The sequence below is a fragment of the Lepeophtheirus salmonis genome, chromosome 5, assembly GCF_016086655.4.
Source record: "Lepeophtheirus salmonis chromosome 5, UVic_Lsal_1.4, whole genome shotgun sequence".
Lineage (NCBI taxonomy): Eukaryota > Metazoa > Arthropoda > Copepoda > Siphonostomatoida > Caligidae > Lepeophtheirus > Lepeophtheirus salmonis.
Window position 1 is genome coordinate 13,925,583 of NC_052135.2, and position 72,089 is coordinate 13,997,671.

Consider the following 72,089-nt stretch of genomic DNA (forward strand, 5'->3'; position numbering starts at 1 on the left):
AAAGAGCACACGTAACAACCGTTTTTCCTTATCATAATCGCTAAACTTAGTTTTTTCTTTACATATATCCCTTCTTTAAATAATCATCAATGGATTAAATAAGGTTAACAATTTTACTTATTATTATAATAACCAACAAGTAAATATGCTTAATAATAATTCAAATCATTTGATCATGAAGGACATCAATTTCAATTAATTCATGTACAAAAACGTTATGAGTTGTTGTCAAAGCGCAAACAATATCTCATCTAAATCCACCCTTAATGTTTTTTAATATGACACACTGAGCTTACGCTACACACCGAGCGTATGTAGCGTAAGTAACACTATAATTATTATTTTTTAGATCACGCAGTTCTAAGATATTAAGAGCACAGTCAAAAATGAGATTACGGTAGACATACAGACTGACAAAATAAAAAGTATTATGAAGGCGACTTATGACTGAATGATTCAGACAAAAACGTTGTATAATCCTGCTAGCGTATAAACGGATTGCTCTGCTCTTTACTTGGTCACTTTATACCAACGAAATGTTTGCTGAGTAGATATTTATAGATAGCATGAATATATCTTTTCTCATATACCAAAAATCGATGTACATTGTACACACCCTTTGTTTTATAGGGAACACGCTGCAAACAAAAAATCATAATTTAGCAACTTTTGACATAGGTTTTGGTTATCATTTCCACTATGCTTTTTTATGATTAAATTTGCCTAATATTTGAAATCCGTGTCAAAAGTTACAATTATTTTTCTAACATTATAGAAATTAAGGCATTTTTAAAAAGTTTTATATAATTATGAATTTTTAATTATTGTTGATCAATTTACTTTTCGAAAAAGCCACTTTGAAAAATTACATAATTAATCATTGGCTTCAGCTAACAAAACAAGTACTCCAAAAATTTACGAAAAATAGGGGGATGCATGACTCAAAAATCTTTTTTTTTTTTTTTTTTTTTTTTTTTTGGTCGAACAGAGAGGGGACTTGTGTTCCCTCAGATTCACCAGGGCACACACACATATATAGTGACTCGTCAAAAGCTACAATGAGCTTGGTTGGTTAGTTCTTATAACTTCATCATTAAATTAATTTTTCCCATGCTAAACCATACCATTAAAATCTGAACACTTTCAATTTTAATCTTGAACAAGATATAATTTATTAATTCACAATATAATTTTGTCAAAATTAATACGATAAATAGATGAGTGTCGAAGCTCTCTTAATCATTAAATCCTCAGCGGCAATGATGGCTTCCAGGGGTGAGCAGAATGCCTGGATGTAGTCCTCTGTCGAGGCATCCCAGTGTTGGCTGAAAGTCCCTTTGAAGGCCTCGTTGTTTGGATGTCAAACAATGCAGGCCTTCTACTCGACACGTGCCCTAAGGGTATAGTCGAGGAGGGTTGACATTGGGGATGTAGGAGGCCAAAAGTTATAAAAAAAAGTGTTCAAAAGAGCTCAAAAGACTAACTGAAAAGAGCCTTGTAACGAAGGAGATGGGTTTCTTTCATTACTGGTGTCAAAAGTAGCCTCTCCACCCTCACAAGAATCTTTCCGCCTAATTTTCTATAGCCTTCTAGACTTCGGGTGTGAAACTCCGAGATTTCTTACATGGCCTTCATGGACTTGAGGGGATTGGCCTGGGCTATTTTCTTTAACTCATCCGGATCCAGTTTTTCCTTATTAATAAAGTCCTTCTTCCTCTCCAAGGTTTTGGAATTGCGGACGTAGACAGTGGTCCTGGAGATGCCTAACTACTTAGGGTATGCCAATGGAAATTCGTCAATCACGCTCAACGGTCATTTTCTCACCTTGTACTTAAGTTTTAAGAGCTCAGGTTTTTCATCTTGTAACTAATAGCTTATGCTTTAATATATTGAAATATGAATTAATTTCAATAAATCACCTTCATTAATTACTTAATTAGTAAGTTTTCAGATTTCAATGGACCACCCAGCATATTCTGTACTTGATATTATGTGATGATCATCTACTTTAGTCAATGTCGTATGGTTTAGCATGGAAAAAATTAGACTCAATAAAAGCTTGTGAAAATTGAGTGTCCAGTTTTTTACCAATAGAAACATGGATTTTTATAAAACTTTAATAATTAAATTACTTATGAAATGGCAAAAAGTTATCAAACAAAACGCTGCATAAAACTATGTTAAGTATATCCTGTAATTTCACTCAAAAATAAAACATTTATTTTTACTACTCCTATATATAGGTATATTTCACTAAACAATGGACCCATTAAACATTGATGAAATCATATCTAAAAAGTTGTGGGTTTTATAATGGAACATTTTTTATACAAATATAGAACGTCATGTCTTAGACATCTTACTTATAACATACTTTTACAGATACATATTAATATTGTGACTTGGTCCAACCCCCGAATTATTTTTCGATTCAGTCTTAAGTGTTTATTTTCTCATTTCTATGAAAGAGTCCATTGATTATTTTTGGATATCCTGTTTCCGCTGTCTTTTTTACATAATCAAACCATACTAATAATTTAGTAATTTCTTCATCATGAGCGAGCAACAAATATGTCAGATCTACTAGTTGCTGTAGTTGATGTGATGAAGATTACAGACATTCTTAAATGTTCTAGGAGCATGGATTTTTTAAGTTGGGCAAGATGAAAAAAAAAAAATGGAGAAGACCTCTCTAGAATGTCAAGAAGTGGAGTGCATAATTTAAAGAGGGATACGAAGTTCTTGTTAAGTTTGGAGAAGAATATAAAAGAGGATCCCTCTAAGTTGATGAATATCTTCACCAACGACTTCTGTGTGGCTTCTAGGAACATAAGGAGGGCTATAAAGCATTTTCTTTGTCAAGGATCTCACACGACCTTCTGGAAGAGTGCATGAAAGCCATGAGGCTCGAGAGGTGCAAGAAAATCCTCACGTGGATCAAGGCAAATGAGTCAATTTTGAAAACCAACACCAAATATCCGGCCTGAACAATGGTCCTCGGCATTGTGGCCTCTGATAGAAAGAATATGTCTCCGTTCTTTTTCAAGGCTGGACAGAAAATCGGCCAGGAGACCAACTATAAAGTACTTTGGTACATCATCTTTCCATGGCTGAAGACCAACAACCCAGAGGGTAACTAATTGTGAACTGAGTCCCGTCTAATACATCTGCAAGGTACCAAAACTTCTGCGCAGATAACATGGCTCAATTCTGTTCCAAAGAGTTATGGCATACTTCCTCACCAGATTTGAACCCCATGGACTTTACTATTTGGAGAGGGATCCCAATAGGACCTCAGACCCAAATATGGACTCACTGAAGTCCTCCATAGTGGCTACATTGGACAATTTGTTAGATGAGCTTGTCATCAAGCCCTGCATGACCTTCAGGAGACGTGTAAAGGCAGTGATTGATAATGAAAGTGGCCATATTGAGAGGAAAAAGTTTTGCAAAAACCTTGTTTACAAGTTTTGTTAACATTATTTTTTCCCTATTATGGAAAATATAAAATTATTGATGTATTTCTAAATCCCTCTCTCAAGTCCGAGTTTTGCTACCCTACCCTGTACATACATATACTAGAGTGCCCACCTTTATGGTGAATAAATTAAGGTATTGTTTAAAATCAAAGAACTCTTTAAAGGACATAACCTTCATTTTCCTTTCAATGCATCTTTATTCACGGATATTTAAACTAGCATTAATGAGCACCAACCAGCCAGGAAGCAAGTATATAGAGAAGTACTACACCCTTGCCATAAATCAGAACCTTCTTTTCCATTGACAAAGTCAGTTAATTACATTCTTGTTTCCCCTACCCATAAGTTATGCTTTAATTCCTTCATACTTTATGTATACATAGTCCCATTTTTCCACTCATGTATTGACATGTGGGTGCAGGGATCGGCGGTTAAAAATGATTTAAAACGTATACTTAATGAAAATAGTTGTTCTTTTATAAATATTTATTGTAATTTATTTTTTGTTAAAATGAGGAATTAATTTTAAAATATATTACATTTGATTATAGTTTATGTAGTATGTATTTATACGAAACAAAATACTGTTTGTCTATGTAGTGAGAGAATTATAATGTTTACATTTAAATATAATAATATATGATGTAGTAATGACCCAAAATGATGTCCACAACCTTTTAAAAAAAGCTCAAAATTTTATGGGTCATTGTAACTTAGGAAGAGAGTAACTATGTAGTTTGTATGTATGAACATGAGGTGGATCGTCCCTTGAACATAGGTTTAGAAGGATTCACAAATGCAAAAGAAAAAGTCCTTGCTTTTTTCAACAGTTATTAAGCTTCTTGACGGATCGTATTCGATTTCCTCTCCAGCCCCATTTATGAGGATTTGATAGAGTGGTATGACTTCGAAAGAGTATGGGACGACCACGAAAGCGTCTTCGTCGAAAAGCCACCCAACAACATTCTCCTGTAAAAAAATGGAGAAATATATATTGTATATTTAACAAGTTGAAACAAAAAAATGAGATGTATAATTTAGAGTACTTGAGTACTTGTAATGAAAGTAAAATAAATATTGAATATTACAAAGATGGTTGATATATTAATGGTAAATCTTTGGATTATTTAATAAGTATTATGTGGCACACTATCAAGCTCAAATGCTCACAGTTATATACTTAATAAACAAGTAATTTTAATAGATACAAATGAAATGATAAAAATAATTAATAGTAACTAGGGTTAGGTATGCCCGGCGTTCCCCGGGACATTTAGAAATTAAAATTAATTAAGAACTACGCCGCTTAATATAAAACTATAAATAAAGACCGTAAAATAATATCCAAAATACACCCTTGCCCTCAGGTTGTACAGGTAAAGTGCTAATAAATGCTATTTAAAGGCTGTTATGGCTTGAAGATCGAAAAAATTTTTTTAAATAGATTAATTTAGCTTAATGAAACGTAGAAATCGTAACTTGTAGAAGTTATATATTGTACATGACATATTGTATAATGAGTACCATGTAACAATTTAGATTAAAATAATCCTCATAGCCTGTCTTATTCGACTTGATAATAATGAAAACTGACAGTTGTATATATAACTATTAGTGTTGGGTTTTGGACTGAGAATACTAAACCGGTCTGAGACCGTTATGATCTTTGAAGGACCGAACTTATTCGGTCCTTCAAAGAAGTTTCATATGGATTGGTCTCATTTAAAATTAGGTCTAGAACGGTTCTATAGATGAATTGTTGATGACGTGATACGTGTTGCTGATGCTGAATAACAAGAACGTCACATGAAGTTAAATGTGTTGCAAAAATCATATTTGTACAATTCATAAATCAGACGGGATGAAAAGGAAATCAGTTCATAGATTCAGACAGAAAAAAGTGGGTGTACGATTTGAAAACGACTAAATTTCGGTCTACGGTCTAAGATCATTTTCTGGAACAAAATATCAGTCCAAACCGATATAAAAAAAATTTTACTTAAGAGCGAATTGAAAAAAAAAGTCGGTCTTGGACCAAGTCTAAACACTAATAGCTATGTACACAATATGTGCATTTGCAAATCTAACGATGTGTATTTGTAGTTCTACATGAATACATTTGTTTGTTCCATGAAGACTTCTAATTAAATCCAAAGATTATAAATGAAAACGAGTTTTGTTACGTTTTGTTTTTAGTAATAATGAGCTTTAATATATTCTATGTCCTATTCGTATCAAATTAGTTCCGTTTTTGCGAACATTGGAACTAAAATAAGGACGCTTTCAACTCAACTATATAATGAGCAAAAAATAGTTGATTTTTATCGACAGATGCCTATATATTAGTAATGTTCAGGTTGACTTTTTCAACACAGATCAGCTCATATATCCCTATTATCCTATGTAATTTTTTTACTTAATGTGTTGTCATATTTCTTACTAAACAAAAATGTCCCCATTCTAGGGATCTCAAGTCACACAAAATAGCCTGAAAAGACATGGAAGTCAATTATTCCTCACATTTTCATGTAAAACATTGAGTTTTGCACACATTTTTCCTACCATTGAAAAATTGACCTTTAATCTGATTTTGAATACTCACATTGAATTGAAAGTCCCAGGTTCTGTCATTTGTATGACACGTTTCTAAATAAATTGTAAAAGATTAGAAGGCTCTATTTAAAAAGTTACGTCACACTAAAAAAATTAAAATAACATATACTAAACTGTGAGCTCAAAGGTTTATGAAATATTTGGTAAATAAACTTGTACACCTCAATTAAATTCATTCAAGTAATATGTATTTGAATAGTTTTTAGGAGAATAAATTATTTAATATTATATGTTTTTATTAAATTTTCTACGATAATCAAATTAAATTAAATGTTGCGGGTCAGACAGGGTTAGAAAATTAGAGAGATTCGATAACTATGGCCTCAATAAAAGCCAACCCACATATCAGAAATATATATATTTCTGGACATATGAGTAATTAGTATTCCGTTTTATTGCATTTCTTATATAGTATTTATGAGTTTGCAAGAGATTAAGATACAAGTATGTATTTATGTATTTGAAAAAAATCTTGAGAAAATGCATTTAAAATTTCGTAAATGGATTAAATATTTAATAAGAGGTGAAGTAAACTGAGGCATACCTATATATAGCTATACATTTTATTTATAAAAGTAAATCTTAGCGAGTGCAAAATGAATAAAAAAAAAAGCAAAAAGCTATTAGAACTGTCTACTTTTGTTAAATGACTATATTTCTATACAATGCAAAGTTATTATCTAGTTAAATGATTAACAAATTAAAGTGTTTTAAATATGTCTAAAAACTGTCAATTCCTTTTAAAATCATAATTTACTATTAATAGAAGCATTTTTATAATATCTACATATTAATCTTAGGTAAGGTTAACATTATGAAATTAATACATAAAGGAACTTTGTATTTTTGGAGATGATGGGATATTCATTTAGATGTATATTAGACCTCTTCAAATATATTTTTTTAACCCAAACTCATGAAAACAAATAATATGCCCATTCTCCAATGTCGAAATAAATTAAAAATAGCAGTTACTTTGATCTTGCTATACCTACCTTAAGAACCAGGTAGCTTTATTATTGACGTTTTTCAAAAATACTACAAATTCGGGATATTAAGTCCTTGTCTCTTTGTTCCTTAACAGAAATTGAAAGTTGTAAAAATTTATGGAAAAAGATAACTAATTTACAGCGTTTTTAAGAACGTCACTGTTAAGCTAAATACCTCATCAAACGGGGATAATCGAAGTCAAAGATTAAACGAACTTGTTTATATACTTGGGTAAGACCTTAGAGATGGGAATAACATCAGTTTCAATATGTTTGATGAAAAATGTCTGTTTTGAAGAAGTATATTACATTGTTATTTGTGAGGATTGCGACTTTTGTGAGTGAGCACCTGCAACTGCAATCTGATTCCTTTGTTTCATTCTAGGAGCTACTTAGTAATGCCAATAAATATGTATGTAAATTGTAAGCATTTTCGGTATGTTAAAAAGACAAAAAACAACCAAAAATGAACATAGTAACCCAAACAATTTAAAGAATATTTTGAAGCAAAGTAGCTGAGCTGTCTAAACGTTTCATTAGATAAGAGGCAGGAAATTAGCACAAGGGACAGTCCGTATCAAATAAGGAAATTAACAGAAATTAATTAGTTGTTGATCGTCAACATTACTCCGAATACAAAAATGACATATACGTATAGCTTCCCAAAATTTAATCATCAGTGTTACTCCCCATAATTCATGAGCAAATATAAAAACAAAAGAAGAATCAATCATTTCCCAAAAAATTGTTAAACTAAATTCATCTATCTTCTTAAAAAATGGTCATCAAAAATATTCAGTTTCCCGTTCCTCCAAATAAAATAGGGAAGTCACAGATCATTGAGAATATTTTAAACCCCTTAAATCATTAAAAACCAGGTGCACAATATTTTTACTGACAAATCAAATACTAAAAATATGATAGGAACCATTTCTGACACATAATAACATATACATGAGGCCTAAAAATAGCCACTTTCTACTTAAAAATCCAATTTTTTCCACATCAAAATGAACTGTACCACAACAAAAATTCCTTGAGAAGGCTCCAACTTTACCAAAGTGAGGGTATTTATTCAAACCCCCCCCCCCTTAGAAAAGAACTTTATGCAGGGAAAAAATATTAAATATGACACCCAAAACGGGAGAGTCTAATTTACATAAATTAATTAGAACTCTCTAAACCTCCAATTATAGGATAATAATAGCTTATACGTATTTAATTTTTTGTATATATATTTAACAAATAAAATACTATAATACACATATAATGGGTACGTAATATAATTGGCATTACCAAAAAAATAAGTGCTACAAGCATATACATGATATGCCGAAAATAATATGTACATTTTGCATTAAATACAAAATACACAAAAATGATTGCAAAAATGATATAAGTCTAAAATTAGACATAAAAGAAAGATGTTGCAATTCTATAATAATACCTACATACATAGGTATAAGTTCCTGGATTGTTGCATGATCATGTTTTGCCTATTGATAAATTACTCTTATTAATTAAATTGATTCAAAAACCTACACAAATATCAACAAAAGTGCAGTTGCTACCCAAAAAGTGTGTCTAAATATACCTACTATCAGATGTTGGGGGAAAACGGAGACAGTTTCAACAAGCCCTTTTTCTTGAAAAAAAACATAAAATTTACATAAGAATAGGTATTAACAAACTTAAAAATATTTCTCATCCGCAAGGTGTCGTGACAGTATTTAATTTAGTAATAAACAAATATGTAAACAACTGCCACTCTTCGACATTGTTTGCAGAGTGAAACTATCATATTTTTTGTGTTTTGTATTAATGAAATATTTGAGTAGAATTGGGGATTAAAATCGGAGAAATTCTAGCAAATATTATATTCTATATTCTTTTTCCTTCCTCTCTGGTCACAGCTGATTGTAGCTGATCTAATGAAACATCATGAGCATCATTTTTTCTCTCGTCAAAACTGTAACAATGGCTTACTATATTCAAACAATAGCAAACAAATATAAGTATGTCTGTCTAATTTTGGAGTGTCTAAATCAAATGAGCTCTGTGAAGTTCAGCCAAAAATAATAAGTAGTGTAACTCCCTTTGTCTCCCCTACAAAGTTAATGTAGCAAAATGGCTAAATATTATTTAATAAAAATAAAAATAGGTAAAGTTTGTATTTTGAATGATTGTTATACCTATATATTTGAGGGGGGGGCTGCTCAAAAAATGGTAAATGGATTGGAATAAATATATTTCTTATTTTATTATACATCTGTAGTGGATAGATATTAACTTTATTGCGCAAAAAAATGTGTATTTGTAAAAAACAAGACGTTGTTGTTTCATACATATGTATTTGAATAAGTTAAGTCATAAAATGAGTTACGACTTTTGACTCACATTATTATTTATTTATAATTTTATTATTTTGTGCAGAAATATGAAATACGGGAGGGAAGTACATGGAAAAATATTCAACATTTTGCAATTAGTGCATGACAATGCGTACAGGAGTTCCAAGGACATAAAATCATCATTTTGATACTTTGTATTTAAATATTAGTGTTAGGATTCTGTCTGAAAGTCCTGGACCGGTTTGAGAGCGTAATGGTTTTTAGTAACCTGAACTCTTTTGGTCCTGGTCTCATTTAAAATTCAGTCTTGACCAATTCTAAAGATGCGTCGTTGATGACGTCATTTGTTTTTCAAAATTGTGAGCTTTGACATAATCACTTAAAAATTTTAAATCCTTTCCTGGGTGTCTAGACTCAGTTCTATATTTTTTTTACTCGGCACCATTCGAAAGAGCTTACAAAAAGCTACAATTTGATATTTGTGTTGTCTTTGTGTGATCCAAAAAGGTCCGAGCAACAAGGAAAACGGTAGAGGGTGTACAAGTCGATCCCAAGAAGATCTCAGTCATTGTCAACGTGTCCCTGTCCATCGTCTACAACACAGAAAGTCGATGAACAACTCCCACACGGTCTCCAGGAAGCCTGGATTCGGAGGCCATAACAGGAAGAGAAGTACCTAGTTTGTGGCCATGGTTAAGGAGGAAATTAATAAAGACCCGACAAAATCCATGGGGAAGATGGCGAACGAGATGGAGATTGACCTCAAGACCATCAGACAGTTATAGTGTGCCAATATAAAATTAATATTATTATTTGCTATGGACACAATCATCTTGGTTCATTATATTTTTTGTTTTGTTTTATGGATTTTCAAATCACAATTGTTTAGCTTTGTCTTCACTCGACGTGAACCCTCTGGACTCCGCTGTTTGGAGCGTCTTGGGGAGCAAGGCGAACAAGATTTATCACCAGAATATCGATACCCTAAAGGCTGTGATCACGGAAGAGTGGAACAACTTGTCCTCAGACTTCCCCAAGGCCAGCTGTGCTTCTGTTTGTCCTCATATTTAATCCATCATTCAGAATGGAGGAAGACATATTGAATAAAAAGTGTAGAAAATTGCTGAATTAACAACTTTTTCTTCCAAAGTTTGCCATTAAAATGGCATAAAATAAAAATATGGAGAAGTGAGAACGGCTTTTATTATTTTTTATTTTTTTAAATTTTTGAGTCCAAGCCCTGTACATTTATATTGAGACGGTAAAAATCGGTGCACGATTTGAAAACAATTAAACTACGGTTTGATATAGCAGTCTGGACCACATTCCAAAATAGCCTACAAAAAATAACTTAAACCCGAACCAAAAAAATAATTTATTAGGGTACCGAGTCTCATCATTAATAAATAAGTATATTTTATGAATAATTTGAGTATATTCAATGTATAGATTTTTTAATGTTGATATTAGCATATTATAGTATGTTTATCGAAGAAGAAAAACTTGATTCCATGCTAAATGCATTTCTCAAATACATATTATTGTTTTTATAAATAGATTCATTTTCTGCCTTTGTCAAACTGATGTTTGACAATTTTCAAAATGCAACATATTTTTGGCAATACCAAAATCTATTTGAATTTAATATATGGAATAAAATATTATATATATATACAGAGTGGCCCAGAATTAGTGTCCCATAAAAAAATTCATTACTCGCAGATTATGGATTGTATTAATACTTTATTACAGGGTTAATATCGTAGGCTTACAATTGACTAATATCTCCTTGAATGTGCTTGCCTTACTTCTGAACAAATTTCCGGAGATGGCTTGTCACTGACTTGCAACTAGTATGCAAAACGTCTTACGAATATTTTGCACAGGCGGCAATCACGGCTGCCATCAGTGAGTCATTACTGATTCTAGATCCTGTTTTGGCCTCCCCTTTGGAAAGTTTGTTGCAAAAATGAAAATTGTGTTTGTGCCATTCTTGTACGTCATTTAGATTGTGGATTGGGTCTTGTAATATTTCTGACTTGTATACAAAAATATATATACTCTTAAATGAATTACTTTTAGAATATAGGTAGTCTAATTAGGAACCAGTCTGTTCATATCATATGTTTTAATCTGCAGAATAGCAATTTCGAATGATTTTTTTGCAAAAAACTGGATTTAAATAGTATTTTTTGAAATATTATCTATCAAATTATTCTAATTAATCTTTTGGAAACTCTCCAACTACTGGAGATATTAGGATCCTTTTTTATGCTGAAATTTAAATGGGGTTTAAACCTACAAAAAATTCATAAGAAAAAAAAAATCATGTGATATAATTTTTTTAACAATTTATGCCACAGTTCAAAGATGTGCATTGACCAAAAATGATACCTAACAAAGCACCTATCAGAAACCAACAAATGAATATTTGATAATGATTGTATCTTCTAAAGTAGGAAAGATGAAATTAATTTTGGCTAGGGACACCCCTAGTCCATTAAAAATCAAAAGATATCAGACTGTTCTAAGATTTTCAAACCGAAAGTCATCGTTAATTCATATGTATATAAGAGCTGACGGAGCCAAGATCAACAATAGACATATGCACATTCATACATAAAAACTCAAAATGCAACCCTAGATTTTAATGAGCATAAATTCGAAATACAAAAACAACTAAATAGTTCAAAGAGTTTACTGCTACATCTATGATTATAAATGTCATGTACAGATTGCAATATCGAATGTAATCAACAAAGAATTTAGAGTACATAGAAGTAGAAAAATCCACTCCTACTTTCTAAGACACATTTGACAATAAGATATTGAAAATTAAAAAAAAGAGCGCACACACTTTTTCTAATCACTAAACTGTTTTTGTTCTCTACAAAAACCTCATTATCGCTAATAAATAAAGAACGATTATTCCCCATAGATTACTTAAGTTGATTAAAATGACGTATAAATATCCTCTTTCTAGCAGTAATACATTTTCACCCCCACCCAAATATCATATAACAGGCAGCTGATATTAGCAAGAGTCTCAATTCAGTAATACCATACGTGTCGCTAACGCTTTCTCCTTGGCCTCTACAAAATCCCTACTTATTAGAAGATTGTTTACATACCCAAGGATAGTGTTACCACAAGGGCTGGAGGGCTGTAGCTCCCACCAAAATGAGTAATTTTGTTTTTTTAGTAGAAAATTTTTCACCAATTTTTCTCAAAAAATTTAATTTTGCAATTTTCTTCCAAAAAATGTACTTTTCTCTCAATAACTAAGGATTTTGAATTTTTTTTTTTTAATTAAATATTTAAAGGGCAATTTAAATAAAAATTTCTTAAAATATAATTTTTGTGAATTGCTGTAGATTTTTGAATTTTTTTTTTCAATATTCGAAATTTTATAGTGACATTTGTTTCTATAAAGTTTAGTTTTAAAAAAAATTAATTTTTGGAATTTTTTTCAAAAAAAAATCCAACCCCAGCCCAAAATATATATACATATATATAATCTTGTGCATACCTTTGAGAAGCGCCACATTACATTTAGTATTGTTTTTTATGTTTAGACGATGTTTGTACAAGTTACAACTTGTCCTAATTTCTTACTTATTATTATCCTTATATTTTTTTTGCAAATTCATTCACGTGTAGACACATTGAATGATACACGAGGATTTGAATCAATAGATTACACTTTCATATTACCTTTTGTTGAACTTTAGAATTATATACGTAAAAATGTATTATTTATGTTCTTTGATGTATGAGCAAAACATTGCAAAAACTAGACATATTTATATCATGTACAGGGTGAGGAATCAAATTATTAGAATCATCTTCGAGGCCGTCTAGTCTTAATTTTAAAATTCTGACAATTCTACACTTGAGGCCATTCGAAAAAACTGACAAAAAGCTACAATTTAATATATATATATTATTTTTTTTGTGCCTTAAAAGTGGTCGAACAACAAGCAACACGGCAGTGTGCGATTTCCCCTGCGCACAAGTTGATATACCACAAGAAGATCTTCACAATGGACGCTGTTCTAAAATAGGATAATATTATTTAATATAGTCTCAGGTTGTGGGAATCTTCAGTACCAAACATCCAGCTGAATTCATGGTCCTCGGCATTGGGGCGTCCGACGGCAGCAAGATCTACATCTTCAGGGCAAATGAAAAAATCAGCAAGAACGTCTACTACAAGGTTCTCATGTACCTTGTCTTGCCATGGATGAGAAGCACGTTGCCGAGGGACAACTTTGTGTGTACCCAAGACGACGCCCGGCACAAACGTCCAAAAAGGTGCAACATTTTTGAAGGAATAAAATGACTACTTTCTGGCAAGATGACTTCTGACCTTTGTTCTCACCCGAAATGAACCCCATGGACTTCGCTGTTTGGAGCATTTTTGAGGGCAAGACGAACAACAATACTTCTCACGCGAATGTTGATGCCCTGAAGGCCGTGATCACAAAGGAGTGGAACAACTTGTCCTCGGCCATCATCAAGGTCAGATGGTCTTCTGTTCGTCCCTGCATTGAAACCGTCATTCAGAATGGAGGGGACATATTGAATAAAGAGTAAAGAAAATGATTAAATTGCCAACTTTTGCTTCAAAAGTTTGCCATAAAAATGGCACAAAACAAAAAGATGTAGAGGTGACAACGTCTGTTAAAATTTTCTCATTTTTGAGCCCTCACCCTGTATGTCTGTAGATATTTCCCTTTACTTTATGATATTATTTCATATCTGTTGTAAATATGAGGTATACAAATATTTATAGGTAATGCCGTTGAAAAACTTTGAATTTTATTTACAAAAATAAATATTTTAATATATTTTATTCAACTTGACCGTATTATCTTCTTATTTTATTACATTGGTCGTATCTTTTTTGCAAAATGCCATTTGACTCATTTTTTAAATCACTTTTAGATATGACCTTAAAAAAATATCAAGATAAAAAATTAATATAGCAAAATCTACTACGTGCAAATGTCTAATAAGTAAAAAAATGAATTAAACCATACATCATAGGGGCGACAAGATGCATTGAATGATTCAGCAAAAATATCAACTGATAATAATGTTATTCGTTGGTTTTTCATACACTAATAATCGACAATTCCAACTAAAGAAATGATTCGTGATTAATAAGAATCAAAGAATTTGGGGTTTTTTCTGGAATCGGATCGGCATCGTGAAAATAATGTTTAATATGCACTTCCAATTTTTCCAAAAAAAATAATATTTTAAATATAATTTAATTTTTGAAATTAAATTTTCTGTAAATGCCTATTTATTTTTTTACAAAAAATTTAATATTTTAATATTTTTTTATAAAAAATTATATTAGAAATTTGATTTTTGAAATTTTACCATTTTTTTTTTTTTTTAACAGCTGGAAATTTTGAAATTTTTCCCAAAAAGTTTTATTTTTTTGTCATCAACAGATGTTGATTTTGCAAATTTTTCTACTAAAAAACTATTTTTTTTGTGAATGACAGGGGATTTTTAATTTTTTTATTCCCAAAAAATTTAATTTTTTTGTGAATAACTGTGTATTTTTGAAAAAAATTAAAGATCAAATTGTATATTAACTATTATTTTAAATATTAAAGAACCGGAATCGGATCTGCAATTTTTACTAGAATTGTATCGAAATCAGAATTTTTTCAAAGGAACAAAAAACTTTGTCGCCAACTCTCGACCCTTTTGTATCTTAACCTGTGTTGTGTTTGCTCGTATTCTAAGGTATTACTATATCTTTGTTTCTCCCCTTTGCCATTTCTGCCACTCATAGGTGCAGACTGAAACTTTTAAAAAAATATAGCCTTACTATGCCACAAGAAATCCCTTTGTCGCCTCTTTATGTATTTATTTCTCTTTTGATATCAATAATTAAAATACAAGATATATATTGATCTCCTGAAGAGTAAAAATTCAAGTTTTAGACATATAGTATTTCAAAATATTTTTCTTTTTGTTGTTGCTTGCAGCTATTGGACAAAATTTACTAAAAGATTTAAATAATGATGTTTTTATTGTTAAATATTTTTTGTGACTACTCTTTACCAACTATTGTGTAAAGATAATATGTGATAATTGATAGTAATTATTAATCACACGGTAAGTATACATAACAAATGTTTTTCAAAAATAGAAGAACATATTCAAAAAAGTATCCCGCTGGCAAATTTATATAAAAACATGTATTAGCAAACTATGAGCATATAAGTTAGTAAGTGTTTTAGAAGTAGGCCCCATGTCTATTCAAGGATCCTTATTCTACCTTTATAATTGCTTATATATGTAAAGAACGGCTTGTACAAAAAAAAAGGCGCCAAACATAAATCATTGTGCTTCAGGTATTACATACTAGTTGAATCATAGAAAACCAAGGGTGTCGTAGTAAAGATATCTTATCTACGCTTATGATGCCACTAACAACGTAATAACACATTTATATGTGCGAATTAATTCTGTCTATTTTAAGCAGCATTTATGAGAAGCCTCTCTTCTCGACATAAATGTCGAATAGGTCATCTGAATTACAAAAATAAATGCCCAAAATATTTTTGAGCATTATATATATTTAGTTTGTACACCTCAATATTTCATAGACATATTTCGGCAAATTATAGGACTTGTATGTATTCGAATTTCTAGTTTGAGTTGAGATACCCAAGGATGTAAATCATAGTTCAGAACATAGACGTATTAGCAATCTGACATTAAGGACGTCACACACTATATTAATCCCGACAATACATATACCAAGTGATTAATAATCAAGTTTTTAATCACTCAGTATATGTGTGTAAGTATATGTGTTCAAATTACAAAAAGAACAAATTTGTTAAATAGGAATCAGTTTTATTGTTGATAAAATCAAAAACAAAAAGTTATCATCTTTTGCACATTTTTCAAATGATGCAACCAACAGACATAAAGAATTATTAAGAAGCAAATGCTCACGAGCTACCATTTTGTTTTGCAAATTGTTTGATTATCTTATTAGTCTCTATAAAGTTCGTGGTTTCAGGTTTAATGTTCAAAATTGCAAGTGCTGTGAGATGATTTTCATAGAATTGGTTACTCAGGTATGTTTTTATACAGGGAAGGGCTCAGAATGATCGTTCTACTGAAAGGGATGTTGCTGTTAAAGAGGCAAGAATATTTCCTGTTACCTTGTTCGAAGGAAGATTATTTCCGATGCCGTCATCATGCATCCCTTTGACAAGTTTGTGAGTAGCAGTAGTATCTTCCTCTCTACCATTCATGCTGATTGCTGTAGCAAAAAAAAATTCTGTTGCGTAGTTGAATTGAATAATCATATATTTATTCTTCTTTTTCTTTCTTTCTACCCATCACTCTACCCCCCTCCTCTCGTTTCCTTTTGAAAATGAGTCCGACCCCTTTTTTAAGACCGACACCAGAGACGTCACTTTAGATCTCTGACGTCCCTTCCGGTAAATCTATAATTGAGAACCTTTATTTGATTTATGCAGGGGCGTACACAGGGGGTGGGCTAGTGCCCTCCTCAAATTAAGGAATTTTGCTTTTTCTAGAAAATTTAAGGTATGATTTTTTTTTGTAAATAGCTGCGAATATTTCAATTTTTTTTTTAAATTTAATTTTTTGAGATTAACTATGAAAATTTGAACTTTTTTCCTCCAAATAATTTAATTTCTCAAATTTAAAAAAAAAAAAAAAATCCTGTTGGACGCCCCGTTATTGACTTAATTTGTCCCAATATGGTCTTTCAAATATTCTTAAGATTGTGCCAATACATTTTTTCTACTTTAAAGGTAATTTGCAGCGACTCTAAAAGCTTAATCAGAATAATTTGTTGATAGAATTGACGATTATAATTCTTATAAGAAAACCAATGTAATCCAGACTCCTATTTTAGAAAAACAATTTTAGCTTGCTTTTGTGATGGCAGGCCACAAATTATACATGACCGTTTTTAATATAAAAATATGTGTCAGGGAGTCCTCATCATAGAAATAGGTTTTAACATTTTTTAACATAATAATACTGTGAAAATTAGCGTTCAAATGAGCTACAATCTACTAAAATAGGTTCATTCATTGTTGAGATGGAGGCCAAAAAGTAAAGTATAGCCGATTTAATTCGCACCCAGTACAACATCATGATACGAAAAAACTGGACCGTCGACAAGTCGAGAAACTCCAGGAACAAGTGGTCGACGAGGCTCCGCTGGTAAACAAGATTAACTTACCAGCCTCCATGAGGATACTGGGAAACGTGGCATCAAACCGGAAGAGGATGCTCCTGTATTGGCTCCTGGAAGGTCGCCAAAATCGGTGCCATGGAGTACCAGAACGTATTCAAGGAGAAGGTGTTGCCCTGAGTGAACTCCAACTACCCAGAGGGAAACTATGTGCGCCAGCCGGACTATACTGCAGCCCTTGCAACACACAAGAGAAGAATTTATTATTTTTAGTGGCCCAGTTGTTTACATCCACGCCCTAATGATGAGCCTCGGCCCCATCATTCAGAATTATTGAATTGGTAAAGTTAATATTTTAATGTAGAGTACCAAAAACTTTCATTTTCGATAAGAGCCTTCAAAAAGTCCCCACCCAGACCCTACTTCCTGTGCAACTGCCACAAAATAGGTATCCCAAGCTTACGTCTTTGCCTTATCAGCCCTTCTTATTTAAAAAAATAATAATAATAATATATATATATAAACTTTGATTGCTTGAATTTTTTGTATGTAATATTGGTACGGAATTTATGTAAAATCTGATATTTAGCGTTCAACGTTCACCATTTAAAAAAAACCGGTTATGTTCAGCGTTCCTTTTATTGAACGCACGTTCCATAGAAACCTGTTCAATTTTGCGTTCCGTTTACAAAAATAATTTCTTAATTATTTAAAATATGGGCTCCCAATTTTTCATTAATTAACTATTATAATTGTATTCTAAATAAGTATGTTTGAAATAAAGATATTTTTTTTAAAGATAAACTTCTACAGAATTTTCTATTATATTTACACTCATATTGGAACACTAGCTTTGAAACACCCCTTTAAAAGCTTACTCAAGACCATTAAAACTTTCCATTGTCTTACTCAAGAACAATGAATGTATGCTGATTAATATTCATAAATGCATCTAGAATGCTATATTCGCATTGACGAAAATACCTTTTTATGTCATTGTACATATGTGACGTGTCAATATAAAAGAATGCTGCCATAAAAAGATTTTCTAGCATTAATTTAACTTTAATTTTTCAAATTTTTTTCCAAAAAATTTAATTTTCTGTGAATAAATATTTATTTTTGATATTTTTCTCCAAAATATTAAATATTCAATTATTTTATATTAGAATTTAATTTTTGATATTTTTTATATAAGAAATTTAATTATTTTCCAAAAAATTAATTTTTTTAAGAACAGCTCGGGATTTTTGAAATATTTCCTAAGAAGTTTAATTGTTGAATTTTTTTCAATTTTTTTTTTTAATTTTTGTCAATAGCTGTAGATTTTTGATTTTTTTTTTCCAAAAAAGTTTAAATAACAAATTGTTTATTTGAAATTTAATTTTTGGAATTTTTTTTCCATAAAAGATCCAAAAACCAAAAAATATTCTTTTTAACTATTATTTAAAATATTAAATAATCCGAATAGGAAACATACATATGTGACGTGTCAACATGATGAAAAAAATGAGATTGAGAAAAAAGGATTTTTATTTTCTAGCTATTTTATGCAATGGGCCTAAACGCTTGCATGATTTTATTCATTTTTGAGTACACATTTATGCAACATATGCTCCCTTTTTGCAAGGTTAATAGAAATAGGAGGTTATACCATACCGCCTGTATGACTGATGTTTGACTTCCACAAAGCTTCTTAATAGTGACGTCATAGTAGATGATTGGTTGCGTCTTTTGTCAAAATCTACCTGTCTTGCCAGCAGTCGGTACGATACATCAATTTGAAAATTCTAGTAAGCCCGATTATATAATGGTCTAACCTTGTATTTCTATTAACCTTGGCTTTTTGTTGTTTTTCAGTATGCTGTATGCAGTATGCTGGGTTATATCTTTACATCAAGTATCTACATACATATTCCCAATTATGAAAATCCAGTGTAGAATGGGCAGGTTAAAAGAACCGAAAATCAATATGGTAACCCTGACAATTTGAAGAATTTTTGAGGAGATAAAGAATAATACTCATGATGTTTCATTAGATCAGCTACAATCAGCTGTGATAAAAGAGGAGATAAGCAAGGACATTTGCTAGAATTTCTCCGATATCGATCCCCATTTCTACGCTAAGTCCAACAGGGACTTACAATTATAGCTCTGCCACAAATCTTCAGGGCTAAGCTCCCTCTTTTATGAGCACACACGAATATTCAATTGAATAATTGCTTGAATCTATTTAGGAAAGGATACTACTCAAGAATTAAATAATAGTAACAACTTTTCCGGGAAAGAAAATTCCTTCTGTAAACTACATATAACAAATTAACAGGCTAGCTAAAAAATAAACTGGATTTACACCATTGCTGATATTCCTAAGATAGACTCAAAAATGACTGTACGTCGATCATATATTCATACAAATAAACCTTGTTTTATAAATATGGATAATTCTTTCGTCAAATCGTTTGCCTTTTTATGGGAAAAAATAAGAGATTTAACTGTTTTTTTAAATGTATTGAATACCAATGAAAATTGGTGCATCATTTTTATGTAAATCCTTTTGTGCAAACTTCCACCTAAATGGGACTGAATGAATTAAAAATGAAGGTAAAGATAAGTGGGATGTAGACTTTGTAAGCACATTTATATTTTTAATGTATTCTTCTTTTTTTTAATTCTATGACATAGGTAATAATATTTACATATCATGAGTTGGATGCCAATATGAAACATATTTGCATAAAATTTGAATGCAAAAAAAAACCCACAAAATGTAGGTACATTTATGGGATTATAAAAATAATGGTGATTTGAGAGTCATAGTGATGACGTCACATGGTGAACAAAATATCCTATTATTGAGGTGAAGAAAATAAATAAACTACAAATTTGTCAAGAGATGACACATTCTATTGTAAAATACTTTTAAAAACATGGCAAAATAATGATCAATTATTCGTTCTACCTTACTACAAATAAGCTTTCTCTATTGCGGGGATTCTCTCCGAGGAGGAAATAATCAATTACTCTTTGATCATTCTAAGTGACCAAGGAGTCATTGATTGTGTACGTCGGATTTGGAATAACGTACAGAAAAGAAATACAGTTTACAGATTAGAAAAGAAAAAAGGATTGGTGCTATCGTTCTTTTTGATTAATTTTTTTAATAGACCGTCGTGGTATTAACTTGTATTGGGACGATTAATCGGAATTGGATGATCGTTTTTTTTTTCTTTTGGAATCGGAATGATCATTGGGGAAATCAGGTTTAATTTGTGACGGCCATTCATTTTCTAAGTTATAAAAAAAATAGCCCCCCCCCCCAAAAAAAAAAAAAAATTAAGAAATTTTTCCATTTTACAATTTTTTTTTTTTTTTTTTTGTAAACAGCTGTGGATTTTTGAACAAATTTTAAAATCCCAAAAAATTTATTATAATTTTTTTCCAAAAAATTTTTATAATTTTACAAATTTTGTGGATTTTGCAAAAAAAAATAATTTTTTTGTATATAGTTTTAGATTTTTGAACAAATTTTAAATATATTTGAATTTTTTTCCAAAACATTTAATTTTGATTAAATCAGGAATTTTTACTATAATCGTCTCATCACTAGACTAATAACATCTTGCTCTAAATAAATAATGCTCGCCTTCTTTTTTTATTAATATGTTTAAATATATTTTTATAATATTTTTCTTGGACAAATGCTATTTAAAATATAAATATGCTCCTCTTTATGTTCAAATGCAGCTGATTTTATCAAAGGTCAAGAAGTAGTACCGTAAGTATCACTCCTATCGCTCTAAAAAATGTTTAACCTAACCCATGGGTAATTGAGCATAAGACTGAGTACTTATCCGAGTATTTCAATACCAGTGAGTAATTTGAATCTCTAATTATAAAAAACCCTTCAGAATCATAGAATACATAGTACAACTAAGTTACAGAAAGATAACTAAAGGAGTGAAAATACTCTCATTTTTAAAGTACAAGGATACAATTGTACAATCTACCTATAAAGGTTACAATTCTAAGTTGACTCATTTATTTATAAATAACCTGAATCATGAGCTTAGAATCATGCTTCTCTATTAAAATTTGATTCAAAATAAGTCTTATCCATAAAGTTGTTTAATTGAGCTAAGATTTTAAATTCTTACTTGTTAAGTTCGAGCATGAAAATCAAGCTAACTGATCCTCAAGGAAGGACTGTCTTTAGTATCTTTATTATATATTATTAAGAGAGAAAAATGAGGGATAATCTAATTAATTTTTTTCGTTGAACAGACTAATGATGCAAGTCTTTTCAGTTGTATGCAGATGTAATTTAGTAATCAAGACAATGTTGTATATGTATATATTAATATGTTTATAAGCCAATGGGGTCATTAGTTACTAGGAACAACGCAACAGTGTTTTGTAGTCAATAGAACTTATGATTGTAGACATATTCAAAATTAGAATTTGTCATTTCAATGTACGAGAATGTATGTACATAGAAGAAGCTTTGATGTATCCTTGAATGAGTTAAACGTAGAGATCAAAATATAAACTTACTAAATGACAGATTTAATTTTTTTATTCTCTTTTTGTAAATATGAATAAAGTACATTAGACTGTCCCGTTTTCGGGCTATTATTAGGTTGTTCTGAAATGATTGAGACTGTCCCAGTAAGACAAGAAATTTCATTTAAAAGTTTAAGAATAAGTAATCAATCATGCCACATAGTCTCTTCCACTCGGATAACGTCATGGCAATGGGTTTCCAACTCCCACAATTGCCTGGAGAGCTTCTATTCGTTCACTAACTTCATCACCCGCAGAATGCCGCGTATGATGTCTTTATGGGTATCGAACTCATAATTCTGGAACATGTACTTCAGCTTACTGATGAAAAATCGGTCACAGAACTAAACAAACCTATCTCAATCACTTCGGAACAGCCTAATATTTTTCTCTGCCTGCATAAAGACCTTTTCTGTTAAGGACGATTTAAAAATTGACTTTGGCATAGTTACAGGCCTCTCATGCCATTTTTAGGATGGTACAAGACATTTTACTTTCAAAATAATTGTATTTTTGGGTCAAAACTGCCTATTTTTAAGCTTCTTGTACCACCGTGCCAAACATGATGCTATGAATAAAAAATTGTAATTTTTATGTTTATTAGTATCCTTTTATCAGATAAAAATATTGTGCACCATCTCTTTAATGTTTTATGGCATGGTCAAAGATTTATGGTTCCTTTTTTTTATCAAACATAACATATCAAAGTCAAACCCTAGTTGAAGTGATACTTGTTGAACAAAAAGAAAAGAACATTATCCTATATGCTGTTTGATAAAACAGAGAAACCGGAGATCAATATTTTGTAGATGGTATACCCCTAAAATTAAATTACATTTTTTGATTTATACTATCATATTAACAAGAGGCCCACAAATGGCAATTTTTACCCAAATATATATATATATATTTTTTTTTTTTTTCAAATCAAATGATATTTACTACCTCGAAATGGCATATATTACGCTAAAAATGGCATGGGAGGACTCAAACTTTGCCAAAGTCATTTTTTTATTCCCAGTAGAAAAGGTATTTTTGCTTTATGAGAAAATATAAAAAAATGTAGTTACTGACTAATGTACTTACATATATATAAATATGACTATGGACGTTGAAATACACAGGGGAACACTCATTTTTTAAACATGAATTCAACCCAAAAAAGGAGTTTATTATTGAGGGCAGAAACTAAAACAGATTTAAGTTTTTCTCTCGGTCATCTGAATTCTGAAATACCTGGGATTACAGTAATTCGGGACTATTATTCTTCTTCTATTTTGTATTTTTTAAGTGATCCCAAATGACTGAGAGAAAAACCAAGATCCATTTTGGATTCCGCGCTCATAGATAAATTTGAATATTCTCTTCAATTCATTTGTACTAAATCCCCCTTTCCCCTCCCATAATTGTTCCCATGTGTTATGACTAATAAAGGTGAAAACGTGTTATTACATATACCTTGTCTTCAAACGTATGATTAATCTTCCATATCAAATAAGCCCTCTATGACTTATTTCAAGGGCAAAATGTACTTACGTAGAACTACGTATGTTTGCAAATAAAGAGTTCAAAGGATAAATATATCCATTTAGAAGGATCAATACATGTTTTCACCTACATATATCAACAACCTATTTTTTGTTGGAACTACATATGTAAATACATATACCAGAGAAATAATTTTAAAGACTCTACAAAACAGAATGTCATTCAATACATATGAGATTTTGTGAGAAAAACAGAAAACACAAGTCAATAACAATTTTACTTTTTCGAAAATCTTTTCCATATAGTTCCATATTTAATCCTCGTAGTAAATGACAAGTTGATCACTATTCTGTAATTTTTTTTTTTTCTATAAAATCTGTTTTTTTGATAACATGCGATTTGAAATTTTTGAGTATTTTTACCCTTTTCATTGGAATTAATCCAACTTTTGAATAAGAAAAGAATCAAAAACTCACATCAAAGTTAGTTTATTCTTTGCAAATTTTTGTATTTATTTCAAATATGTGTTTATATTTTATATTTGATCAACCAATTTAGATAAAATGAAAGGTTTAATCAAATTTTTATACCTCATATTTTAAGGTTTTTGTTTGAAAAGGAATAACGCCTAGTTTTTCCATTGTTTTTACGTCAAAGGAGCTTATTTGATGTATAAATAAATAGGGTTTCATTCACAAAATGTATTTAGTTCTAAAAAGTATAGTCCAGCTGCAGTATTGATTTGAATTTAATTTTAGTGATGAAAGAGTCAATAAGAGGTACATAAAATGATATATAACAACTCATTTGTTTATCTAATTATATTTGGATTTAATTGTTTCCTTTTTATAAAATTTACAATTTCAACACTGAACTTCAATACATTTCTGATACAAAAACCTAAGACAAGAATATTGTACGCTCCTTTTCATTTTGAAAACTTAAAGTTTATGCGATATACCGGTTGTGGCAAAAAAAAATCTTTCACTTCATTTTTGCTACATAAATCAAGGTTTTTGCGTATGCTTAAAATTGTTCCGGTCATATACTAAAGATAAACAAAAAATGAAATAAACAAAAAAAAAACTATATCTTCCTAAGTATCTAAGAAGCCGAGAAAATGTCATCTGAACTTGAACAACGAATTTCGGTCAGTGCACATTTGGGCAGTGGGAAGAAACGAAGGGAGATTGCAAAGTAGTTGGGGATCTAGACCAACTACCCTGACATGAATGTGATGTTCCGGCAGTATGGTGCACCTTCATACACGTCCAAAAAAGCCAAGAAGTGGTTGGAGGACAACTTGCCTTTCTAGCCAAAGATGCTAAACCATTGGATTTCACTTTTTGGGTGCATGTTGAGTCCAAGGCCTGCACTGTCCATCACTCACATATCAACAACCTCAAGTAATCCATCAAACAGCACTGGGATTTCATGTCTGAGGACTAGATCCAAAATTGGTGCAAGGACTTCTTTGGCCGCCTGGAAGCAATCATTACTGTCAAGGAGGCTACATACATTATTAGGGTAGCCAAAACATCATATTAGCTATTCTTATTTTATTAAAATACCCTATTACAACTGGTTGCTGAAATACAACTTGATAAAGTTTTAGATTGTAAGTGTAAAGAATTGTTTGCCGCACCCGGTATATGTCCTTGTAAAAAGTACTCATCCAAAGTATTAAATCTTCCGACTCTCCTAATATCTGAATTTCTTTGTAGTAGGAAAATTTACTTTAGCCTCCACAAGATCATCTACTTATCCTTGAAAATAGGTTTTTAGAATTATTCTACAAATGTACGACGAGACACCTAGAAAAAGTTGACAATAGGCCTCTGTATAAATACTTGTGTATGTTTTTTTAGAATGATAAAAAAAGAAACCAAAAATCAACATGGTAACCCTGACAATTTAAAGAATTTTTGAAGAAGATCAGTTTAGCTGTCATGACGTTTCATTAGATCATCTACAAAGAGTTGTGACAAAAAGAGCGATAATGAAAGAAAATAGGATATTGGCAGGAATTAATCCTTTGTCGATTTTCAATTCTATCCTGAGTCCAACAAGTACTTACACTTATAACTTTCGAACAAATCCTGAGTCCTATTTTTCGGACATACAAATGTTCAACGATAGCTTGTATATAAAAATAAGTTCACTTCTGAGGAATTGAATAATAATGATAACAGTTTAGGAAAAGAAAATTCACTCTGAAGATTGCCAACTCAAAAAAACAAAAAACTGGGGAGTGCTAAAAACAGCTACTGATTAGCATCATTGTTTATTTCAGCTACATTTTGAAATTACATATGTGACGTGTTATTATAAAATAAGGCTGAAATTGTTTTCATGAAAATCGGTCCGTAAGCTAAAAGGCTTTAAATTATATTAACGTTTTTTTACTCGTGAGGGTGGAAGCCGCAGTTTAAACTGTTTTATTAAGTGTGACCAAATTTCAATATACAATTTTAAACATAAAGAAAGATAGGCTTACATTAAAACAAACTCTGACGTGTAAGTCTTATATTTTAGGTGAAGAGCATTTATGGAAAAGTTCAAAGCCTTTACTATAGTAATTTAATACTGACAAATAATATTTACCTGATATATGTTAGGATACTGGTTTGTAAAAATAATTATGAATAAGAAAATAGCTAGAAAAAGATTTGTTTTCTTATTTTTTACCTCAGCATGCTTTTATGTTGACATCACATATGTTATTAAGAATCATTTTTCATTTAACTCGCATATTTGTTATGTAATTTGAAGTGCATTTTATTAGGGACTATGTATGTATTTGTAAAAAATGTTATTAGTTTTACAATCTTTTATTGCCACATTTTTGAGCAAATGTTGAATTGCTCGATATAAAAAATAAACATTAGTAAAGAAAGACCGACCCACTTAATGACATTTCCTGAAGTCAAATTCGTACAAACAAATTTATCCCTTAAATTATGGACGCCCTTAAATAAACACATTTAATTAATTAACTAATCCAAGAAACGCATCATGAAACAGTATTCATGAGCCAGGATATTCGATTAAGATCTGTGAAATATTGAAACAGGAAGTTCACTTCATAGAACATCTATGTATACATACATTATAATGTATAAATAGTAATTCAAATTAAAGAGGTTTTTTTTAAATAAAATATATATTTTTTTATTTACATACACTTCATTTATACAATGAAAATTTGAATGTCGCATTTATCCAAAAAAAAAATAAAGTCAAATTACTGTGACGAATTTGATAAATATTTACAAATGTATACAAATATTTTGTTCAAGTACCTGTTCAACACAGGTGTACTACCTTTCAAAAATTATCTTACAGTGAAAATGAATTATTTTCAAGTTTATAAAAGGTCGTTGAATATTTTACTGTCTATAACATGTACTAGGCTGTCCCGTTTTCGGCTTGATATTTTTCTCTGTCTGTACAATAACTTTTTCTGTTGGAGATAATAAAAAAATTGACTTTGACAAAGTTTGATGAATCATAGATCATTATCAGCGTAGTACAAGCAGGGACTTCCGCAGGAGGTAGGCTGGAGGGGCTGACCCCCCCCCAAAAAAAAAAAAGGAATTTTTGCTTTTTACTAGATTTTTTTTTCTCAGGATGAAATTTTTTTACGCGAAAATAAAGGTAAGAAATTTAATTTTTGAAATTCTTTTTCAAACAATTTTTTTTTTGCACAGTTGTACATTTTTGAAATTTAAAAAAAAATATATTTTTTGAATTATTATGGGTTTTTTTTATTTTTTGCAAAAAATTTAATTGTTTGAGAATAGCTGTTGAGTTTTTAAATTTTGTTACAAAATATTTAATCTTTGTGAACTTTAAATTTTTTTTTTTGCAAAAAATTTAATTTTTTAAATTTTTTCCAGAACATTTAATTACCAAATTTTTTTTTCTAAAAATTTCAATTTCCCCCTCCCCCTTAAAAAAATATATATATATTTAATCTTGTGGATCCCTCACAAGTCAAAAAAATTGTATTTTTGCTTCAAAATTGGTCATATTTTTAGGCCTTTTGTACTTTCCTAAACAGGATACTATGAGTAAAAATTGGTCTTAAATTTAAGGGTTCTAAAATGTAATTTGTGGTTTCTCTATTTTTTTAAGCCTAACAAAAGATATTGTTCCTCCTTAATGCTTAACAAGTATCAATCCTAAGGTTATACTTTGATATTTTATGGTGGATAAACAAAGAAACCCCCAATCATTGAGCACAACTCTTAAATATTAAAAACAAGGTACACAATATTTTGAACTGATAAACCAAATACTAAATACTATAAAAAGTGCAACTTTTTACATATAGGATCATATTAGGGTAGGACCTGTACAAGAGGCATAAACGTGGCCAATTTCGACCCAAAAATACCATTTTTACAAACTAGAAGTGATTTAATATGCTAGGAATGGTCTAAAACCCCTGCAACTGTACAAGAGGCCTAAAAATAGCTAATTTTGACCCAAAAACAAATAATTTTTTCACACAAAAATAGCCCTGTAACTTAACTAAAGTCAGTTTTTATTTTTCCCAGCTTTAAAGGTATTTATGCAGGCGGAGAAAAATATTAACCCGAAAAAAGGAATAATTGATACATCTACGAATTACAAGAAGTTATAATGCATGTCAAACTTTCACTATCTTGATACAACCGTTGATCCCTTATGAAAAATAAAGGCAACAGTGGAGTGATTCGTTCCTCCTTATTTTTGATAAACATGTTTTTATTGAAAAAGAAAAATAACTTTTAACAAATAAATATTTTATATAGACACCAAAGTATACTATGGAAATTGATTTACTTTAGTACTTAGGTATGATTGGTTTGGCACAACGATGAAAAGGCTCGTCAATAGGTCAAATAATGCATTAGTAAGGTTATCAATGGTTTGAAATACATAACTCTCTGATCCTTCCCACAATAATAATTATCTAATTATATTTAGGAGGGCTGAAATTAATATGAGTAATTACCTTAAATTATAAATATGTGCACATCAATATGCCCATTTATTGTGTAGCATACTTTAAAGCCTATTTGCAAATATGGGATTGCTTTTTATAACAAATGTAATTTTTACATTTTATTATGAAAATATCTACATTTATTACGATATATAAATTCAACTTATAAGTACACTGGCAAGAATTTTTTCGGAAAAAAATACTTTTTCGTCATTTTCATGAATGTTTATGATTTTATCAATATTTTTAGTTTAACCCGATGAAATCTATTGTGAAAAAAATAGATCCATAAAATATTTTTTAATTATTTGTTGTTAAAATTCACCTCTTTTGGCCAGCCTTAATTTAAAATGTATTGTTTCTCTCTTGCAAGTATGAGAGATTGGTAATCAATTCCTTCAGAATGGTTATCATCCTATTTTGAAGACAGAAGCCATTTCTTCTGGACAGAAATTAATTGGAAGAAAGTTTGTCTTTCAACAAGACAACAATCCGACACATACATATAAGCTCTGCAAAAACTTCTTCAAAAAAAGAAGCCTCTTATATATTATGCAATGGCCCGGTCAATCTCTTGATTTGAACCCAAAAAGCTATTGTGGAAACATCTACACACAAAAAAAATCGGGGAAAATGCCTCATAAGTAAGTGGAACATTTTGAAAAAATGCTTGGAATGATATCACACCTGCCTATCTTGAAAAACCAGCAGCAAGAATGCCAAAAGGGAGGATTTTTGATTAAGCTAAAATATAAACAAAAATACTTAGATTTTTTTACAAATAAATGTTCATACACATATTGAACCTTATTTTTTTCTTCCTTTTAATAGCCTAATTACTGTGTTAAGTGATGATAAAGTCATAGGTAGTTAAAAAAATATATGAAATTTTATTTTTTTTACAAACTTTTTCTTACCAGTGTAAGTCAAATTTGTTAACTGTTTGACGTAGGATTTAAATTTTAAAAAGTGTTTTTTAAATATTGCCACAGGCACTCCATACGTTTTTCTCTCTTTGTGTGTATATATAAAGATTATTCCCGAGGGGACATATTTTTTTAGCCTCATTTCTTGTTTATTTATGATTTACTATATTTTATTATTACTCAAAGGTGAAATAGATTATTTTCCATAACATATACAGAGAATTCAAATAAAAAACAACTTGGAGTTGAAGTTAAAAGGTACAACGCAAAAAATCTTTTGAATAATAGAGGATGAGAAAAAAAAAAAACCTTGTGAATTATAACGTAGCACTTGATAAATGATCTTGTTTGGTTTTGAGGCCCCATGTTCAATTAATAAAAGACTTGGTTAGGAAAATAAGACTCTTCTATACATTTTTCATTAATATAAGCTAATGAGGAAATTCTACATCAGAAGATATTAGAGAAAAAATAAAAATATAATACATCTAATTGTAGGTATTTAAGTAAATGTAAGTATTATATTTACAGGGTGAGGATTTTAAATCCGGAAAATTGAAGGATAATGTATATTACAATTTATTTCCCAAAATATATTCAGTAATTCAGAAATCTTAACTCTTAAATGTAGAGGCTCATAGCAAAGTCAATCGCTCAAACTAACTTTCTCCAGCTTCAACTACAGTCTCCAGACTTGCACAGGCTTTGATGAGAAACTTCTTCTTCATATTGACCACACCTTCGAAAATGAAGGCCTGCAAAGAGTCACAATTATTACATGTACTTTTATTGGACTCTCTCTCCAAGACTCCAATAGTACTCCCAAGGGTTTAGCTTGGCGAGCTAAGAGGCCACATGTCCATTCATTTTGATGATGTATTCCAATAATTTGTTATCCCTTATTAGCCCAAAAGGATCATAAATCTTCATTGCTGGTCTTTGCGACCTTTCAAACTCCTTGAAAGATTCGGCAATTTTGTAAGCAGTTGATTTGGATAGCTCCGTAAACTCAATAATCTCCTTGGGCATGCTCCTGGTATGGAGGAACAATGACTTCACGGCATTCGTATTCGGAGGACATTTCAAAGATTTCAAATTTTTCCTTATACAGTTTTGTCTGTTGAATCTGATGATCACACTTTTTTAAATATTTGTGGATCTCAGGGTTGCCAAGATATTGGGGTATAAACATGTTCCAGATTTAAAATCCTCACCCAGCACACATATATTTGACTTTTTCTCCAGCATCTCCCAAATTCATCATTAATTTTTAAAGCCTTTTCATCGATTTCCCTATTGCCTTAACATAGTTAAAGCAATACGTGTTCTATTTAGAAAATTGCATTTCAGAGTTCATTGTATCCATGACATAGTTAACTTACACAAATCAACAAAAATGTTATCTTTTTTTCATTACTCCAGTGATTTTTACAGGTGTGGAAAATTAGACTCGAGACTCGATTTAGAATATAGTAAATATTTTTAAGACTTGCAACTCTAATTAATAGTACAATAAAAATACTCAAGACTTTACTTTTACTCCAAAGCTAAGACTAGCGACTGGTCTTGGACTCAAAAGTCATTTCAATAATATAAAGTACTCTTTAAAGTATATTTTATTTTTATAGGACTTTAGCTTGAATCTATCAAAATATTCAAAGACTTGGATTGTGAGCAAAGATCTGAGACACGAATTAGAGTATAAGGAATTTTTACCACCCCTGGATTTACTTAAAATAATTTGCGATCAAAATGGTTTTCTACTTAAATAGAGTCTCTATGATTTTATAGAGACAAATACTTATTGAAAATCAAACGTTAATTGATAATTTAACCGTCAAATAAGTGGTGTTTTTTTTTCTTTAGGTATAATCAAAAGCAAAGTTATAAAGGATCTTGGTACCAAACTCTAAAACCAAGGATTATCTCCACAATGGGATGATCTGAAACTAGGACAGAACGTCGAAAGACAAAATTTAGAACGTACAAAATGTAAAGTGGTCCATTTGTATGAGGATATTTTGAAACAAAGAAAATTTATGCAACAAAGAAAATGCAAAAAAATAGGATGATGAAATTACAACCAAATAATTTAAATTTACGTTTTTTTAAATTCCTCTATTCTTTTAGCTAAATATTTGTTGTAAATTTTAGAAACATTTTAGAATAGAAATAATTCTAAAATTATAATCAATAATATTTATTCTGTAAAGTATTTTCTACTAATATAAAAAATTATGCACAATAGCATAAATAGCAGGGGTGAAAATATGTTTATTTTTAAGTAACTGTCTGTATTTACTTAAAACGCTCAAAATTTGTCTCAAATTACAACAAAATTAAAAAAATAACGTACAAAAATATTCAAGCATCTGACTTAATACGAAAAAAAAGAATGTAAATTTTTGTCCGTCTGTATAAAGCAAGCTTGTATTTTTTTTTTTTTTTTTTTTTGATTTAGTCTTGACAACCAACAAATTATTTGAATTCATCCTTTTGATGATTTCAAATTTCACATAAAGTTTTTTTTTTCTATAATCAATACGTAATTGCCAGTATTTTATTATTATATCCATACTTATATCAAATAACTTAATAACAATAATGAAATACAAATTTTTTCCAAACTGAAATGGCCTGAGAGGCCTTAAACTTGACCAATGTCAGGTTTTTGATTATTTCTGCTGAAAAGGTCGTTGTGTAGGGAGAGAAAAATATTCACCCAAAAATGGGACAGTCTAATTTATTTTCATAAGCAATTCAAGAAGATTCAACGACCCTCTTGTTGTTATTTTAAATAGAATTGAATCAATTTTTAGAACGGGGGGGATAAAATTCAAATAAATAATGTAAGCTTATGTATAAATTCATTTAAAATGTGTTCTCTAAGGAATTCTCATCATTTAAATTTCCAAGAAAGGGAATTGTTTGCGTTTAGTGGGACTACAGATATGTAAACTTTTCATATATAAATGTGATATCAGAAAATGGCAGATTTATGAGACATATGACCTTATTGTAGGAGGGAAATGATGTTCCTACTGCCTTGAATGGCAATTAAATTGAATCCCTTTTTAATTCTATAGTTCCTTGAAGATACATTTATTATATAAATATGTACATATAATAAAATTAATATCGTTTCTTTTTGATCCTGTCGTTTTGAAATGTTGTTTGCAAGCAATGAATCCGTGTTCATTTTTGCTCAAGTTATGTGCAATTTTTTTGCATTGATATAACATATGTAATGTTGTGTAGTGTAGAATTACATTGACTGGCTTACATATTTGATGGATGCAGTTTTTATCATTTTACATAATATTATTGAATATGAATCATTCTAATATATATGTAATAGTGACGCAAGGGTTGGATTTTTGAACCCGTGGGGCCCACATTTTTGTGATATGACCCAAAACCTTTTATCTAATTTGACTACTATACAAAATTAATACAATTATTCAATGTATTTAATTGAAACTTATAAATAAACTTTTCAAAATGGCCCATAAGCTTTTTCACTCATAATGAAATTACCTATGAAATTCTTGTCTTAGTGTGACGTACCATTTTTAAATAGAATTTTCTATTCCCTTTCACAATTTATGTAACAACTTGCAACGCTCAACACTTTGTCAGGGGTGTCTGCAGGGAGTTGGCTGGAGAGGCTTAGCCCTCCCCCCAAAAAAAAAAAAGAAATTTTTCCTTTTAACTAGGAAATTTAATTATATGAAATTTCTTCCTCAAGAAATTTAATTTTTCAATTTTTTTTCCAAAAAATTAAATTTTCCGTTAATAGCTATGAATTTTTGAAATGGTTCTCCAAAAAAATTAATATTTGACTCTTATTTTGAAAAAAATTTATATAAGACTTTTTTTTTTTTTTTGAAAATAGGTGTGGAGTTTCGAATTTTTTTTCTGAAAATTTTTTTTTTGTGTGCAATTGGATTTTTTTTGTTTTTTGAAAAAAATAATTTTTTTTAATAACTATGAATTTTTGAATTTTTTATCCAAAAAATATAATTTTTAATGATTGATAATGGATTTTTGAACATTTATACATAAACTTAAAAACTAAGCCCTTCCCCAAAAATATAAACTTTCAATGCCCCAATGATTGTTCAATGATACTTTTCTATGTGCGGCATAGAAACCTGCAAAAGGGGGGATTTGCTTGAGTTTCTAACTTATTGTGTGAGGCTTGAGAGCCCTGGAGTAGTGATTTATTTTTTTTTAGAAAAAAATATGTTTTTTAAAGGGTTAAAATAAATTAATTACTATGTGATGAACGAGCTGGTTTTTTGGTGAAATTTCAGGAAAAGAACACCCTAGCGCGGACTTAAAGTAAACCCACGTATCACTAATATGTAGTACTTAATATAAATATTTGGACTTTGTTCTTTAACAATTGGTCTTTTTATGTATACAATATACATATAAATTGAAAGGAAATCCTTTTCCCTCATGTTGTTTTTATCTAGAAATCAATTAAGTTGTTCTGTACTATAAAATGTTGTTTACGAAGAATACAGCGATATTTTTCTTCCTATTCATTACAAAAGTATTACAATATTGTTCTGACCAGTCAAAAAATGGATTTTCCCAGGTAAATGATATGTGCTGTATTATTTTGCGAATGAAGGAAGTTGGAAAGTTGCGGTTGAGTGCTTCACCATCTTTTTTTATAAAAAAAGACTACTTGGAAATTTGACTCAGAACTACAAAATAATTATAAATAGTTTATTCTACATATCTATTTGAATAAAGAAAAGTTTGTCTGTATATTTTGTATGTATTCTTTCCTTAAAGTCATTTTTAGTGTATTCTGGAACGCCGTAGATATTTGATATCAGAAAAAAACATGAGTGGAGGATCCATTCTTAACAACGAGCGTGTGTAACTTAATCTCATAATAGGTTGGTCAAAAAGTAATTTCGTATTTGTCGCTTTATTTAAATCTTTTATAAGAAGTGTGACAATCATTCAATTTAAGCCAAGTCTGCCCCGTTCTGTTCGATAACTTATTGCCAACGGCAATCTAACTTCATTATATCGTTATCATAAAAGCCCCTGTCCCAATTGGCAAAAAACTCAGACAATCAATTTTCACAGGCATCTACTGAGACCAAATTTGTCCCCCCAAGCACATAGGCCATAGGTTGGATGCTTAAAAAAATCCCATCCGAGCTCCCAAGGCTTCTGGTACGTCATCAAAGAAGTGTGCAGGCTGGCATTGTATTAATGATGTCATATTGTCTCTTATTCACCAATGCTGGACACTTCTGTTAGATCGCCAGCTTCAAATGGTCGAGTTGTTCACAGTAGAGATCAAAATTGAGCGTTGGAAAAATCGCTTGAACCGCTGATGTGCAATACGAACCGAATTAGTATTGGCCCTACATACGTTGCAAATTTTTTGTCACGCTTTCGACGCGTTTTTGCCTGTCAGCTAATAAAAATGTAAAATATGGCGAATTTCTTCATTTGAGACCTCCATACTGGATTCACGATAATTCACGACTTAACATGTCAAATACAATCATGTCAAAAAAGATTGGCAGTACCTATATACTCACACCTTCACAACGTCCTCTCATATGATCTGATGTGACCAATAATGAACAAGATATCCTTAGTTAAAAAGAGGCAGGAAATACAAAATTTCTTTTTTTCCCAGCTTGATATTAAAAAAGAAAAAGGAAGTACATTATATAAAATAATGAGTGTAACTTTGATTGAGATTAAGCAGCAACAAGTGTGTTAATCCAAAGCACGTTCAGAGCTAAAGTGTTCCCTGGCTTATCATGTAATACAAAAAGCTGAATCATCATTCTTTCATTCTGGAAGAGAGAGTATCGAAGTATTGAGTAACTACGTGTGAGTTTGCTCAAGAAAAATGAGAGTAAAACAGAGGGTTTATTGGGGAATTATCTTCTATGCTATTAAAGTAAAGTAGGTATGTTCGTCAACGCCCAATAACTCTGAGCAATACCGGGTATTACCACTAGTATATAACATATTTACATATCATGTATGTACATCGATGATAAGAAATATTTAGAATAAAATTCTTTTTTGCAATGCAATATGTCAATAGTGGAATTTGTAATCAGGGAACCTTCCATTTCCATGAGTATCTCTTTCATTTCATAACTATATTACTAATAGAAAAAAGGAAACAATCGCAATTAGTTAAAGAAAAAAAAAGGCTAAAAGTACACGTTCCAATGTTCCATATATAGAGAGTTCCCTGGCTAGACATACTGAAATGGATCTAGGTTTCCCTGTTTCTCCAATAAAAACCAATCTCATGTCATAATAAATTAGCTCAAATTACCTCCATTTGATCTCAATACTTATTACACATGTATGTTGTTACTTCTATCCATTTGCTCATGAGACATCCGAGGAATGTTGTATGCATTTCCTAGCAGAGCAAAGCAATCTCTTGTCGTCACGTGGAAGCTGAGATGCTCTTGGTCAAAGTAAGGGATAATGGGCTCAGGAAAGTAATTAATGTAGTAGGACGGGAGGGTTCAATGTAATTATTACTTTTTTGAACATTGATCGTTCTTTCAACTTTCTACACCAAGAACTTTGATGAAAAGTTTCTAAGAAGTTATGTGGTCATAATTAGATATATAATTCGTTAAAGAATGTCATTGTTTTGGGTTGATGATTAACAAAAATACAAACCTACAAATGTAGATCATTGGGATGTTGACTATATATGATTTTGTTTTTGCTTGTCTGTAATACATCCAAAATCAGATTGTTCAAGTTACAATTTGTAGGTATCAGACCCCCTTAATTCAATTACAAAATGGGGCCTTTTAATTTGCAACTATTTATTGATGCTATTATTAAATTTTGGTCTATTAAAATTGCTTAGGTATTTAGTTATATATGTAATAATTTAAAAGAGTAATTGACTGTGAATCCGTCCATAATGAACTTTTACCTATTAGTAAATTTCATTAAAAAAGACAAAAAAAAAAAAAACAAAAAAACAAGGTTCTCCGCAGGAGGGGTAAAAAATGAAATGAAGTACTCCAAAACACTTGAAATGGTGACAATTCCAAACAATGAGACTGTTCTGAGTTAAAAAAATGTTTACAAGTGTTGCAAACTCTTCCAAAATGGCTAGGAAGATGCAAATGTCGAGTTTAACTCTGGACACCCAAGCAAGTGAACAACAGATGAAAACCGTGCCGTAGTGAATCAGAAGTCCTTACCATATAGTCATGCCGTCAATAAAGAATATTATCTTGAAGTTATGTACCGCTTGCAAAAAGCCATACGAAGAAAACGTCCCTGGATACCTGGAAGAGCTCAAGGCTATACCGAAAAAGTGCTTAGAGGATTGGAAAAATTGTTGGAACAAGTGTATTGTAACTGAGGGGGATTACATTGAAGCGGAAAACATAAATATTGATGAATACATAAATACTTTTTCCTAAAAATACAAAGTCACCTTAATTTTTGAACACACCTTGTTTAAGATTTTTATTTAGACATGACTCTTTTTAAATAAAATCTATTAATATATAATTACTTATTTGTGACAATGAATCTTTAATACTACTTTAAGGGCACTTTGCGTCCCCTTCAAAGGATTAATGAGAATAATTTTTTCATAGACATTGACCATAATTTGTAGAATAATAACAATGTAATCGGTTCTTAATTTTAAGAAAATCATTCCAGCTTGCAGATGTATACAAAATTCCAGACCCCGATTTCAATTCTTTAATATTTTTAAATAATATACCATTTTGCTGCTGTCAGGGGCGTCTACAGAATTATATGAAAAAATTTGAAAACTTAAATTTTTTGTAAAAAATTTCAAATATACCATTTGAGACTTAAAATTTTTCAAAAATCCACAACTATTCAAAAAAAATTCAAAAATAACATTGATAATAATTCAAATATTAAATTTTTTCTAAAAAAATTAAATCATTTTTTTTTTTTTTCATAACTTAGAAAAGTAATGAATAGTTAAATACAAGAAATAAATAATAATCTATATGAATCGGAATCACAAATAAAAAATTATTTTCTCGATACCGATACCTGAAAAAACAGTCTATTCCAAATTCCGATTAACCCTCCCATCACTAATATGTAGTCAAATTGAATGTTTTCTAGCAAAGAAAAAATCCAAAATTTGATTTCATATGCCCTATTTTCCGACATATGTAAATTGTATATACAGGCATATAATGTGTAAGTTATATCTCTCTTGGGAGTACAAATAATGAACTCTACTTTATGTTGATGTAATAAGAGTAAGTTATAGAAGAAATGGAAGGTAGAACATAAGCTATTAGAAGAACGTCATAGTCTTACCCCTTGTTTCCACGGATTTTTCTTTGGCCCGAATGTGTCTTTTAGTTTTGTTCACAGATGTGAGCTTCCCTTGAAAGCTGGGTCGGCTATATAGGAGTAATTGACAATCATTCTGAGCATGTCGACGATACACAAAGATTTGATGGATTTTCCTTCCGTCAACCGAGCCAGAGTTGATGCAACATAGGAGAAGGATGAAGAGGCCACTGCCTAAAAGGGTTGCAACAAACGTCTCTTTCATCCTTTTAAGGATCCTGCTCCTGATGCTAAGCTCTAATTCTGTAAGAAATATCCCCAGATGGATTCTTTTTTTTTGTTTTTACTTGTGTGTTTTTTTTTGTTTTTTTTTTTCGATTCAAAAAGACAATGAAAATGCTCTCTCTCTCTCTCTCTTCAATATATCAACTCATCACATCGTTCTCGTTGTAACTGAAGTATACAACGTTGAAGGGGGCAAAGTAGAACGTATAATTTTGAGCGTGTAAGTCAGTCCTGCTCGTCCGAATTATGTGTAGAGTACGACGGTTTCTATCTAATATTGAACATACAAATATAATAACGCATGCATACACAGGATTCGAAAAAAGCACACGACTCAATAAAAGATATAATGAAGAAAATTAAATGACCCAAGTTCTACACTTAAAACACATTCCGATATGTACCATTTTCACACATTTTCTAAGGAATATTGTTATTTTATAAAATACACAATATGCCTTGGGTAACCACTACTCACCATATTTTTATTTCCCAAAAGAGGGAGCACGTGCAGAATGTTTGTTTTTATTTTTATAAATGCCCAATTTGATAAAAATATTTTTAAGAAATAACTTTTATTTCATTTTATAATTTTCATTTTTTGTAAGGGACAAAGTTGAACCAATTCATCTATAATCTAAAGACAATTACTTTTTGAACAACTATGGAGAAAAAAAAATATTATTTTCAAAATTACGGCAACAACAAAAAATAATTAAAAACAAAGTTTTTATTTTTGACAAATTTGCAACAAAATTTAAGTCCATAGTGGGTGCAACGCCGCCGCCCTCACCGACCTGATCTAATCAGTATGTATTTTACAAGGAGGGGTTTATATTTTGAGTTTATTTGGGGGGGGGGATTTTTGATTCGTAAAATTCTTTATTTTTTATTTCAACTTTTATTATATGTCTATCTTCAAAAATTTGTTCCCAAAAAAATCATCAGGTAAAAATGCTTGCTTGGACACTCTAAATATACCGCATGATAGGTAATAAGGACAACATGCCTATTGTCTAGAACAGTGGTTCTCACACTGTGACACACGCATTACTTGTGGTGCGAGTTTTAAATCAAAAATAGAAATATATTTATAAAACAAGGACATAAATTTAATTAATGTTATCAAGAAAATAAAGTATAATTTAAAAAAAAAGTTCATTTAAATCAAATGAAAAAATCCTAGTCACGGCACTACGTGGAGAAACGTCATAAATAGGTTAAGACTCCGCAATTGTATTGCTACTACCGATAGCTTGTACAAATATTGAGCACGTGGTTTTTGTTTTTAGTTTCGTTACTTTGTTTTCAAAGCTTCAAATAGAATATGACGACTAGAGTTGTAGAAAGTATGATTTAAAGCGAGCTTGTGACTTTTTGTAGTCGTAACCTGAATAGTGCTTTTTATCTTCTGAAGTTGTTATCATTTTAATTTTATTCTTAAGGGAGTAAACCCCGAGTTTAAAATGCGTGTCCTCATGAAAAACGGAGATGAATACTGATGATTACTTAGGGAGGTGTAATTGTAAGTCCTTGTTAGACTTGGAGCTGAATTGAGAATCGACATCAGTCATTCCTATCCTTATCATTTTGAGATACAGAGTGGTAGTGGCGTCTGCAAGATTATATATACATATTATTATTTTTTGGGAGGGGCCTTTATTTTAAAAAAAAAATTTGAAAATTCAAATTAATTGAAAAAAATTTTTTTTTTTTTTTAAGTTAAAAAATACGATATTAAGGCAAAAAATTTCAAAAATTACATTTCAAAACTTAAATTTTTTGAAAAAACGAATTACAAATATAAAATTTCTTTGAAAAAAAATTGAAAATTCTATAGATATTCACACAAAATTAAACTTTTTGAAAAATATTTCAAATATTAAAATTTTTTGAAAAAAAATCTAAATTCCACTACTATTCAAAAAAATTAAATTTTTTGGGAAAAAATTTTTAAAATTAAATTTCTTAATTTTTTTTCAAATATTACATTTTTTGGTAGAATGCAAAAATTCCTTAATTTGGGGAGGGATCCAGACGCCTCTGAGTGGATTTTATATTTATTTCTTTCTTCTCATAACTTTTTACGGCTAATCTAATCAAACGTCATGATAGCTCTAAGATGTTCATATCCAAAATATTCTTCAAATTGTCTGGACTACCACGTCATTTTTCTGAGTGTTTGATTAACACACTGATAGGTCTTATTTTATACCATTATAATTATTACATCTGTAAAAGCTACAATAAAAAAAAGAATGATTTCACACAGTTTGGGTTTGATTGAAAATGAGCACAATAGTGGTAACTCAATTTTTGAAGTATGAACTTACATAAAAAAATTCTACAAAAACAACATGGCCTGTCAACATAAAAGCTAGCTAGAATGTTTTATCTCAAAATTTAGTGTATATCAAGCTTAGTAAAAATCCAAGGTTAGACCATAACAAATGTACCACTAATGTTTGACTTCCACATCAGTTTTTAATATTGACTTCATAGTGTATTAGTGGTTGTGTGTTTTCTCGAAATCTGTTTTGCTTGCCCAGTAGTTGGTATGATACATTAAATTCAAAATTCTAGCAATAGTGACGTCATACACCATGAGTGGTTGCATGTTTTGTAAAAATCTACCTGTCTTGCCCAGCAGTCGGTACAATACATCAAATTGAAAATTCTTGCGAGCCAGACTACATGATGGTCTAATCTTGTATTTCTATTAACCTTGGATTAAATTTGTATTTTTTGACCAATTTTTGTCAATTTCTATTAGCAAATTATTCTTTCTAACCCTTTAAAGGACCTGCAAAATAAGCTTAAAGTAACCAAAATTGATCGCCAGAATATAAAAAGGAAATATTGATGGATTTTATTCGAAAGATCATATGGAGCTAATTAAGTTTATTAGCTATATCTAAAATTCTTCGATATCTAAACTCATTCCCCAAATTTGAATACTACGCCTTCAAGAGACTAAAATATTTCTTTGAAATATTGGCCTATAATTATATATTAAATAGAATTTTTCCCTTCCATGACTTTTGTCTGTTTTTATCTTGATGCACGACATATATAAGGTATATATTATGTACTATGAAGTGCGTCAATTTAATTGGCAATTTAATACATCAATCTCATATACGCATTACATAATTCATAATATGTGTGTTAAGTTGCAACTCAGTAATACAGTTTATCCGGTATTTGTAATAATACTAATATTCTAATTGATTCAAAGCATAAATCCTTCAATTATAGAATTAAAGAACACATTGTTACAAAAAAATAGTAAATTTATTTTGAAATAAATTTGGTCGGATTTCTTTCTTTAATTATTTTTTGTAGAAATAAATTCTATATAATTTATTTCATTATTCATTCATACAACTTCCCCTTTTTATAAATATATAAAATTTTGTATATGGTATTATTGAGAGTAGAACAGCTTAGAAATGAAATTTTGGATCTGTAACTCAATTGGAGTTTTGAAGCCTTACTGAGGAAGAAAATAACACTTTGAAATTTTTTTTGATTAGTGATATATCGTAAATCAAAGCAATTATATCGAAGGATAATATATCATTGAAAAACTATCAAATGGCTTAATAAAACTTATTATAATTTTTTTTGTCATAAAAAAAAGTAAACCATCTTTTATTGTTTTTGACATTTTAAGCATCTATAGATAAAAAATTAAAACATAAGTATTGTTAGCTAATAGTTTTTCAATTAAGTATTGCTTTTGGTTTGAGTTTTTTTTTGTCTTTAAGAACTCAGAGTTGTACTGAGCTATAGATCCAAAATTTCATTTCTAAGCTAGACTACTGTCAAAAAAATAACATGACAAATTTTAGTCAAATCCGTTTTCTTGTGAAAATATATCATTATGTACATTTTTTATCCTGAAGGTATAGATACTTCAGTTTTTCTTCCCGGATTTCTTGGGGTTTTACAAGTACAAAATATTCCCGAGAAATAATAAATTGAATTTGGAAGATCTTGCATCAATTATTTCATATATGTAATTTATTCAATGAAAAGTTGAATAGGTACATATTGAAGATTCACTTGAAATGAAGTTTTTAACAATTTACCCTACAGTGAAAATGATGAGTATCGACAAAAATTGATGTGTAATGATCACAAATGACATAAAACCATTAAATAAATATTTAATTATACATTTTCCTTCTTAATGTAGAAAAATGAATTAATTTTGTCTGATTTTTCCGAAATTTTTGGGTAAGACTAGATTAAAATTTATTTTTTATTCTTAAAATATATTACTCAAATTTGTTAGTATTCATTAGTAATTATCTCCCGGAATGTTCCGGGATCCCTAAATGTTAAAAAAAATCTTGATATTTTACTGAGGGGCAATTTCTCAGGAAATGAGAAGCTAATTCGTTCTTTACCAGTCTTTTTGTAAAATCTATAAACTTCATTCTTTTCAAAAAGAGATTTGAGGATTACGTTTATTTTAGAAAACAGCGAAAAAATATTTCTGAAAAAATTTCGATTCACGCTCTTAATTTCCAGTCCAGATTAGTCTAAAAAATCACTTAAGAAATAAAAAAATTAAAATAAAATAGGATTCAAGCCGAGTCTCAACATTTCTTAGATACTTTTTCGGAAAACACTAGACAATGTTTTTGGCCTCTCTCTGATGATTAAACGAGTGAAGTAAATACATTTGGTCTCAATAAATTAAGAAAATATTTTTAATTTAATAATTTAATTTTAGCCTGAACGAATTTTTAATTAATTGACTAAGAAAAATCACGCAAAAATGTTTTCAAAGGTCTCTGATTTTTCAAAATGATTAGAAATAAAATGCTGATTTTTTGATATATTAAATATCACGACATTATATTGAACTATTTAGAGAAAAAATTTGAGTTCGTGATGAATTATGAATTGGACCTTGCATTTGACTACCCATTAAGTTAACCTTTATCTATTCTTTTTAAAGCGAGTTGCTTTATTTAAAATCCTATTATCATGAGATTTTGCAAGGGTTAATAACAATGTCTGGTTATATTGAACTCTTTGAAGATTATAAGAGGCTTTTAAATATGGGTCTAAAATTGGCTCTATTTATAAATAGTTTGATATCTCTTCCACTCTAATTTTAGTTTTTCAGCAATCATATAAAATTATGTAAGGATTTTATGGAATAAAACTAGAGGTGTTTTAACTTATTTTTAAGAATAGGTCGAATTGTGGAGCTCAGTCCCGTGGACAGACATATATTCCAGGAGGACTACTTGGAGATCTTAAAGACCAAGGTTCTCCCGTAGGTCCACAAGATCACCTAAAAGACGGGCAAGGCGTCCTACATCTTCCAGCAGGATGGAGCGCCCGCCCACAGAGCCAATGTTGTGCAAGCCTGGATAGAAGATAACATGGAGTTTTGTCCCAAGAACTTCTGCCTCCCTCGAGCCCAAATCTGAATCCTTAGGATTACTATATCTGGTGGCAAGTCAATCCCAAGGTCAGAAGATTACGCAAAAAGTCTCATAAGAAAGGGGACTACATTGCCAAAGTGTGCTCCACCCTCGGTGGCCACTTTAAGGCCGTCATTGAGAGCAATGGAGGTCAATCCATAAATAAAATCTGTCATTGAGTGCTTAATAAATCTATCACATCTGACTTAATTGAGACTCAGGAGGAGCAAAAGTTTGCTCACGTTGATTAGTGGTACATCCATTTTTGCAAAAAATTGGAAGAATATAATTTCAAATATTACATTTTTTGGAAATAAATTTCAAAAATCCACAGGTGCTCACAAAATAATTAATTTTTTTAAAAATTTTTAAAAATCCATCATTATTCATAGGAAATTAAATTTTTTTCCAAAAAATTAAATTTTTTAGAAATAAATTAGAAAAATTATTTTTTTTTTTATTTTTTAAAAATTCATAGATATTCTCCAAAAATTACTTTTTTTGGAGAAAAACTTCAAACATCCATAAATAATACCAAGAAAAATTACATTTTTTGGAAAATTTTGGAATTTATGAAACTGTTGGAATTAATCCATGAATTTATTATAGAAATTTGCTTTATTATAAGCCATTTTTAACAGAGTATCTTTATTTAAAAGTACTATTAAAAGATATGATCCTATATGGGCATACAGTATAAATACATTAGGCAGATGTTATTTAGAAAAAAGGAAATCAGAAATGTATCATTCATTCCTTGTTATGCTTTGGACATTGACATGATATTTTTCATGAAATCAAAAGAGCAGCAAAATAAATGTTTTGGGTGAACCATGAATTGTTTTCTTTATTTGATCGATTCAAACGCTTTTGTATTCTACAGAACATGTACTCGTATCTACAGTAGGGTTTTTCATTTCCCAGGAAATTGTCTTTGAGCGGGATCACGGGAAATAAATATACAAATAACAAGATCCCGTTAATAAATACCATTTTTTTAAGAATAAATAAATTTTTGACTAATCTTAGTCATATATTCGTAATCCTTATTTTCTTCATTTTCTAATTAAAACTAATTTTATACAAGTTGTTTCTTAAAAACCCGTGAGTCCTACTTTTTTGATTCCGTTACTTAATCCTTAATGTAGGTTAAAAGTCAATTTGGTATTACTATAGAATACTGTCCATATATCTCAAATTAATGCTTTTTGGGAAAATAATAGTTTGAGCTTACTAAATTAAGAATATAATATATTTCATAATTATTTTCAGAAAAATAATGTATATATGTTCAAAATAACGTCAATTGAATTTGATTGAAATTGAACTCATGAGGGTTTTTTAAATTTCTTTAGCATATTGCAATCAAACTATTGGACTAATAAATATGAAAATATGAAATTACGTTCAATTTACATTAAATTCAACGAAAAAAATTAAATTTTTAATTACTATAACCTTAGTGACCTTTTTATGACCTATTTGCAGAGAGTAGCCGTTTTAATTCAATTATAACACATAAATACAGTCATCCTAGTCGAAGATGGCACCTACAAAAAAATAGTTATAAAATATATTTTATTTTAAATTTAATAAACTCAAATTATTGTTATACAAAAAAAACCTTTAATTTCAGGTATATGGACAGTATTAAAGCAAATACACAGTTTTTTCTTTAAAAATGTAAATTTTCAAAAGTTTAGGGCCATTGAGCTACCTTTAATAATTTTTTAAAACAGTTCAAACTTTTCTTACATGTTTTTTGTACAATTAGGAACCATTTTTTGACCTAAGCCATTTAATTTTACAAAAAAAATGATTTTATCGTCAGCCTAATTTAGAATTACAAGATTTCAATGAGAGGGCCCATAAATCTAGATATATATAATAGGGAGGAAGAAAATTTGGGATGTATACTGGACCAATACTCGTTTGGTTCATGTTGCACAAGAGTGGTCCGAGCAATTTCCCCCTCCCCCCGCTCAATTATGTCCTTTACTGTGAACAACTCCGCCGTTTGAAGGTGGCAATCGAACAGAAGCAACCAGTATTGGTGAATAGGAGACAAAAAGACAACACCAGGCCGCACACATCTTTCATGAACCGCCAGAAGCTCTGTGAGCTCGGATGGGATGTTCTTATGCATCCATCCGATAGTCCATACTTGGCACCAAGGTAATATCACATGTTCCTGTCTATGGCCAACGCGCTTGAGGTACAAATTTGACCTTTGAAAACTATTTGTCCGTGTTTTTGCCAATTGGAACCGATATCTGAGTCTAAAAAGAGGTAAAACAGAAAAAGTAAGAAAAACTTCTATAAGCGAGCTAAAATACGACCGATTTTATCGCTCTTCTAAAATTATGTGCACCCTCTTGCTCGTTATTTAAAGCAATGAGCAGCTCCTGCTCCCGCTAAAGAATTTTTATCACCGCTCACTAATGCTCTGAATACAACTGTGGGCATTTGAAATTTATAAGGTGCCTCAGAATACTTATATTTTAGTGATTTTTAGTAAAATAGTCAAAAATTACACCATTAATTGTTCAACTATCGAATTATCCTAACCCCAAGAACTGTACATCTTTCATTTCAAATTATTCATCTCATGTTTTGGTTGTACCTTGTACAACTTTTTTGTACAAGTTACAACTTGTACAGAACACATAAAAGAAAGTATCAAAACTGTCCTTTATAAAAAATAAAACGACTATTACAGCAGCATGCTCCCCCCTCAAAAATCCAACGTTGCCCATGTTTTTGTGTTATATGCTTAGTTAAATAGTATCATACAACATTAAAATTACGATAGAACCTGAAAAAAATACAATTTCACAGTTAAATAGAAATATTATTTACTACAAAATTTTGATCAGAATGAGTCAACCCTCCAAATGTTTCCTATTTTGGAGTTAACACAAAAAAAAAGTTTTATATTTATATTTTTTCATTTACTATTCGTTCATAATAAGATATTTTAAAAAAATAACAATTTCAATAATCTTCCTTTAAAAGACATTAAAGCTTTGGATGTTTTGATGGTATTTCTATCTACACCTGGAACGCTCAGTATCTACTTTAGGAAAACAATGCACCTGTTAGCAGAGTCCATTGATTCACTTTATAATAATTACTTATTCAAAGTGAAGAGGGTAAAGATATAAATTGAGCAAAGACACACATTTAATCTTCATAAGTAAACTTATATCACCATGTTAGAGAATTATTTATCATCCGGTGAATGTTTAATGGATTCTGATAAAATCCTGAGAATCCTGGTAAATCCTTCCCTAATTCCATGCCAAGATGAAGAGTAAGCAAGAGGCTTGATTAATTGGGAATCGGAGAGTCAGGTGTTTAGTCTGGAATTGGCATCGGGAAAATAATGTTTAATTTACGATTACGATTCTTCTTTATAATTATTTATTACTGGTATTTAACTATTTATTAATTTTCTAAGTTACGAACAATAAATTATTAAATATATCAGTCAAAAAATAAAAAACCAACATGTATATTTGTTACATGAGTTTTATAATTTTATAAATATTTTAATAAAATAATTTATGATAAAAATGCTGGAAAAATGAGAAGAAACAAATTGAACACAAGCTACACTTGAAGAAAAGGGTTTTAAGGACATACGGTGGGTGGAGATATTGTTATTTTAGGAGAATAAGCTTTGTAAATGGATCTAAGAAAGCTCACTTTTGCAAAATTTGCCTTTGAAAAGTTTGCCGAGGGATTACTGGCCCTGGGATAACTCGCCTTGAAAAAACATCGCCAGGCAGAGAAAGACAATTTATTTTATCAATTGTAATTCTTAGAAATTTATAGCAAAATGGTATTTTTTTTTACTATTATTTAAAATGTTGAAAAATTGGAATCCGAATTTTTTTTAATGGTCCTATCACTAGTGTATATAATTTAATGCATCAGACATTTATAATTGCTTAAGTATACTTTGAATCTCTTAAAACAGCAACTTCAAAGAAAAAGCTATTTTTCTAAGAATGTCATTTTTTCATATAAAATTATAAATGCATTATGCATACTTATAGACATGACCATAGAACCTGGAAAACAAATATACGTAGGTAGGTACTTATGTAGAAATCCATGTTTTCACTAGATATATACAATACTCGTATTTTAGACCATTGTAATTGAGGTTTCGAGATTATAAATGTAAATATTTTTAATGTCTTCTAAAAAGAAACCTCGTATGGTCTAACAAGTTGATTTGAAACGATATATATATAGCTTCCAAAAGTGTTATACGAATTGATAAAACTAAGTTGTTCCCAAGAAAATGAGGTATTTAAAAAAATTAAGTTTGGTAGTTTGTGACGTCATGTCTTCATCGTAAATTGATGATTTAGATTTATTACGTCATATGTTACTTATTTTCACGTATAACTCGTGAAATTTAAATTATAAAAATTTAATTTTTCTTAAATTAATTTAAAAAATTTAATTTTTTTGAAATAAAGATAAAAAATTACATTTCAAATATTAAATTTCTTGGAAAAAAAATTTAAAAATCCACAGCTATTCACAAAAAATTTCAAAAATCCATAGATAGCTATTCTCGAAAAGTTACATTTTTTGGAAAAAAATTTAAAATATTTCATTTTCTAATAAAAAGCACAAATCCCTCAATTTGGGGAGGGGAGCTTACAGCAACCCTAGCCCTCCCTCTACAGACCCTTTGATTCAATAAAGGCAACAACATGTAAAATATTTTATTTAGCATAAGATGTGACGAAATTTACACATTTGAATTTAAACTAGTTTAAATAGTTTAGTTTGAATTTAATTATAACTATTTATGTATTCCTTACTTTTCAAATAGCAAAGAATATGAGTTGATTTATTACAACTCACTATATTTGCTCTTCTCTATATGAAATATCATTATATTAAAAAATACCAAAGAGCCCATACATAGTTATACCTGATATGACCTGAAGGCTAAAACATACTTTTGGTACAGGGTGACGACTCAAAGATTAGAATTTTTTAAATGCCGTTTTCACACCTTCATGTTTTATTTTATAGCATTTTTATGGCAAACTTTTGAAGCAAAAGTTGGTAATTCAACCTTTTTCTGTACATTTTATTCATTAAGTCTCCCTTCATTCTTACTGATGGCTTCACAGAAGCACAGCGTGCCTTGACGAAGTCGTAAGACAAATTGTTCCACTCCTCCGTGATCACGGCCTTCATGGCATCGACATTCGTGCAAGAAGTCTTGTTTGTCTTGCCTTCCAAGACACGCCAAACAGCGAAGTTCAGGTGGTTACATCGTGTGAGGACGAAGGCCAGAAGGCCTTCCTGTTCTCCCTGCAGAAATGTTGCACCTTTTTGGATGTGTGATCAGGGGTGTCGTCTTAGGTAAACATTTATATGTCACTATGGAACTTGTACCTGAACCTTGAACTAAAAGTCCATGCTGATTTTCTCGTTAACCCTAAAGAAATAGGGAGGCATCTTGCTGTCGCCGGACGCCACGAAGCCAAGGACCATGCCCTGAGCTGGATGTTGGTCTTGAAGGTTCCCTTGACCTGAGTTCTTGATTCAGCCAAGAAGCGATCATTTTTCAGGCTCAGAACAGTGATCACTATGAAGATTTTTTGTAGGAGTAAATCTTGCACGCAGAGGAGATTGCACACCCTCTGCTGTTTTGCTTGTTACTCGGACATATTTGATCACACGAAAACAACACAAACATCAAATTGTCAGTTCTTTTGAATGGTGTCAAGTACGAAATTGTCAAACTTTTAGAACTGAGGCTAGACAGCCTCGAAGAGGATTCCAATTTTGGGTCCTCACCCTGTAGAATATGTATAATGTACATATTTTAGAGACTAATTAATATTAGGAACATTTTATATTCATGAAAAAAAGTATATTTAACAATTTGTAAGGACTTATTCATGTTTGGGCTTAGCCCATAAATTTTTTATTTAATGAGTATATACACCCTTATCATGTGGGTAAAAGAGATCGCTCAACTTTCTTCGAATTGTTATACATATTTACCTACATAATATATTTTGTAATTATTATATATGTACTTTTATTGTTAGTCTTATATGGATCTGATCCGATTTAAAAGTGGATCAAATACATATTTTTACCAAATATATATATGTTTTTTAATAATTTACTATATTAGTCACTCTTATTATCAGGGGTGTGCGCACGGGGTTGGTTGGAGGGGTTGTAACCCCCTCCTCCAAACTTAAGGATTTTTTGTCTTTTTACTATTTAATGTAATATTTAATTTTTTTTTCAAAGAACTTGAATTTTTTAAATTTATTTCCTTAAAATTTTCCTTTAATCCTTATGGATTTTTGAAATTTTTAACTAAAAAATTAATATTTAATTTTTTTTTTAAATTTAATGAAAAAAAACTAAATTTTCTGTAAACATTTGTGGATTTGTGATTTTTTTTTATCAAAATTTTTTTATTTTTTTTTTTTTTTAAAAACTATTGATTTTTAATTTTTTTGTGAATAGCTGCAGATTTTTGGAATTTTTTTCAATAAAATTTAAAATTTGGAAATTCCTTTTTGAATTTTATTTCCAAAAAAATTTAATTTTTTGTGGATCGATGTGGATTTTTGAAATTTGATTTAAAAAAGAAAATAATATTTGAAAATCTAATCTATTAATATTTGAAATTATATTTTTGAATTTTTTTTTCCAAAAAAATACCCTTTTTTAATTTTTGTCATAAAAATTTAATTTTTAAATTTATTCCAAAAAAATAATAATTTTTGAAAAACAAATCCAAAATCAAGCCACTCCCCACCGAAAAAAAAACCATGTATAATCCTTCAGACACCCGACCCTTCTTGTTCATAATATTCTTTGTTCTGAAGGCTTGATTATGAAGTATTTCATATCATCATGACTTCATATATTGCACTTTAAGTATGATTCAACAGGAATATTCTTCACAGTTCAATAGCTGTCTAACATAATAATAATTGATTATTATGAGTTGGATCTTACTCAAATAAATTGATCCTTTGACTTATAAAGCTCTACGTAAGATCCTTCACAGATCTTCAAATTTGCATATATATATATAAAATATATTTCATAACCATATTATTAACAAATTAAAGAAAAATCATCTTTCTAACTCGTGAAATAATCAATGGTAGTCATAGTTTAAAGAAAGGACGCTTTTATATAGACTCACTCAACTTAAATATACTGTTTTGATGAATTCGTACTTTGAGTTATTTTAAATAATAAAACAACATGATTTTACATTTTACAAACATATATATAACAGAGTCATGGTGTTACACCTTTCGGTCTATTGAGAGATGATGATCTCTTACAAAACATGTTGTTGATGGTCAACGATGACATAAGACATATTGCCTCAAGGTATTACTTCAAAAGATGTTTTCATATCATTAACAAAACAAAATAAACTGTAATTTGTTGTCAGCTGTAGATATTTTTGTTCTTTTCCGCCTAGTTAGTGTTCTGAGTGTTGAGTGGTTGAATTACAATAAGTTCTTATTAAGATGAGAACACTTATCAAGAATGATTGCATAATAATTCCATAGTTTTGCAATCAGTTGGCTAACTACCAATTGATACCAGAGTAATCTTATATGTTTCCTTTCGTATGAAAGGTTGTGTGATGCAATAAAGGTAACGACGTTTCGAAGTGATTTGTTCGAATTCAATTTATTCGCTTTTATTTGGACAAAGGTATCATTGCCCTGGGATCAATATGTTTCTAATATATACATATATACTTAAATGCATAATATAAGTAATTTTATAAATTCATTTTACTTCGACGATGTAGGCTTTTAACATATTTACTAAGATTAATAGAAATACAAGGTTATACCATAACGCGTATACGACTGATGTTTGACTTCCACCACGGTTTTTAATATTGACGTCATAGTGTATTGTGGTTGCTTGGGTTTTGTCAAAATCTGTTTTTCTTGCCCAGCAGTCGGTGCGATACATTAAATTGAAGATTCTATCAATAGTGACGTCATAAACTATGAGTGGTGGCGTGTTTTATCAAAATCTACCTGTCTTTCCAGCAGTCGGTACAATACATCAAATTGAAAATTCTAGCAAGCCCGATTTCTATTAACTGTGATATTTACAAACGCTGTTACCCGGTCCGAGTTCAATTTTTTTTTTTTCTAATCAATCTTAACTGATTTTTTCTAGATAGATTTGTACTAATATTTCAGTCCAGATCCTTATCTTAGAGATTAGACCGAAATTTAAACGTTTACAACCCGTGGACCAATTTTTTCTGTTTCAACATATAGACCATGTTTTTTTCGATCTCAATCTAGTTATTATACATTTTCTTCACTGCTCACCTGATTTTTGCAACACTTTAAACTTTATATGTCGTTATTGTAGGTCGATGTTCACAATTTTTAAATATGCAACACGTCATCAACAATTTATCTAATTAATTCGTCTAGACCGAATTTTAAATGAGGCTGGATACAGAACAATTTTTTTGTAAGACCGATCCAGAACTTACTTAAAGAACTGAATAAGTCTGAATATTCAGACATACACCAAACACTACTATTTACTTCATCTTGTTTCTTTACGCCCACAATGTTGGTTAATTTTATATGAAAATTTGTATCTTGCAAAAATGCAAAAAGACTTAACTAACTGAAATCATAAGCAAACTCTCACAAAAAAATAATAATTACAATTTATTTCTCTTTTTTTGCTTAACCTGTCTAGGGAAAAACATCTCATGCATTTTGAATCCGTATAAATGGGGCATTAGGATTCAGGACATTGATTTGACAAGGAATATCATTCATTTTTGACGGAAATATTTAGACTTGAAAATACAAGAGAAATGACGCTTTCAATTCAATTTGCAAATTGCCTACTTTCTTAATTTAGCTCTTCCAAATACCGACATAATAAGCAAATCTATTTATTACAAATCGTTGGGATTATCGTATCAAGAGCTGTATAAACGAAAAAATAAATGAAGTGAAGAAAATGGCTTCTAAACAAAAAATGAAACTAATTTAATACAACCGAATAGTAGAAATTGGGCAAAAAGAGAGTGAGATATAAATAATGGCTTAATTATATTGATGTTAAAACACATTTTAGTTGAGTGCTTAATAATAAAGAAAAACTATGTTAGCTTTTAAAGTTACAATAAAAAGTAATAGAAACATTTATTTTTTTTTAAACATTTAAAAAGTGTTTTCATTATTTTCTAATAATATGATTTTTTAAACGCTTGGATTTGTGCAATATTTGGTCATAGCTAAAAGTGTATTCCAGCTTGTCAAATATCTATACCAAATATTTTTTGACAATTTTCAATTATATAATAATAATCATAATTTGGACACTGTATCAGCGAAATCAACGGTTGAAAAATGGTTTGACAAACTTAAACGATGTGAAATGAGCGTCAAAGACGATGCACGCAGTGGAGGGTTGAAAAAGGCAGTTACCGACAAATTATATCAACATATAGAAAAATAATCAATATTTTAAAAATATCAGTTACAAAAAAACAATTATAAACTGGCTACACTATTCCCCAAAAATAACCTTTCTCAAAAAGCTACTTCTCACCTTCAAAGCAATTATTATCCAATATCTCAATGAAAAATTGACAATATTTTTAAATATAGTATTATACAATTAGGTTGCAAATTTGATGGCACTAGCTTTTTCGATGTTTAAGACAAAGAGTATGATGCAATTGTCCCTGGTCTCTTCTTTATAGGGTGAGTTCCTAAAAATTAGAAATTTTTAAAAGCCGTTTGCACATCTCCATATTTTTATTTTGTGCCATTTTTATGACAAACTTTTTTAAGCAAAAGTTGGTAATTAAACAAATTTCAATATGTATTATGAACGATGGCGTCAATACAGGGACGAACAGAAGCACAGCTGCCCATGATAAAATCGGAGGAGAAGTTGTTCCACTCCTTCGTGATCACACCTTTCAGAGCATTAATATTCTGGTGAGAAGTATGTTTAGTCTTTCCCTCCAAGACCCATCAAACAACAAAGACCAGGGGGGTTCACGTAGGGTGAGGACGACGGCAAGAAATCTGCCATCCAGAAGGCAGCCATATTGTCACTACAGAAATGCTGCACCTTCATGGACGTGTGTGCCGGGACGTCGTCTTAGGTAAACAAATATTTGTCCCTGGGGAACTTGCTCTCCCATTATGGCAAGACATGATACGCGAGGACCATGAAGCAGATGTTTGTGTTTACTTTCTGTTTGGCCTGGATGAAGTAGGTAGGCATCTTGCTGCCGTCAAACGCCACGACGCCGAGGACCATGACCTGAGTTGGATGTTTGGTCCTGATGGTTCCCTCGATCTCAGCTTTTGATTCAGCCAAGAAGCGATCCTTTCTCCCGTTCAGAACAGCGTCCACTGGGAAGATCTTCTTGTTTGAGATCGTACACTCTCTACCATTTTGCTTGTTGCGCGAACATTATTGATCGTTCAAAAACAAAACAAACATCAAATTGTTGTTTTTGCTCAATTTTTTTTCGAATGGTGTCAAGTACAGAATTGTCACACTTTTGGAATTAAGGCTAGCCAACCTCGAAGAGAATTCTAATTTTTGAGTCTTCACCCTGTATATATATATATATATCATACTAACAGTAAAAATATGAATGGCATTGAATAGTGAGGCATTTACAAATGTTTATTTTCCTTTTCCAAGAAGTTTACTTCCTATTCATTCAGATCTCTTTTCCTATTCATTGCCAAGAGGTGTTTTTATTTTTTGGAGTTATTTACACATTTGGGAATTGTTTAGGTAGTATATTATTAATACATTTACGTTATTTTTTAGTACGGTTCAACAAGAAACAATGTACTTCAAGAGAATTCAGGAGATATAAACAATAAATAATGCAATTCCTTGCAAAAAGGTTGCTACTTTATTGTACATATTGTTTATTTTCAAGATTTGTATGTATTTTAAAAATGAAACATATTATTTTGCTCTAGAGACCATCATTTAAATCTTTTGGAGGAATTTTCTTTAAAATGTGGCAAATATGTAGTACTTGAGATGGAAATCGAGGCTTAGCACGGTGTTACCTCGTTAACACACAAATATGCATTGTATTTACTGTCAGCTGTGAATGTTTCTGTTTCTTTTCTCCTTATTCGTTTCCAAATGTTGATTGGTTAAATTAGAATTACGTTGATCCTTTTAAACTATGACCATTCCAAAAAAATATTGTATAATAGTTTTATGGCTGGAAAGAATTGGCTCACTATCATTAATGCACCTTTTTTTCTGTTTCTTTTTAGAGGAATGGTTGCGTGATGAATGGGTCAACATTAAAGGTATTTTTATCAGATAAAAAGATTACTCGGTTACTGTTGTGATTCAGATCATTTAAGAGTTGTTGACATCGCTGAAGACGGAGTTATTCTTTACTTTGGAACAGGTGTGGCCTCTCAATTCTTCTAAGGGTCCTTTCTCCAGCCTTTCGGATGGTCTTATCTACAGTAAACCAATGTATCGTCTTCCTGGGATTCTCTGACATCTTCATCGTTGGAATGACCTTAAAGGCCTCCCTAATGTCTTCAGGATTCACTTAGGAGGGTCTTCAATTCTTAGGTTTATCCTTAAGATTGACCCCATCAGCCAAAAGATTTCTGACCCGACAGACTGTGGTGTTGCTGACGTTTAAGGCCTTCATGATATCCGAGGTGTTCCTCCAGGCGTAGATTAAATTGCCTATGATGACTATTCTTGCCTCTATTATGATATAGATATACATAAATTTTTGTTTACAACATCTACGTCAATCAAAGACTTAGAATCTAAGCTATTCAAAAATAATTGGAAATTTAAGATTTAACCAACAACACCTATTCAAAAGGGTATGTTTATCAGGTCTCATTAATTTTTCTATACCTTGTACTTAGTCCCACTTTTATTATCCCTCCCAGACTTTTAACAAAAGGGTAATTTGTACATTCATAGGATGATTCGAAATAGCAAAACATTAAGACAATGAGGTAGTTATTTTGACATGCAAATTTATGAACGACATATAAACACATGGATTTCCTTTTATCCAAAAAGTTATCAAAGGGATTTAATGAAGACACTAACGTTTATTAATCATCCTACACAATCATTTCATAAAAAAATGGGGTTTGCATAAATCTAAATACTGACATAAGTATATTATATGCATTAAAGATATAGTTAATTGAATCCATTCGGAAAAAAGTAGAGGCTTGTTAGCTATAATTGATTAGGCCATATTTTTTGACATTTATTTAAATGACTTTTTTATTGAGCGCTCATTCCTTTGAAAGAACATGGTAGCGCAAAGAGACTTTTGCAGCCCACTTATAAATTCTAATAATGTTCTACTCTATAAAACTTAAAGAAATATATTACATAAAATGTATAACAAAATCTTCTTGAACTGCAAAAGCATTACAAAAAAAATTAGTTCAATTGATTATGACGAGATGACAATGTCACACAGAGGGGATTTTGAAGCGGTAAATCGATCATCACAGGACATTAGAAACAATAACACTCTCATAGAAGCATGCTCAAGACCATGTGGGATGTACATTTGTTCGAAATTCAAATAATTTATTCCGCTATTCATTTCAAATTGGTTAAACCAAAATTTTTGTATATGAAGAGATTTTAAAAGATGAATATACAATGCAATAACTTTCATTATTTATACATTTATCTTTGTGTTGTTATTTTTTCAGAATCATTTTGACTTCCTGGACTAAGCCGTCTATCTTCAACAATTGTATAATAAATCCAGATTTTTGTATAGATATGTACCGTGCATATTTTAAAAAGCCTTTGTTTTCAAAAATAAAGTTTAAACCGGATTTGATTAGGACTGAGACGGATTTGCCCATGTTGGTTTTGTTTTTTCTTAAAGTCTAAAGTACACACTGCTACTCATTTCCACTGTAATCAAATTCGGATTATTTAGATTCCTTCTATGTACTCATGAACTAGAGCCATTTACAATGCATCGGAAGCGATCACGGGCAGCTGAGACGTATTTCTCTCCGGCTGTTGGGCTGAATCAGCGAGATATATCAGCTTAGCTCATGAGAAGTGAAATGAGTTGGCATCATTTCCACACAATGTCGTAGAGCTTTTGGTAATCAAAATTATCAGTTTCTTCCCAGAGCCCTTTACTGTTGAGATATTGCTTGACAGAGCTTTAGAGTGCATTTGTATTGCACTGATTGACATCAAATGCTCTTCGGTTGTCTTCAGATTGTTTTTTGGGTCAATCCGGACAGCGAAAGTCCAAGAATCTAGCACCTTGTTTTTTCATCCTGCATTGGGACCATTTGAACCGAATTGGACTGAACTGAACATACTCGTGTTGTTTGAAGTTTTGGAAAGCTGTCAAAAGGAAATCTGGGTCAAATCTAGTCTAATAATTTCAAAATTATCCGAGTTTGTTTTCATACAATGACGAGGATGGTTGGTGCATTGTAATTTGAAATGAAAAAATAAAAACCAATTATTATTTTTAGAGGTTGAGTTACTAGTAAAATTTAAGTATCCATTCAAATATCACAAGAAAAAGATTATTAGGAGAAGCAAACCTAATTCGATTCAATAAAATTTCAAATATTTAACTTTTTGGAAAAAAATTCAAAAATCCAGAGCTAATAACAAAAAATTAAATTTTTCGGAAAAAAAAAATCCTAAATCCACAGATATTCACAAAAAAAAATTCAAAAATTAAATTTCAAATATAAAATTTTTTGAAAAAAAAATCTCAAAAATTAAATTTTTTTTAGAATAATTCCAAAAATTCAAAGCCATTTTCAGAAAGTTACATTTTTTTGAAAAAAAAAATTCAAAAATTAAATTTCAACTACTAAATTTTTAGAAAAAAAATTTCAAATATTGAATTTTTTAAAAAAAAAATTTCAAATATTATATTTTTTTTAAAATAAAAATTCCAAATATAAAATTTTCTTGTAAAAGGGAAAAATTCATGAATTTTGTGGGTACTACAGCCCTCCAACATACCCCCCTGTGGATGCCCCTGCAATATAAGAATTTCAAATATTGTCATTAGGCTTCCAAATCCACAATTTGTTGTACGTGCATCCAGAGCTGGTACAACTTTAAATTATGGGATAGATTTGTCAAACATTGTAAAGTAGGAGATGTAGGCTATAAAGAGCCTAACAAACACTTATTCCCCACGTTATATCCGCCGTCTTAGTCCTTAAATCAATCATATAATACTTTTTACCTTAGACGTACCGGAGCTCTGAAAGTAGGGACGTCACAACCTACTTTAAACCCCACGACCATTTAAGCCTGACAGTCCATATACTGGCTAATTAAAAAAAAACAAGTTTTTTAATAACACCAGTATGTGAGGTTATGTTTCAAATTTCAAAATAAACAACTCAGTTTTATTGTTGATAAAATAAAAAACAAAAATGTCATTATCTTTTACACATTTTTCATGCAACACCAAATGATGCAACCAGCAGACATCAAGAATTATCAAGAAGCAAATGCTTGGGAGCCTCCATTTTGTTTAGCAAGTTCCTTGATTGTCTCCTCCATCTTATTCGCCTTAATAAAGTTAGTGGGTTCACCTCCCCCACCTTGAAAATGACACCGAAGCCAGGGACGTCCCATGAGTCCCCTTCTGGTACGTCTCTGCTGTTTATGCATTGTTACCTAATCAGTATCTAAATTAAAATAATAAGCCAATTAAGTTTCATTGAACTAATGCAACTTTGTTGCCCCATATTATCCTGAACGTTGGATAATATGGGCCAATTGCTGGTTAAAAAAATAAACTTACAACTATAACCATTTTTGTGTGTTCGAGATAAGTGCAAAGATTTTTTGATGCAGAGCATGAAAGTATATCTAATTACTGTTGTGTTAGTTCTTATTTATTCAGTCCTGTCCAATCTTAGACCCCATCCTATCAGTCCTGGGGACCGGTACTTCGGACTGTCAGTACTAGAATGGCATTTAAAAAGGAAGGAATAAAGTTGAATGACGTGATCAGAGTTGGGAAAGTTATTGTAATTTAACTTAGCTTATATAAGTTAATTAACTTTTAACTTAACTAGTTTATTATTTTGAAAGTATTATTTTAACTATAAATTAACTAGTTAATTTTATATTTATCAAAATAAACTTTTAACTGAACTAGTTAATTTTTAAACAAATTTTAACTAAACTTGATTAACTTAAAGCTTAACTGAAAATCTGTTAAACGTGTTTCATTCCATATTAACCTCCTCCGGTTGTTATCATATGAAGCAAGCTTCCCTTGCATTGCTTTTTCGCTTCAAAACAGAAGATGTTGGGAGTTTGAATCAGTATTTTTTTCTTGATCGTTCAATTGGAAGTTGAGAAAATTCAAGACAGACAGACCGATAAAATAATCTTTATTATGCAGACTTGATAAATCTCTCAATTGACTTGAACTTAAATAGTTTTTTTTAACGTCAAAATTAACATTAATTTAACCAAGGTTTGGTAAGTTAATTTAACTTAAACTACTCTAAAGTTAATTAAATTAAACTTAACTAGTTAAAAAAAATTAACCTGAACTTAACTAGTTAATTTTTATAGAAATCGAAATAAACTTTAACTCAACTATTTATTAAAAGTTAAAATAATAATTTACTCTAACTTAACTAGTTTGAAAAGATAAGTTAACTCTCCCCTCACTGGACGTGATCATGGACCGAACTTTATAAGTTTTAGGACGGAACTGCACCAGACTGAGACTGAAATTCAGTCATTATTCCTAAATAAGGACCCACAAATTACTACATCTACTGTGGAATTTTTAGCTACCTAAATGACAATAATAGATGTACATACCTGATTTTGAAAAAGTGTCTCATTTTTTCTCCAGTTACTCCTATATATACATTTTTTGAAGGAACTAAAAATAGGTTTAGATCCCGAATATTGTGACTGAGAAAGACTTACCCTTATTAATGAATTGCCCATATTTTAACTTAATGGAAATGGTAACTCTTTATAAGTAAACATTAATAAATGTACTATGCTTCAAATATTTATTGAACATATTTTTTTGGGTCACATCATAGCTACAAACGATCATCCTTCTTTTTCCCCCGTTATATAGAGCCTAAGATCGTTATACTTCTTAATTAGATGTCATGGACATTTTACGTAATTCAATTATTTTTCCATCAAGTTCTGGACAAGATAATGTCAATTTGTCAGTAAGAAGGAAGATTAATTTATAAATATAGACTGAAGAAAGGTAGCTGATAAATAATACAAACAAAAAGTCTTAATTTTAAAATAGAAGGTGGAGATTGAAAAAAAAAAATAATTTACTTTGCACATGAGTATAAATTAAATTGTTATATATCAATAAATAGTTATAAGAATATACATATATTTATAAGCATGTACAGAAAATTAATTTGAAATGAAACTTGGGAGATTTTCTGTCATACATTTTTGTATTTTTCTCTCGCTTTAAAAAAAAAAATCATATGTATCATGTGAGGTCCTTGATTAACAAAAAAATATTTGAATAAAAATGAAATTTGGAGTCAAATCTCCAGGATCATGACTTCTTGGAGTTCTTTCTATTTTAGTATAATTATATGATAGATATTCCTTGATTGATGTTAAGTATACATATGTGTATACCTACATTTAAATAAGATGATAGAATGTATCGATTAGTCATGAATGACGATACTATGTATGTACAAAAATGCCGTATTTTGAAATCTTCAAGGCTAAGAAATAGATGTCATTAAAATAGAATATACTTTACTTTAAAATACGGCATTTTTGTTCATTTACTACAAGTTCTAAAAGAACTTGTAGTAAATTAACTTACCCAAAACTCTGGAAAGTGTGTCCACAAACTTATATATATATTCTGGGGCATGGGCTCGGTTTTTGGATTTTTTTTTTTTTAAATTCCAAAAACAAATTTAAAAATCTTTAAGTATATACAGAAAATTATTTATATTTTGAAAAATTCAATTTTTAGAAAAAAATCAAATATTACAATATTTGAAAAAAAAATTTAAAAATTAAATTTTTGGAAAAAATTTCAAATATTAAAATTTTTCTGAAAATTTAAAAATCCATAGATATTCGCAGAAAATTAAATTTTTAGGGAAAAAATTTGAAAAATTAAATATTTTGGAATAAAATTTGAAAATCAAGTTTTTAGATAAAATTTTTAAATATTACATTTTTTGGAAAAAAAAATTGAGAAATTAAATTTTTTGTCAAAATTTTCAAAATCCACACTGAATCAAAAAAAAATTTGAATGGGGGCTACACACCCTCAAGCCCACCCCTTCAGTGGAATGTTATTTATTTATCTTTTTCATTTAAGAATATAAAGTACCATTACCTCAAAAAATTTCTAAATTAACCTATTTTAGGTAATTTTCCCCTATTTCCAGACAACTGCTTTAAGACTATGTTTTTTTTTTAAATTTATTCGTAGGATAAACATTGATAAGCATTATGGGGACTCTACACCTTCGATTAGAACAGTTTATTAGTGGTTTCAAAATTTTCAGAATGGCCATATGGGAACAAGGGACGCTGAACGTTCTGAACGCCCTGTTGATATTACTACTCCATAAATCATTGATAAAATCCATGAAATGGTGATGGAGACATAAGAGTGAAGGTGTGTAAGATTACTAGTGCTGTGGGATCTCGAGTTGGAACCCTATTTCCATTAATTTTGCGATCACAACTGCTGAGGTGTGAGCTGGTGCATAGTCTTGATGGAAAAGGACTTTTTTGTGGGCCAATTATAGTTATTTTTCTTGCAGCTCGGGTTTAAACAGTCAAATAACGATGAATAATAAGCACAAGTAATATTTTTATGCTTTTGCAGATAGTCGATTGATTATTCCGTGCGAATACAAAATAGTCGCTATAATTTTTCCGGCCGATTCCTCAATTCAAAGGAACTCCAAGCAGAAAGAAATAAACTGATCTGGCTGAAAGTTGGTGAGTGTTCTTCCAAGAGATACTACTAACTAAAGATAGCCTCGATATGGGCAAATAGTGTCATCTCTAGGACTTTGCATGGACTCTTCTAACGTCCCAAATAGATGTAATACAATTTAATTTTTTTTTTTTAACTTTGAATAAAGATAAATTATAAATGTTTCTTTGTTGGGACTATTTAAATCAATATAGTTTAATGATTTTTTATTAGGAATAAGGTTTTATACACTACACCATTAAATTTGCAAGGATTATATATTTTTAGAGTTTTCACGGACGATATAAATTGTATCATAATTGAAAGCAATGCCATCTTGGAGACACATAGTTGATATTTTACTACAACAAATGTACAAATTTACAATACATCTTGATGAAACTTCATCAAATGGTTTTAAGAAGAAAAAGAAACTAAGACTTGCATTGAATACTAGCTAATGGAGGTTGAGTGTTTGAAATTAATTTATATTTCGATAAATTAAAGTATAAACAATTAGTTTCAAAACTAAACAAACCGGAGCTCCATAACTTACCTACAAGTCGAGAAAATGCCCCTTGAACATGATCGACGAATTTCCATTCGCGCACTCCAAGCAGTTGGGGTCTGCAGGACCACCGTCTACATCTTCAGTTCTTCCAAAACTTGTAGAGGAAGAAGGGCTTTGTCAAAAAGGCCAAACTGTACTCGGAGGAGTCAAAGAAAAAATCCCAGGCCAATCCCTTCAATTCCATAAGGACTCATGCAAGAGATCTGGGTGTTTTACAAAAGACTGTCCAGAGATCTATCAAAAAAGTCGCTGGAAAGAGCCTTGAGAGGATGGATAGGCCATTTTTGACACCAGCAATGAAAGAAACTTATATCTTATGTTGCAAAAATCATTTGAATAAGTCTTTTGAGATTTTTTGAACTCTTTTTTTTTGACACTTTTGGCCACCCTACAGCCCTGATGTCAATCCCCTCGACTACATTTTTTGGGTGCATGTCGAGAGGAAGCCCTGCAGTGTCATCATCCAAACACCGAGGCCCTCAAATTTACTATCAGCTAGTATTGGGACATCATGAGAGACAAATAATTCCACAGCGAGTACCACTCCTTTTGCCGCTTCCTGGAAGCCATAATTGCACCTAAGGGCGGCTACATTAATTATTAAGAGAGCTCAGACACACATCTATTTATAGTATTGATTTTTTTGAAATTATATTGTTAATTAATGAAATATAAACTGTTGAATTTTAAAATACAAAGTGTTCAGTTGTTAATGGACCACTCGTTATAGGATCTTTTGTAAATGTATATTTTTTCATACATATAAAAGGATCTCTTCGATGTAACTTTTTTCTTTTACTACCAGGTTGGTTAATAAAACGTCGACTCGAAATGTTGCTTTAGAAATACTTCAATATTTTTTTATTTGCAACAAATGAAAAAAAATATAAAATTAACAAAACTTGTAAACAACGCCTTTGCCACTTGAGACACTCAATGTGACACCTACGACATCAATCACAGCCTTTACATATCGCTGGTAGACCTTGCAAGAGTTGATGACAAACTCCTCAGACAAGTTGTGCAACGCAGCCACTATGGAGGCCTTCAGTGAGTCCACATTTGGATGTGGAGTTTTGTTGTTTTCCCTCTCCAAAGTGCACCACAAAGCAAATACCAGCAGGTTCAAATCTGGAAGGAAGGGGCAACATATATTTACCTCTGGAGCCTCCTGGCCTTCATGACCTCTGCCAGAAGGTGGAGTGGTGTCCTTGTACATAAGGATAATCCCAAGTTGCCCTTCACAACCCATTTATGGTCGTAGTAGCCATGGATTAGTTGTTGGCGAGGTGATTCATTGATTTGGTAGGGTCCTCCTTGATCTTCTTCTCCAAGCTGGACAGGTACTCTGAATCCCTCCTTAAAATGTGTCCTCCACTTCCTGCTTTCCTGGTGAGGTTTTCTCCATCATTCTTTATCTTAACCATATTAAAAACCAAGCTCCTGGAGCAATTAGCAATGCATACAATCCTCGCCCATCTTAACTTCAGCATCTAGGAGATCTGAGATGCTCTGCCTTTTCACTATTTGGTCACTCAGGATGAAGAAATGTTTATAATAGTTTGTTTATGCACAAAAGTTGGCTAAACCAGAATTTCAAAAAAAAATCTGAAAACCTACCTTTATAAATGAGCAAATTAACATTGATTAACAATCTATGTTTTGTTGTTCAACACTGTATATAAATAATGCTATGATTTTTACAAATCATAGCTTTATTCTTAATTCCATTAATTTTCTATTCTACAGCTCTCTTTTTTTTTTTTTTAATTACTTATAAACATATAATTATGGATATTTTCTCCACCTTACACCTCCAGTAGCTATATGTACAATGTCTCAATGCAGCCTTACCCAAAAATGGATAAATCAATTCACAATGGGGTTTTGTTTTTTTTAAAAGATGTTCTTGAATTCAAATAAGGTTAGCCCTCACTTCCTGAAAGGATGACTCATAGCCTAATCTTTTGATAGAGAAAACTTCAAAGACAACACATCTCCAATCTTTTTACGTCAAATATTTTATGACCCTCAGCTATTTAATTTATAATTATTGCAATACTGAAACGTAATTTACTTAAATTAATTTTATTTTAAAAAGTAGACGTTGAAATTAAGGTGATCACTCTGTTTACGAACCTTCAATCATACTTACAGCTTCTTTAATTATATTTTTCAAAACAAAAACCAGCAAATAAAAAAAAATACTTTTTTGCTAAACATAAGAATTTTTTTTTGTAGGCAAAAAACTAGGCGTAAATTAAACTAAAGATAAATTTCCCGCCAAAGAAGTGAGAAAGGAATTACTCATTAAAAATAACTTGAGATGACATTAATAAATTACGGAAAATTTTGATTCTTAATCGTTTGAGTTCGACGTAAGTTGAGATTTTTTTTTCTTTTTGGGGAAAAAAGTGGGGGGAGTTCAAGTAAATCCAAAAATACTGGAATTTACTTCAGTCGATTTTTGTTTAAAGTTCGAATAATAATTGAGTCCAACACTATTATTTTGATACAAAAATTCAATAAAATTAATCTAAAAAGATGAAATCATTTAATATCTTGGGTTCATTGAACCAAAGGCTCCATATTAGACTGTCCCATTTTCGGGTTAATAATTTTCTCTTCCCGCACAAAGACCTTTTCTATAGGGGACAATCCAGAAACTGATTTTGTCAAATTTTGAGGCATTTTTAAGTCATTCTGATTTCAAAAAATTGTGTGTAACAATAATGGAGTAAGAAAATTGTACTTTTTATATTTTTTAGTATTCAGTTTATAAACATGGTGAACATTGTTTTTAATCATTTAAGGTATAATTGATTGTTCAATTATTTCTAGTGCCCCTATTTTGTCAAACTTAACATAGCAATAATCAATGCTCGTTAAGTGATAGATGTAAAGAAAAGGATAATTATCATGTATTATATTTTATTAATAAAGGAAAGTTTCTCAGTTTGTTTGTGTGTCGGTCCGAAAAGAACTCTTTTAACAACGAGTATTTGTAGCTAAAGCTCAGCGCCTCATATATAAATATATACTGAAGTACATCAATATAAAATTATAAATGTGACTTTAGATCAGATTTAGCAACGAGCATTTGTAGCTAAAGCTTAGCACTTCATATTAAAAAAGTGGACTATATATATTTGGCTGTAAATTTTAAGTATTTTTTAGCGTGCGATTATTATTGTTGTTGTTTGTAACCTCAAAAATATATTTTTTTTTCCAAGCTGTTATCTTTATTATTTCATTTTTTAGGAGAGAACATCTAAGTATTGAGTGTGCTCATAAAAAACAGAGAGTCACACTGAATTTATATTCTATATTAATAAATAACAATTAAACTTTTTAAGCGAAGTGTGTCTTTTCATAAACGCTTAAAAACTCCAACCAATGTAGTATACTACCTCTAGTGTTTTATAAAACAAGATCATATTTGGAACAGTACTTAGAATCCACCCAGGAACAGTGTGTACTTTAACCTCAGCCTTGGCACTGCCCAAGCATGAAAAAAATCTTTTGACGAGACTATCAACTTCAATAATATTTTGATTGGCAAAGCCAAAGCTACATCTCTCTCTCTCTCTAATAACCGTATTTGGCCAAAAGCTGTATCCTTGCTTAGGACTATAAAATAGTCTAGAAGTAGACCTTCGGCAAGGAGTATCTCATAACTTCGATACCACTCTAACCACTCCCTATCAATTAACCCTTCAGCATAAGGCCCTTCAACAAAAGTAGCACTTAACCTGTTAAAATGTTGATCCAAAAATACCATTTTCCAAACTAAAACTGACTGCATCACGGCAAAAATGATAGGAAAGGCCTGTAAATTTGTAATAATTTGTTCTTTGATTGTCCCCAACAGAAAAGGTATTTGTCCACAGGGAAAAAAATATCAACCCAAAAACAGGACAGTCTAATATATATATATATGGACATGTGTCCACAAGTAGAGATAATTGAATCTAAAAGCAAATAAAAGAATTGCAGTTTTTAGATATCCAACTACAAATATTTGTAGAGAGGAAGCAATTAAACGGTATTTTGCTGGACAAGATATAATTAAGTAGATACTTTTTGGTATTTTTAACAATGTTTGCATTTTGGAGCCCTGATATACCTAGGTATATACAACTAGATAATTACATAATAAGATTCCACATTATAATATAATGAAGTATATATTATTAGCAAATTACAAAGGTATGTCGTGGTCCACATCGTAATTACATATGAAAAGAATGTGACAAGAGATTTGATGACAAATTTTTGAAAAAATGTTTGAGATGGAGATTAACATTTATAAGTGCCATATTAAACAATTGAAGGAACATCTATGAATGTTTGAAGCAATTGGGCATTTAAAAATTATATTCTTCATTATGTATTTATAGTATTGCTCGTTATTAATTTCAATTTGGATATTTCCACATATAAAAGAATATGACAAAGAATCTATTTATTTAAAAAATTTATTGCTACACATATTAAAACTTACAATCAGTACGGGTACATGTAAAAATAACTTTAACTTGTGGTGCCCTGCAATAGTTTGTCGGATAGGTCTCCTACTGCAGTCCATCCTGAACGTATTCTAGGGATGGTGCATTATTCAGCATGTGCCCGACATCAGAATTAATTAAGTAACTGGAGAGGTTGGAGACGGAATATCCTTAAATAAGTCGTAAATTGTCCAAAACCAGTGTCCGCTGTATTAAAATTTTAGAACATTTATAAATCAGATGAAATGTTTCTTCATCTCTTAAACCACAACCATGACATAGTGGGCTAACTTCATGGTTTATAAGGTGATAGTGTCGGTGTAGGAGACAATGACCTGTGGTAAACTGAACCAAGGAGGTCAATTTTCCTTTAGAAAAATCCAAGAAATGCTTCCACCTCCCACGTCTAACACTTGGGAGCATCGCACGGCTTTGATTGCAATAGTCAAGGTTCGACCATTTGTCATGTAATGGGAAGAGACCTTCTCCCAAACATATGACTGAGGGATTCCAACAATTCAGGTAGGAGGTCGACAAAGGATATCAAGTATGTAATATGGATTTGTAACGTCACTACTATACGCTTTTTTGTTTTACACTTTCCCTATTAGCAATGTTGTAGAACACATAATTAGCTGTCGATTACTAAGAAAAACTGTCCTAGTCGCCACCATGAGCCCACAGTACGAGAAGAGGATTGAGATAGCAATGCTCTTCCAGATGGTATTGTCCCAGTAGGCTATCGGGGAGCAGACTGAGACCTCGAAGTAGATAATTTACTATGTCCACATGCATGGAAGACAAAATTTGCATAATTTTGGTGAGTAAATAATTACTATTGCCCCAGTATATACATTGTGTACATATAGTAACTTGAATAAGGTAATAATAGAGTTTAAAACTAGATAATGAGATGAAGAATTGGAAAATATAATCAAAAAAAAAAAATGAGGATTTATTTATATTAATGTGTTTTGGTATATCTGTAATACGAGTAGATTGGACACAATGCCGTGAGTAAGATTTTTCTTTTGCATTGATTTTTTGAATATCTTTGACAATTTTGACAGAATGTTTTTGATTTTTGATTCATGACAAATTTGACAAATAAATTTTTGAAAAGTGAAGGAAAAATTTGACGATTAACACCTTTTAAAGTAAAAACAAATAAAACACCATTTTAACCATTAAAATTTAATGCATTAATTTCTGATTAGTTTAATGAAAATTACTAATTGATAGGCATTCTGTGGCACATAAGATAATTATAAAAGGGTCCACATTTCCGTATAATTGTAAATATATAATAAATAAGTCATTTTAATAGGCCAACCTTAAATCATAGCAACAATTAATAGTTGGGAATTTTAACAACCGATTTTGCAAGGAAATACAGTGTAAAAGGACCTACAAATAGTACCTTATACAGTTTTTTTATATAATTTACAAGTTTGCATACAACGTAAAAGAACCACTTACACAACTTTGCCTTTTAATTTTATGCAGAAATTTATATGATACTCGGTCATATTATGAGCATAGACGTGGGATTGTATAGAACGAATGCACCCTCAAATAAATTGAAAAAATCACATTAAAAAATTTCACGCCACTCCCCCCTGCTTCCTAAGACTCTGATTTGTATGTCAAGAATAATATATTTCCATATATACTTTTATGTGGGATTCTCAAAGATGGACTGAATTCTTATCTGAAGTACAAACATACATATATGGAGATAAAGAATGGAAGATCGTGAAATGCAGGATCACGAATGAAGATATATGTATGACAGAAATAGCAATATCATATAAGCATATCTAATTTTTAACCGTTTCATAAGGTCCCAAGGTTAATAGAAATACAAGGTTAGACCATCATGTAATCGGGCTTGCTAGAATATTTAATTAGATGTATTGTATCAACTCCTGGACGTGACACACAGATTTTGATAAAACACGCAACAATCATAGTCCTGGACGTCCATGACGTCCCTATTTATATAATTTTCAAATTGATATATTTTACCGACTGCTGGGTAAGAAAGACAAATTTTGAAAAAACACGCAACCACTCAAACACTGACACGAATATTAAATAGTGTGGTGGAAGTCAGACATCAGTCATAAACGTGTTATGGTATAACCTTGATAATGTGCAAAACTTTTTTAAATTATTTTCTCAATAAGGGAGTGAATCCTTTATTTCAAGAAATAAATATCACACAGCTTCGTTCTAACCTTCAACGTTTGCTTTTCAGTGACCGAAATAATAATTATGTTATGTATTAATATGTTAAAGGGTCATAAATATATAATGTTGAGTTGACAGAGGCGGGAGTACCGATTAAAATATTTTTTAAGGTATATTTCAGAGTCCCGTAGATTGAGATCGGATCACTGTTTCACTGATCCCCAATACCTTTTCAATATCAACTATTTCATTGGTTTTCAACTGATAATCAATATATTTTATTAACTACTTATATCAATAGAACACATTTTTCCATGTGGGAGCCCCTGATGCATGGAAAATGAAGGATTTAAAGGATTACGTTATAAATAATTGTATTCTTACTCCTCCCAACCAGAATCCATTTCGAAATAATATCAAAATAAATACGGAAGTAGAGTATGAAGAATTGAAAAAGTATTTTATCGAACTTACACCCATTTAGAGAAGCAAGAAGACCACAAAAAAGCTCTGTATAAGTGGAACTAGTGAAAGGGTCTCCCGAAGAATACCAGAACCTTATTCAAACATGGGAGGGAAGACTGCAAGTAAAAAAATACATTTAATAAAATTGGTGGATTATTAATTGTAAAAATACAACAACCAATATAAGAAAAAGTAATACAAAACACGCTAAAAATTTAGACCATCCAATCAGAGTGGCCTGCAAGTTTTGGACAAACCCACAAAGGGGGAGTGAGGGATCAAAGTTGTACCTTTTTCGGACGTCATATATGTATGACCCCTGAATATAAATATGTACAATCATTAAGATATATTCATTGGCAGAAAGTATCGTTAGAAATGAGGAATTTGTAGAACGAGAATGAACATGCTGTACTAATGATTTCCTTAATAATAATACTTTTTAACATTAGTTCCCTCTTATATAATTAATTTTGGAAGAAGAAGAATCGAATATACTATCATTTATGGCCTGTGCTGCATAGCACAAAGCCGTCTGTAAAATACCACTAATTCTAATTGTGATGTGGAGAGAAGTTTCAGCTTTGGGCATAGCATCAAAACTATATTCAGATATTGGATGTCTCATCAATGTCAACACTTGCCAAAAGTATGATTTTTGTAAATACATGTGGTTTTTGAGTTAATATTTTTCTCCTCCTGCAGAAAGCCATTCTTTGATAAGACAATAAAAGAAATGATACAACAGTGAAACCGAAAATCATTGAGAACATCTTAGGCTCCTTAAATAATTGAGAGAAAAAAATAAATAGATCAACGGAAAAGTGTAAACGTGTCCAATAAAAAAAGTAAATAAAGGGATATCAAATATATATTATATATAATATTTGCATAAGTATGTAAAAGCTAAACTTGGCAAGCCTCGTTTTATAAATGATTTATCTGTAATAGTTAAATAATATCCACTTATATAAATATTTTTGAGCTCTTAAAAAATATATATATTCATACAAAATGAGTCGTTTTTAAAAGTAATGAATTATTACCAAGTAATATGTAAGCACAAATTGCGTATATTTATAATTTGAAGTCAAGGTTAGTTGTCAGAAGTATCCAATGTTTTGACCCCCATTCGTTCATCCTGCTTCATTAGTGTCTCTGAAATGACACGTAACTCATTTAACCGTAAAGTCATTCAAAAGTGTTTTGAATTAATTAGGTTAATCATCATTAGAATGTTAAGCCTCAATTAACACAAATTACCTATAAGTTAAATTGAAGGAACATTAAATATATACATGTACAGGGTGAGGACTCAAAAATGAGAAAATTTTAAAAGCCATTTTTACTTCTATATATATTTTTGTTTTCTGCCATTTTTATGACAAAATTTTTGAAAAAAAAAATGGTAAATCAACAATTTTCCCCACTCTTTATTCAATATACCCCCTCCATTCTGAATGATGGCTTCAATACAGGGACGAACAGAAGCACAGCTGGCCTTAATGAAATCTGAGGACAAGTTGTTCCAGTCCTCCATAATAATGGCCTTCAGGACAACGACATTCGGGTGAAAAGTCTTGTTCATCTTGCCCTCCAAGACACACCAAACAGCAAAGTATAGGGGGTTCATGTCGGGTGTGGACGAAGGCAAGAATTTTATATTTACATAATAATTTTTATTTTTACAAAAAATGAAGTTTTATAAACTACAAAATATTAAGACTCTTCTTACGTCGTTTACTTTTTTGTATATTGCAACCATTCTATCTACAAATAAAAAAATTAAAAAGCTGCAAATCAGTTGTTTCATGCCGGTGCAACAGATAAATTAGATTAGAGCTAGAAAAATGCAATGTATTTAGGAGTATTTACTTCAGTATGATTTTTTTTTAAATGAGGGAAAATATTAGGATGTTCCTTTAAAAAATAAAATATACATTTATCTATAAAAATAACTATTGGAAATTGATACAAATATTACAGTAAAAAAGTCTATGAAAAGCCCCGGAAAAGACTTTACTTTTTAAAAACAAAGTCATACAATATATTAATATAACATTTGCTTCATAAAAAAAGTCTTTCGATTACAAATGAACAAATTATTTATTTAGAAAGGCTTTTTATCATGAAAAGTCATCTCAGATGGAAAATTTTACGTATATTTGCCTCCACCAAAGTTTAGTCTAAATCTTCGAAATAAAAGATTAAAATGCCTTATTTCTTTGCTTAAATGCTTTTATACGTTCTCAAATTACTATATTTAATTATTAAAAACTAATTTCCAATCATAAGACTGGTAATTATTTATTTTCTATTGAGGATTACTAACGCTTTTTTAAAAATTGATATAAGGTTTCAATAATTTTCATTTTATTTTCTCTGACATTAAAATATCGGGAGAGCTAGAATCATAACGAAACTGTGATTCAACACGCGAGATGTTTCGAGTTTCCCCGGACACAGTTAGCGAAGACAACTCCTACAATCAGCCCTGAGCTGCTAGATAGCCAATTTTTCCTTATTATATAATTATTATTCAATAATTGTTAGGATTATTCACAAATTATCAAGAGCTAATTCGAATTCAACCAATCAATGTTCAGAACACTGATCAGTGGAAAGGAAG

The 72,089-nt window shown here is 30.5% G+C and overlaps 1 long non-coding RNA gene across 1 annotated transcript; it reads right to left on the minus strand.

The window, feature by feature from the left end:
- Positions 1–3,944: 3,944 nt before the first annotated feature.
- On the minus strand, positions 3,945–38,633 carry LOC121118147 (uncharacterized). Its single transcript, XR_011780015.1, has 2 exons — positions 37,967–38,633; positions 3,945–4,448 (listed from the first exon to the last, which is right to left on the minus strand). It is a non-coding gene; the product is annotated as an uncharacterized lncRNA (long non-coding RNA).
- Positions 38,634–72,089: the final 33,456 nt, after the last annotated feature.